Below are 67,646 nucleotides of genomic sequence, written 5' to 3'. Positions count from 1 at the left end.
AGAGGCCAAGCGTCCCTGGGTCCGGGCGAGACCATGTGTCCCTGGATCCGGGTGAGGCCTCGTGCACCTGGGCCCGGGTGAGCCCAAGTGGCCCTGGGTCTGGGAGAGGCCAAGCGTCCCTGGGTCCGGGTGAGACCATGCGTCCCAGGATCCGGGTGAGGCCTCGTGCACCTAGGCCCGGGTGAGCCCAAGTGGCCCTGGGTCTGGGAGAGGCCAAGCGTCCCTGGGTCCGGGTGAGACCATGTGTCCCTGGATCTGGGTGAGGCCTCGTGCACCTAGGCCCGGGTGAGCCCAAGTGGCCCTGGGTCTGGGAGAGGCCAAGCGTCCCTGGGTCCGGGTGAGACCATGTGTCCCTGGATCCGGGTGAGGCCTCGTGCACCTGGGCCCGGGTGAGCCCAAGTGGCCCTGGGTCTGGGAGAGGCCAAGCGTCCCTGGGTCCGGGTGAGACCATGTGTCCCTGGTTCCGGATGAGGCCTCGTGCACCTAGGCCCGGGTGAGCCCAAGTGGCCCTGGGTCTGGGAGAGGCCAAGCGTCCCTGGGTCCGGGTGAGACCATGTGTCCCTGGATCCGGGTGAGGCCTCGTGCACCTAGGCCCGGGTGAGCCCAAGTGGCCCTGGGTCTGGGAGAGGCCAAGCGTCCTTGGGTCCGGGTGAGACCATGTGTCCCTGGATCCAGGTGAGGCCTCGTGCACCTGGGCCCGGGTGAGCCCAAGTGGCCCTGGGTCTGGGAGAGGCCAAGCGTCCCTGGGTCCGGGTGAGACCATGTGTCCCTGGATCCGGGTGAGGCCTCGTGCACCTAGGCCCGGGTGAGCCCAAGTGGCCCTGGGTCTGGGAGAGGCCAAGCGTCCCTGGGTCCGGGTGAGACCATGCGTCCCTGGATTCGGATGAGGCCTCGTGCACCTAGGCCCGGGTGAGCCCAAGTGGCCCTGGGTCTGGGAGAGGCCAAGCGTCCCTGGGTCCGGGTGAGACCATGTGTCCCAGGATCCGGGTGAGGCCTCGTGCACCTAGGCCCGGGTGAGCCCAAGTGGCCCTGGGTCTGGGAGAGGCCAAGCGTCCCTGGGTCCGGGTGAGACCATGCGTCCCTGGATCCGGGTGAGGCCTCGTGCACCTAGGCCCGGGTGAGCCCAAGTGGCCCTGGGTCTGGGAGAGGCCAAGCGTCCCTGGGTACGGGTGAAGCCAGATCCTGGGTCCGGGTGAGGCTGTGCGCCCCTGGATCCATCCGGGTGAGGCTGGGTCCCAGGCCCGGGTGAGACCACGCGCCCCTTGGGTATGGGTGAGGCCACGTGCCCCTTAGTCCGGGTGACGCCGTGCCCCTGGGTTCGGCCGAGACCAAACCAGAGGGAGTCGGACCTCCATTACCACCATTTGTCCACCATCCAGAGCTGAGGGGTCAGTGCTGACATGTACACATAAGGAACTACTGGACATCGAAATTGGGTCTCAAAAGAACTGTTGGTCCAGGGGGAAGCTCGCTACAGATTGATTCATTTGCCTGTCAGCATAACTATTATTGCTCGTCTCACATTCAGTTCTTATTAGTATATATCTAGTGACATATGATCTCGCTCATCTAGGGGAAATGATGAACAACATAGACTGAGGAACAAGAACAGAACCAGAAGCAAGGAGGCATCGATCGGACTATCGGGCCTCAGAGGGAGGATAGGGGAGGGTGGGGGGAGGGTGGGGGGAGGGGGAGAGTTCAACCAAAGGACCTGTATGCATGCATATAAGCCTATCCAACGGTTAAGTTCAACAGGGGATTGGGGCATGCGTGGGGAGAGGGGTGGGATGGGAATGGGGGGATGAGGACAAATATGTGACACCTTAATCAATAAAGAAATTTAAAAAAAAAAAAAAAAAGATGTTTACAACATTCTCGTGGGTTTTGATCCCACTCAATTACATGCACCTGATCAAGCTTTGTTTACTTGCAGCCTATATCACTCAGGCACGTGGGGCCACGTGTTCGGACCATAGGTTCAAGCTTACAACTACAGCTGTTGGCTATCATTGTGCTGGGAGGGCTCTGCCCTCCAAGCTGGGACTTGCACGTGGCCACGAGAGGACTGTGCCCTCTCATTATCCGAGGCTTGAACCTGTCCAAACTCTGTAGCCGCTCTCCACAGTGGGCAACCCCTGGGAGGAGGATGTAAGCCCTGGAAGGCTGGGGCTGGCCCTCAGCCTATGGCTGTGATGGCGAACCTATGACATGCGTGTCAGCACTGACACGCGTAGCCATTTCTGATGACACGCGGCCGCAGGCCGAGGATGAAACATTTGCTGCTCCTGAGGATGAAACATTTGCGACTAGAGTCTTGGAGTTAGTTTTTTCCTCAAAGTGACACACTACCTGAGTTATGCTCAGTTTTTTGGCGAAGTTTGACACACCAAGCTCAAAAGGTTGCCCATCACTGGCCTATGGCCTGGCTGCATGGTCAAGGCCTGGGGGAGTGCCCTGGGCCCTGGGGCTGGAGGCGTTGAATTGGACCGGGGAAGGAGGGCTGAACGGCAGGAGCTCTGGTGACATCTTTCAGCAAAAGGGAGACCTCGGGAGACATTCTCCCTCTCCCCTCATCCCCGCAGGCAGCTGAGCGACCTCCACAGCAGCACCCTCCACCCCCGACATTTGTAAGTGAATTCAAACTTATTTTTTAATATATAATATATATAATTGATTTCAGAGAGGAAGGGAGAGACAGAAACATCAATGATGAGAGAGAATCATGGATGGGCTGCCTCCTGCACGCCCCCTACTGGGGATGGAGCCCACAACCTGGGCCTGTGCCCTGACGGGGAATGGAACCGTGATTTCCTGGTTCATAGGTCGATGCTCAACCACTGAGCCACACCGGCCGGGTGCATTCAAACTTTCAAAGTGTTTTTCTTCCGTTTCCTCATTGGAATTCCCCGAGGGCTCTATAAGATGGCATTGACACCCCCATGTCACAGATGAGGAAACTGAGACGCAAGGGTTGTAGTGACTTGTGCACGTCTTCATGGCGCTACAAGGAGCCGAGGAGGAGATGAGCCCGACATCATCTTCTCTGGGATCCGTCTCAGCGACGTGGGGCCAGTTCTTCTCCGGAGGCTCCGGGATGGGAGGTGCAGGTGGCCCGGTTCCGGCGGCAGCAGGTCGGAAGCCTGGCTCCTTCCTGGCACGGACACGCCCTCTTTAGGAATGAATGGCCGCACAGTCAGAGCCGCAGTCAGAGCACCGCTCCGGAAGGGCCTTCTGCTAGTTGCTGCTTTGCCTGACAGCCCCAGCCTGGCTCCATCTGAGGGCTGCGTGGGCCCCGAGGTGGGGCAGACAGGGACTGGTGGGCATCATCCCTGGAGAGGAACCGGCCTTGATCGTGGGTACAGGGATGTCCGTGGTGCTCCCACATGCCTCCTCCTCTCCAAGCCGCGGGCTCCGGCCTCGGTGGGGCCGCAGATACAGAGGCAGCCCCGAAACGGACAAGTTCTCCACGACACCTTCCCAGCCCTACGGCCTCTGTCTCGAGCCGACATCTGGTCCCAATTCTCCCCGCTTCACAAAGAATATCAGGGTCTATCGTGCTCCCCGGGATGTTACAAAGTCCCCAAAATACTCACCTTATTTGTACCTATTCTACTGGCCCTTTAGGGACGAGGACAGGTGTCCAGGATTCAAAATCAGCCATTAGAACCAGCCCAGGGCAACATCGGCGATTAGAGGAAGCTCGCCTTCCCATCTCCTCTTTCTCAATTTTCTTCTCTTCCCGGAACCCCCCCCCCCCCCCCCCCCGCCCCCGCTCCCCCCTGCGCCCGGCACCCTGCTTAACTCCAGCTGGGCTGGCCACAGTCCTGGGTTCATGCTCTCTCCCTACCCCCCACCCCACAGAATTTACAGGGCTTCTTGACTCTTATTGTTCACAGAAAGATTCAAATTGAGAGGTTTTAGTTCAGTCTTTCACACTGAGTGCCAATAACCGATAACCACCGAGGACCTACCAAGAGAAATGGACCAAAGACATTGGGGCTGGATGCAAAGAATTTGAGCGGCCTTTCTGATAACACCCCCCTCCCCTCCTCCCAATCATTTGCCTTCTTGTCCCTTACAGCAGAAATACAGGGCACTGTGTGGTCACCAAGAAAGGCTGAGAATGACTTGTCTCCTCCAGTCCTACCCTCAGCCTCAGAGACCCAGAACAGGAGGAGGTTCCAGGGCCTGGAGCATCCGATGCTCCCGGCGTACAGACCTTGGCACTAGCCTTGATCTGGGGTCACCTGAGCCAAGATGACTGTGGTGTTGGCAGCAGAGCATCATCCCCGGGGCACAGGGAGGTGGCACTCTTTCGAGAACTTGGGTTAGCTGCCCGGGAGGGAGGGGGAGATGCAGCTTGAGGCAGAGGGAGGGGGGTGGCGGTCCATGTGCTTTGAACCCGCTCTGCTCTTCGGGAAGGCCTGGCCCCAGACCCACCGTAAAGGGCCATGAACCCTGAGGCCAGCCACAGGCAGACATGAACACAGAGGGCAAGACACGCACCACTTGTACAAACCATTTTATTTCCGGTGTTGGCTTTATACAAACTTGCAATATACAAATGCAGAGCTCACGGGGGCTCTTCAGCTGCTGAGAGCGGACCCCAACTCTAGCCTATCGGGCAAGTGCCCCCTCCCCGGGAGGGGCTTCGGCTAGAAAGATGCTCAGGGGCTGCTACAGCTGCCGGTCCCCTGGCAGCGATGCTGTCTGTCTATCTAACCTGAACTCTTCTTCTAAGGCCACTTTTATGCTAAATAAAGACACTGAGATCAGACATTTCCTTGTATAGTTTATTGTCTAATACTAGCAAATCAGATTGGCCCCCAATATGTGCATAAATAGATATATGTATATATATATATATATATATAGGCATGTATATTTCATATTTTTCCTTAGTTTTAAGAGCTTCCAGGTGGGGTTGCCTAAAGGGGAAAGGAATTGGGTTCTTCTTGCTATAGTCAGCCCTGCCCCAAGAACATGTCTCTCGCCAAGGCAGAAAAATGTGCACAGCTTGCAACCTCAGAAAATCTTTAAAGTGACAGTAGCAATATTTGATGGCAGCCTCCCGGTTATTGATCAGGGAGGTCATGTGCTAGTTGGGAAGGCTCTAGATCAGTAACCAGGAGTGCACCCAGGTGGGTTTCTCAGCCCCGGGCCTCCAGCTGGGCCCCATTCATCCGCAGCACGATGCGCGAGGCTGGCAGCAGGGGCCGGTGCGTGGTGGTCACGTTGGGAGGTCAGGCTTCCAGTGCTGGCCGGGAGCTCTGCCCTAGGTCCCAAACCCCTGGGTTCCTGATCTGGACAAAAGACTCCCATCCTGCCCAGATCCGTACAAGGCAAGAGCCCCTTGCCCACTGCCAGGTGACAAGCAGTTTGGAAGACGGAGACGCTACATTGTCCGTGGGACCCTCCTCAGCCCAGGAGTGGACTCCGCAGTCTGGATGCCAGACCGAGGTACCAGGCCCTTAGGAACAGCCCCCAGAAGAAAGGTCACAGAGTGAAACAGATGCCACCGACGCGACCCAGAGCAGAGGCCACGGGAAAAGGAGTGTGGGAAGTCCAAGGAACTCAAACACGTCTGCGCTGAAGGACCAGGGATCCCAAGCCATTTCCTTCGGCCTTTGCGCCATACCCTGGGTCCGTCAAGGGACAGACTGACATTCGGGTGTGGCACAGGCGGCCATGACGCTGCCTGCCCCCTGCCGCAGGTGATGGAGCGGGGGCTGGGAGCACATCGCTGGGAGGTGCCTGCGTGGGGCGCTCGTGTGTGCACACACACACGCTTTCTTCCACAGGATTCATACCTGAGAACCCTAGAGGGTCACCAAGAGTGGACAGTGTAACCACATCCTTCGACCAGGACTTCCGAGAGCACGTCCTGCCCTGGGGAGATGCTCTCGGCCGGGCTCTGGGGACCAGCCCTCCACAGACCGGGCAGTGGGGGGAAGGAGCAGCTGGGGAAGGGGGGCGGGGTGGAGGCCGGACCTAGAGGCAGCCACCCCAGTCTCCTCGCGTTGTTTGGCCCATTCCATTTAGGCATTGCACATTTGAAAATAGATTTGCTTTCATAATAAAAGCGTAAAATAGATCTGTCTTAAAACAAGCCTCTCTCTCTCCCCCCGTTCTTTGGAACCAAGGCATGGGGTACAGCCGCAACATGCTGGGAATGGTGTGGAGAGTGGAGGAGAGAAGACGGGCCTGGGCGGGGGTTCTAGGAAAGGATCTGACACCCAAACCAATACGTATCTTACATGTATACCTACAATGTGTGTAATCGTCATAAAACATATATTAAGGCATGTGAAGCAACATAAAGGGCCAGCTTTATGAAACAGGAGGTGACAGAGGTGATAGACGAGCAGACATTGATCCTTGGTATTTTCCATGTATTTCTTAAAAATATCACTTTAAAAAAAGGGAGAGACAGATAAAGGAAGGGGGAGGCATGGAAGGCCCTGAAAAGTCTGTGTCTCGTGGATGGAGAAAGGTGCGGGAACGAGGAAGCGCTGGAAGCCAACCCCGCCTGCCAGTCTGTGGGGGAGAAAGGGCCTTTTGGGGTGCTCGAGCTGCGCTAAAGACGGGAAAGGTAGCCAAAAACCTGCCACAGGTGAAGACAAGTGGAGCCCCCCCCAGTCCGTCATCCCTCAGAAGCGACTTCCTAAGCACCTAAGACAGGGCCTAGTACCTAAACGGTGCTCGGTAGATGCTTGTTGAATGAGTGGTCACCTTTACTTGCATATGAACCACTAACTGCCCCAGCCCAGCCGTGAAGGAGGGAAGAATTGGTGGGAGATAAAGTAGTTGTTCTTAGGGCGGCTGGAGGTCAGGCTGGAGTCTCAGGCAGCAACTCGGGCCGAGAGAAGGCCTAGGAGCCAGACGGTTGAGCCGCACTCTCTCCCCTCCCTCCTCCTGGCTACAGTCATCTCATGGTGGGCGGAGCAGGGGAAGAAGGAGTTTGCTTCTGTCTCTCCCGCACTGGCCTCCCTGTCAGGTGGATCCCGAAAGTCAGCCAGAAGGGCGTCCTTGGTACAGCCTCCACAGGTCCTCGTCTGGGGGGCCGGGGGGTGTGCGGCAGGGTCCCGGCACCTGGCCTCCCAGGGGAAGGCTCATGGCCTCTCCCCGGGCACACTGGCAGCTGGCCCACAGCACATGCCAGAAAGTGCCACCAAAATGGTGAGGAGAGGCCCCAAGGCTGACCACACCCTGCACAAGACACATCCTCCTCTGCCCCCAAGCCCAGTCCCGGAGGCAGACGCCAGGCCCAGGACTACGAAGGGCCCTGTGTGTCCCGGACTGGCCTACCCAGCGCCCTCATCCTCCCCCCCCCCACCCCCATGCCAGCACTTCAACTGAAGGCCACCGTGTGCTCACTGGCGGGGCCTCCTGGGGCCTCGGCATCGGCCTGGGGACAAGGTGGGAAGGGCCAAGCCGACAGTGCGGCACGGTACTTGGCACCACGCTAAGCCTCACCCCGGGAAACCGTTCCCATCCTCCCTCCGACTCCGTCCTCTTACTTGCGAATGAGCCCTGCTGCTTCTTTCCCTTCCTTTCCAGGACCTGCCTTCCTTCTCCGCCCCCTTCCCAACCTCCCCAGACACCGCTTGGACCTGCTCTCTCTCCCAGCCCGCCCTGTCTCTCCAGGGAGCCAAGGCGCCTCGCCCCATCTCTCTCATCTTGTCTTTGGCTCGGACAGGAGGGTCAGTCTCCACGGGTCCGCAAAGGAGCACCTGTAGCAGGGATCACAGCCCCGGGCACAGCGGGGGCCGTGGGGGGGGGGGGCGCTGACGGGGAGGGGATGATGGCAGGTGCTGTCCTTGGTGGCAAGGAGGGTGGCAAGAGGCAGAGTGTCCCTTCTGCTCCTCACCTCTCGTCCCAACCTAAGATGGTCCAGAGCATCTTCCCCCAGGGCGTCTTCTCCATCGGGGAATGTTCCAGAAGGGCCATCCCCACCCCTGGGCGCACTGTGACTCGGGCGTCAGACAGGATGCTTCCCGCTCCATCTCAGGCCCCGGCTCAGGACCCGAGGGACCGCGTCTGAGCATCGAGGGCTTCGGGGCTGAAGCATCCGCGCTCCGCTCCTCTGGCAGCAGCCCTGGCCCTCAGCCTGGCTCCTCGCAGTTTCCCCAGGAGAGGGTGGGGCGGGCCGGGGAAGGCTGGGGCCTGGCGGGCAGGGCTTCAGAAGGTGGCTCTGTGGAGCTTCGAGGCGGCGGCCTCCGCCAGGGCTTGCACTGAAGAAAAGGGACATCGGTGAGAAAGGGGCGCACAGAGCAGACTCCAGACACTTTCCCAGGAGCGAGGCTGGTCAGACCATGAGGACCCGCCTCCTTCCTCACCCGAGAGAGAGAGAAACAGACCGCAGTCATGTGCTCTCCGCTCGCCTGGCACTGAGCGCCCTGTGCTGGGGGGCAGGATGGGGCACGGCCTTTGGCTATAGAGCCTGATGTTATTGTAATTTGCAGTGAGGTCTGGGGTAAGTAAGATCTGGGTGAAACGGCTCTGGGGGAGGGTGTCCCGGAAGCCCCCTCGGGACAGTGGACAAGGGAGGCTCAGCTCTGTTCCATCTGCTTCCGGAGAAGCAAAGCCCATGGCATTGGCATTGCAGCTCCAAGCAGCCGCCCTGCCAGCCAGCCCCAGTCCAGCATGGGGCACCGGGACCCGCGAGGGGACACCGGGCTCAAGCAGAGGGGTGGCAGGGGCGGCGGAGTGGGGGGGAGCGACCAGGCACTGGGCGGAGGGGAGAAGCAATGCCGGAATGAGAGGGTGCGGATGGCTCAATGGGGGTGAGGGCAGGGGTCCCCCTCCCTGGGGCGGAGGAAATACAGTAGAAAAGTGCTTACGTCCGAGCTCAGACCCGCATGGCATGGCTGCTGTCGGTGCCCCGTGGGGATTCAGACGAGAGGGGGTTGGCTGGTGAAGTCGGGGAGGCAGGGGAGGTGGGAGGGCTTGGGGTGGCACATTGCACTGGAAACAGAAATGAACAGGGAGGTGAACGGGGAGGGCGGTGGGGGGGGGGCGCGGGGAGCAGGCAGGTCTTGCCCCAGAGGGCAGAGAGCAGGGCAGGCGACAAGCAGAGAGAACAGTGGAGCCTGGGGACCTGCCCAAGCCGAGGCAGAGTGGCCTGTCGGGGCGCTGGGGAGGAGAACACGGCCCCGGGGGAGACCTGGCCGAATCCAGGCTCCGCTGGGACCCAGTGTGGCTGGGGCTGGGGCCAGGCCTGGCCTCCGGGCCCAAGGCTCCCCTCCCACCGACCACGGGGAAGTTGGCACCAACCTCCATAATGTGCACAGGGACTGGGTGGCGGCTTTCCTGTGGGGATAGCGCGCTGCTAACGATTAACCGCGCAGGAAAATCGCCCCCACTTCTGGCGATCGAAGTGAGGTGATCACCGTGTTAATGGGTTCCTTTAAAACGGAGGCTTCCGAGAGGCTGAGAGCGAGTTCTGGTAACTCAGAAACCTGGGCCCTGCCCCAGCGGGTTTGGCTCAATGGATAGAGCATCGGCCTGCGGACGGAAGGGTCCCAGGTTCGATTGCAGTCAAGGGCACATGCCCGGGTTGCGGGCTCGGAGATTCTCTCTCATCATTGATGTTTCTATCTCCCTCTCCCGTCCTCTCTGAGATCAATAAAAATGTATTTAAAAAGAAAGAAACGTGTGCCCTGCTGGTCGAGACTCTGCGCACAATCCAGTGAAGGCCAACTGCCATCTACCCCCGAAACAAATCTACAAGCCTTAAGGTGCTGACTTTGAGTTAACGGGATTTTACTCTGTTATCGTTATTATTCCATGTTGAGAACAATGAGACGTTGCGTTGTTAGGGACCAGCTCTACGCAACCCTGGCCCTTGTGCACCCGCAGCCCAGCTGCAAGTGAGAGGAGCCAGCCGAGCAAATGGCCTCACTGCGGCCCAGAGCAGAGCCAGACCCCGCCAGGGTCTCACGTTTACTCCGAGAGAGGGATCTGGGCGTTAAACTTCCGCTCCCTGCTCCCCCCACCCCGCCCCCAACCTCACCACCTTCCCTGCCCTGTGCAGGAGACAGGGTCAGTGCACCACCCATCACCTATGTGCACACACCCACATATGTACTGAAACACGGAGCAGGGAGTTGTGTCTGCCCACACACACACGGACTTTGTGCATGGGATGCAGCTAAACCGTATCCTTACTTACTGCACACAACTCAGACTCATGTGTGTGTGCGCACGTGTGCACATGGCTCAGCACACCTGTAACTTCACATTCAAATGCATTCACAGATGCTTTCGAAACACACATTCCTGTGCATGTCTAGGCTCTCTGGCATGGCTAGTTCTCTGGCAACCTCGGTTTCTAAAACGTCAAAAGCTCAAAAACCCAAAAGCTAAGCAAGGACTGCCCCAAGGAAGCCAAGTGGATGTTACAGTGTGCATCAGGGAGTTCTCCCAGTGACTCGGGAAGCGCTCCTTGGAGTCCAGGGACCCTGAGTTACGTGCGCCTCTAAGGTGCTGCCTGGCTGGGGTTCCAGCCCACGGGAGAGTGAAAACAAGAAAATTAGAAAAGAAAGAGGAATTGAGGGACCCATGACATCCATAAGAAGGCACAACCAAAGAGAGAAAATCTTTGGCAAAAAGTAGACATAACTTTAAAAATGTAGCAGTTTGGAGCATTGAACGTAGCTACAAACGGGTCTGAACCGCTTAAAACCCCTGAGGGCAACCCCTGACAGAGGCCAGCTAAGTAAGGCTATTTTGAATGATCCTAAAGCAGTAAGAGCATGAAAGACTCTGCAGCAGGTATGTACCGGACAGATGTGGCATTATACTTGTGCTCACAAGTCCTGCCGCATCTGCATGCACCAATAACCAGTCACACATACTCACATTCATGAGACTGCTCTCCCCACACCCCACGCAGACAGAAGTTCACACATATTGCAATGTACACACTGTGCACAAAATATACACAAACGTTTTTATCATCCCCCGTTCTGCAAACGAAGCCAATCACACACGAACACGTGCATAAACACCACCTCTGCTCTGTACCGGGCCCTTGGACACACATACTTACACTCTAACAGCTTACCAAGTACACCTGTATTCATACATAACCGGTCTCCACACAACACCTGTAGACATTTTGTACACGTGAACACACATACATACGCCTATATTTTTACTCAAACATTCCCTCCCCCCCATACCGCACACTTGAATACACACAAATACATGTGCACCTACAAACAATACTGATTCAGACACTCTACATGCCCTCATGCCATATACACTGAGTGGCCAGATTATTATGATCTCTGAACGCATAATAATCTGGCCACTTAGTGTGTATATATATATATACATATGTATGTATATATATGTATATATGTATGTGTGTGTGTGTGTGTGTAGTATGTGTGTGTGTATGTATGTATATATATATATATATATATATATATATTAGAAGTCCGGTGCATGAATTTGTGCATGGGTGGGGTTTGGCCAGCCTGGCCAGGGGGTGGGGACATGGGCGGTTGGCCGGCCTGCCTGCTGGTCAAAGTCCTGGTCGAGGGGACAATTTGCATATTAGCCTTTTATTATATAGGATATACACAGAGTGGCCACATTATTATGCGTCCAGAGATCATAATAATCTGGCCACTCAGTGTACACGACCTGAAAACTGCCACGCCTTCCCCTATAGTGCGGACTTGCGTCCGTGCACACTCGGTGTCATGGCCCAACGCTGTCACACTCATCACTGACCACACCATCCGTGCCACACAGCCACACTCAGGCACTGTCCTCACGCCCGTGCCCGGCACCCCATGCACACAGGCCCCCCGCATGCACGGTGCCCACACTATGTGCCCAGGAACAGTCCTCGCTGTGCCTGGCAGATCAGCAGCTCTGGGCACCTGGGCCATAGACTGTGGGTGGTGGGGACAGTGGGCTAAGTCGGAGGTCCTTCCACAGCCATTTTTTAAATAGTTGGGGTTTTGGCAAAACCCAGGTGACCGTGTGCGCTCGGTGCACAGACCCTGAAATGTAAGCCGGTGTGTGTGTGGGGGGGAACCTGAGAGGCCTGGCGGGTTTTGTTTCCGTGGAACCTTTGGCTGGGGGACTGTCAGAGAGGGAGCCAGGGGCTGGGGCAGGGGCGGAGGGAAGGATTAAGAACAATATTGTGTGCTCTAACCCTTGAAACAGGAAGTTTCCTTTTGCCCAGAGCGTGTGGAATTTGATCTTTGGAGGGTTCAAGTGTGTTTTACAGCTGAACTGCAGGAAGGTTTGGCCGGGGCCTCCTGGCAGCCAAACTGGTTCTGCGGCCTCTGGCTACAGGCTTTCCCTTGCCCTCAACTCCAGCCCAAGAGGGGCCTCTCTCTGAACTACCTCCAGGGGCTTCCCCAGGACACCCAGCTAATGCCCACTGCACCCCAAGTGCCACTAGGTTCTTCCTGAAGGCTGACTTACATCCTTGTTGTAGCCCAAAAGCCGCTGATTTCTGAAAATATCCATGTTTAAACGAACTAGAAAAACATAAATGGTTCCTCTTCCTGCTTCAGCCATGGCTATTTCAATAGCACTAACTACCACCATCACCAACACCACTACTACCCCAGCTGGCAGGAGCTTACTGAGCACGCACTGAGTGCCTGGCCCTGTGCTGGGTGCCTAGCACACACTGTGTCCGTTCCTCACACCACCACACCGGTGTCTTAATTTGAATTTTACGGAGGAGGGACTGGAGCCTCAGGTAGCCGGAACTGGAATCCTCGTAAACGCCGCCATGAAACGCCATCCCCTCCACGGACTCCCACCCAGGCTGCCGTACCTGTGGCCAGTGGCCCGAGGCTGCTTCCTGGACCAAAGTCATCCAGCCTGGCATCCTTTGGGGGCATTTCCTCCTGGCCGGCCCCAAAGCCCCCTCTGTTCCTCTCCCTCTCCATCCCGACCACCTTGTCTTGAGGGGAGACAACAGTTCATCTCCCAGCCTTCATGACTTAGCACTGTCTCTCCTCTGAAAGAATCCCTTTCACTCTTCCCACCTCCATTCATCTCGTTCTTGCCTATTACACGCTCATCTCCTCCGGGCGATGTCTCAGGCTGAGGAGAACGAGTCCTGTTGACTTTGACCTCACGGTGTCCATCTGGGACCTGCTGCCCTTCGGACCCGTGTGAGTCAGCTCCTCGGACTCATCTTTCCTTAGCAGAAAAGAGTGCTGGGTCAGTAGCCAACGTGGTGATTGTTAGCACGCTCGGGCCCTTGGTTGCCTGCACCCTCTTTCTCATTCTTCCTCTCCGCATGCAGCCAGAGGGGAAGTGAGCCCTCGCCGGTTTGGCTCATTGAACAGAGCCTCAGCCCGAAGACTGAATGGTCCAGGTTCGATTCTGGTCAAAGGCATGTACCTTGGTTGCAGGCTCGATGCGGGAGGCAACCATAGGTGTGTCTCTCTCACATCAATATTGCTCTCTCTCTCTCTCTCTCTCTCTCTCTCTCTCTCTCCCCTTCCCTTCCCTCTCTCTAAAAATCAATGGAAAAATATCCTTGGGTGAGGATTAACAAAGCAAAAAAGAAGAAGGGGAAGGGAAGGGGACCCTGGGATACCTGGCCCTCACCCCTCAACTGGTAAATACTTTGAACTTTCCCAATCAAGTCAGTGATCACCTTTCTCTGTGCTTCCCAACCCGCCCAGGCGGAGTGGCTCCCTGTGCTCCCCGCATGGCCGTGGCCATCCCGCTGTACAGGGGCGAGGAGGGTGCTCACGGCTCTGAGCTCCTGCATCTCAGCAACTCCGGCCTCTGTGCGCCCTGAGCCTAGCACAGTACCTGTGCCCAGTAAATGCTCATCCTGCCCGCGCCCTGTTCCTCTCTAGCCCTGACCCCTAACAGCGCCGTGCCTCCTCCCCTACGTGGTCGGTCAGCCATCTCCCTGGGAGCGAGGCCCAGCCCCTCTCACCAGACAGCATGCGGCCCCGGCGGGAGGCCTCGGTGGCCAGGGCGCAGGAGATTTCAATCCGCTTCTCCTGCTCCTGCAGCTGGCTCTCTGAGTCCTGGGGCACGTCCACAAGGTCCCCCTCGCCGATGGGCACCACGTTCTGCATACTGAGGAGGCACAGACACACAGACATGGTGGGGGGACAGGATGTCCAGCTGGCCTGTGGGGGGCATGTGCAGGCTCTGGTCCCTAGCAAGGCTGTCCCCCAGGGATGAGTAGGACCTGGCAAAACGCATGTTGGGACCCTTACCCACAATGCTTTATAACGAATTAGAAGGTTCAAGTGCACGTTTAGGGCTGCCTTGGAGGGGAGAAGTCACAGAGGCAGCCCATCCGTGTGTCTGGATGAGCATGTGCGTGAGCTCAGTCCTCTGGGTACCCACAGGTAGCTCGTGGCCCCACCGGAGGGCCAGGCCCAGATCGCTGCCCTGAGCCACGGCCTCCATTCGCTCCACTCTGGGGGAGGCTGGGGTCCCCTCGGACATGGGTTGGAGTGCTGGTGTCCTAGGTGCCATGGGGGGGGGAGGCAGAAGAAATACAGGTCCCCCAGGCCAGTTACCTGGACTTGGCAATGAGCGTCTTGATCCTTTCCACCTTCTTCTGCTTCTCCTTCAGCTCCTCGGGGCTCAGGGGCGTGTCTGGCTCCAGGTCGATGTACCGCTCAGGGATGAGGACTTTGTCGGGGGTGGAGAGCTGTGGGGGGACCGCGGTCATCGCTCCATCCCTCCCAGGGCCCCTGCCCGCCCCGCCCCCCAGACTCCGCTCACCTCCTTGTTGATGTCCACGTCGTAGTGCTGGGGCTCCAGCTCCATCTTGCGAAGCCGGGCGATCTCCTCCCGCGGCGTCTCGTAGGCCTGCCCGCCAGGCTCCTCCGCCCGCAGGGCAGCCTCCAGGTTGGAGATGTCCACTTCATGGATGCTGCGGTGACGACGCACCTGGGGACGCAGGCACCTCTACTTCTACCCGTGCCTCCCGGGAGTCCTACCATGCGTGACCCCGCTGTCCCTGCCCGGCGCGCCTGGTCTGGCTGCCACCCCCACGGCTCCCACTGCAGAGCCACCCTGCCTACTGCCTGTCCAAAGCCTGCCCGCCTGCCAGGACCCGGAGGCAAGACTTCATCAACATTTCTCACCAGCATTCGTCACCACCACCCCCGCCCCCATGCCCTTTGGTCACCTCCTGTGACATATATTTGGACAGTTGATTCCGTGCCTTACACTCATAGTCTCTAATCATTTCCTATTATTATGGAAGTTCCAATCCGCCAACTGGAATGTAAACTGTTTGAGGGCAGGATCTATGAGTCACAATTTTTGCATATTTCAGAAAGAAAAATTAGGCAGATGCCTTGAGCTCCTCCCAGCCCTGCACTTAATGGCTGTGTGGCCCAGGACTCCCTTAATTTCTCATGACTTTGTTTCTCTCCCTAAGGAGAGTAATTCCTAACCCCGGGTTATTGAGAGGACTAGGCGGAGAACGGGAAAGAGACGGGGAACTGTACTGAGCCGGGCAATGCTGAGCTGGCACGACGATCGCCAGGATCCCCGGCCCAGTGCTAAGCCCACAGAAAGTGCGCTGCAAACGTTGGTAAGTGGTGGCCACTTGCGGGTGGTGGGTGGCGTACTGCCCTCTATTAACGGAATGGTATGTAACTTGGTCCAACCAAAACAATCAAGGCATTCCTGTGTGTGAGTTAGTTTTCTTTAAACACAAAGGAAACACCCAGCCCGACTGGCGTGGCTCAGTGGTGGAGTGTTGACCTATGAGCCAGGAGGTCACGATTGGATTCCCAGTCAGGGCACATGCCAGGGTTGTGGGCTCAGTCCCAAAGTGTGCGTGCAGAAGGCAGCCAATCAATGATTCTCTTTCATCATTGATGTTTCTTCTCTCTCTCTCTCTCTCTCTCTCCTCTGAAATCAATACAAATATATGAACAAAAGAAAAAGGGAACGCCTGTAGCAGGATCTCCTTGCCCAGTGGGCAGAAGCCTCCCAGGCCTCCAGGGCCCAGCGTGGGTCCTCCCCGGCCCCTCCCTCTCTAAACCCCAGCCTACCCCCCCGGACTCCAGCCCAGGCTGGCCGCACCCACACCCGGGATTAGGCGGTGTTGACTATCATTTGGCCATGCCTGTGGGTGGCTGGGAGGACTTACCACTTTGTAGGCTGGCCGGGGGCTGGGGTCGGGGGCAGGGCTGGCAGGAAGCTGCAGGCTCCTCCGCTTCTCCTTCATGGAGCCGCTCTGGTGGCGCCGCATGCGGTCGATCTGCTCCTCCACACTCATCTTCACCTTGCCCTCGCCGGGGAACACCGCACTCTTGGGGCGCTCCTGCTGCAGGGGGCGGGGCGGGGGGAGACGAGGCTCTGAGAGGTGCAGGTCCTCCCCCCAGCCTTTTCAGCTGCCCTAATCCCTTAAGATTTCCCTTCCTTGGGAAGTTGCCTGTAGTCAATGGAATGGCGGTCCCCGGAAGATATGTCCAAGTCCTGACGCCCAGGACCTGTGAGTGTGACCTTATTTGGAAATGGGGTCTTTGCAGGTGTAATTAAATTAAGGGTCTCAAGATCATCCTGAATCGGGGCCACCCTGAAACCAATAATGGGTGTCCTCATGGGAGACAAGAAGACACATGGGAGAGGTGATGCGAAGGTGGGGGCAGAGACTGGAGTGATGTGTCTACAAGCCAAGGACACCCAGGATGGCCAGCAACAACCATCCGCTGGGCGCGGGGAGGGGGGGAAGGGGGGGCATCTCCCTCAGCCTCCAGAGGAGCTACCCCTGCCAACACCTCCAGGGCAGACTTCTGGCCTCCACAACGGTGAGAAAGTAAACTTCTGTGGGTTAAGCTACCAAGTCCTGGCATTCTGCTCCTCTCCTAGCGGCCCCAGGACCCGACACACAGCTTTGGCCAGCACACGACTCTGACCACTGGCTTCTGCCACATCTGTATGTCATCGTAATAATTTCGCTCAGTACTTTTTTATCTTTATTGCGCACACATTCCTTGTCCCTTGGCACGCCTCCTTGAGGAAGACCCCCTCGGCTGGGGCTGCTGGCCTCCAGCCCTGGGTTTCTTGAACAGGAGTGACAGATGGTGGACACTCGGGGCCCCTGGGCTCCTGGCCTGGCTCAGGCCCGCCAAGCCCCCAGAGCCTGCAGGTGTACTTACCCGGGCAGAGAGGCCATTGGGGAGCCCATTAGCATTCCTCCTCACCACCCCTGATGGGGTCACCTCTTCCTCAGTGGGCGACTTGGTCCGAGGGGGCACAATGCCAACTGCAAGGAGACAGAGCGGCCAGTGGGCCTCATGGAGAGAGGAAGGCGGAGAGACGGGGCAGGGCTGCTTCTCAGAGAGGCTCGGCCTCCCCCCCACCTCCCGTGGAGAAGGCAGGCCGGGCGGGTGAGCACTCCGTGGGTATGAGTGAGCACCACCCTGCGCTCCTCTCTGACCCCAAGCCTCACTCCTCGGGGAAGACGGGGCAGGAGGTACCTTTGTTGAGAGCTGTCTGCTTGTCTGCCTCCACCTCTTGCCGGGTGGGCATAAGGCTGATGTCCCTAGACGTGTCCGGGGGTGAGGTCTGGTGGGACTCTCTCTTGCTTGGGTCGTAGCTTGCCTTGGGCTGGAAGGAAGGATGAGGAGGTGTTTCATGCGAGAGTGACTGCCAGGAACTAGGCCCCGGTGATAGTTCTTTGTTTAGCAATGGTTGGCATGCAAACCCTTGAAAACCCGGGACAGGGCTACTCTGCGTGTGCCAGTTGTGAAGTGGGCAGGGCGGCACTAGGCTGGCCAGGGCAAGGTCCTCGGGGAAGGAGGGCTCACACTCCCGGGAGGCACCTCAACCTGGCCAGTCCCCTCGGCAAGCACCAAGAAGCGCGGACTTTCTGTGAGCCAGAGAGGAGGGGCCATAAGGCCAAGGGTCTCTGAGGACTCTGTCTGGATCCTACCCAAGACTTGAGCAAAAGAACCAGGCGAGCTTTGGGACCAGGACTCTGGGGGCAGGAAAGGGGCACTTAGCTTGTGGCTCACAGAATCCTGAGACCAGAAGGGACCTCAGCCATCATCTGCTCCATTCTGTGCCTGCCCCCTCCCCCACCCCCCACACTCCTCCATGCAGTTGAAGAATCTAAGTCTCAGTGAGGACCACAGAGAAAGAAGCTAGGCCAGAGCTCAGAAATCGCCACTCCAGCCCCGCTGGAGGGCACGGCAAGTCACACACCTGCCTTCACCTGTGACTCTGCAGCGCCGCTCCCTGCTCTGCCCACCTGGCCGGGCAGACCCTCAGGGCTACGCACACACACGTAGCTGAGACGAGAATGTGAGTTTCCCAGTTTTAGGCACAGGACTGTTTACTCACCGTGAAACCTCTTCCGAGCCTAACTGCACGCCTCTCCTGGATCTTCGCTAGGGATCCAGGCGAGAGGGGAGGCCAGAACAGGGGAGAGGGGGCCTATACCCTTATATTCCAGGGGTGGTGAGCCCCAGAGAGGACAGAGGCAGAGACAGAGAGAGCGTGGGGGGTTGGAGCCTGGGGTGGACAAGGACAGGACCAGTATGTGTGTGTGGGTCTCTTGATTCCCATCAACTGGTCATGCTGGTAGGGAGGGGGCCGTACCACCACCCACAGCCAGGGACCCCCCGGAGCCTGGGCACAGGGTAGAGCAGCAACTAATTTCCCCGTTGTCCACAGAAAGCAAAGAGGGGAAAGAGGGCGTGTGTGAGTGTCCCCACCAGCCTTTCCTCATTCCAGAGTTTGACCGGACAGAGGGCCCAGCAGAAATTCAGTGCGGGGGATGAACACTGGCACGCGGAAGTGACGCCCTGTCCCCCTTGCCCCTCGCCTGGCCTTCTGTCCCGTTCCCTCCACCCCTGCCCTCCAGGACCCAAGGGTGCTGGGTACCTGGCCCCTGGCTGTCTCGCCACTGCAGTGCCAGGAAGGGGAGTTGGGGTATGGCCAGAAGTGGCTCTCGCTAGGGAGTGGAGGCACGGTGGGAGGAGACTCCAGGGGCACGTAGGCTTTGGGGAGGGGGGGCCGCGGTGGGCCGGGCTCCTGAGGCAGAGAGAAGCCAGAGCATTAGGAGGAGCGAGAGCAGGCGCTGTGAGAGCAGGAGAAAAGAGCGTTAGCAGAGGCAGACGCCGCGGAGACCCGGGGCCCTGGACCCAAACTCCCACCTGTGGCCTGGACACAGCTACCTGCAGACCCACCTGTGCCTGGCCCTCAGGCTCCCCTCCACTGAGCCACCTGCGCACACTCCCATCACTCCCAGCTCTTCTCCAAAGTTCTCTCCTCATCGCCTCACCATCATGCCGACACCTTCCCACCCTGTACCTGTGCTTCCGCCAGCGCCTCTGCCTGCGATGGCCTGTTCCTCTACCTGTCCCAACGCTTCGGCCTGTTCCTCCACCTGTCCCAAAGCTTCGGCTGTTCCTCTACCTGTCCCAACGCTTCGGCCTATTCCTCTACCTGTCCCAACGCTTCGGCTGTTCCTCTACCTGTCCCAACGCTTCACCTGTTCCTCTACCTGTCCCAACGCTTCGGCCTGTTCCTCTACCTGTCCCAAAGCTTCGGCCTGTTCCTCTACCTGTCCCAACGCTTCGGCCTGTTCCTCTACCTGTCCCAGCGCTTCAGTCTGTTCCTCAACCTGTCCCAATGCTTCGGCCTGTTCCTCTACCAGTCCCAACGCTTCACCTGTTCCTCTACCTGTCCTAATGCTTCAGCCTGTTCCTCTACCTGTCCCAACACTTTGGCCTATTCCTCTACCTGTCCCAACGCTTCAGCCTGTTCCTCTACCTGTCCCAATGCTTCGGCCTGTTCCTCTACCTGTCCCAACGCTTCAGCCTGTTCCTCTACCTGTCCCAACGCTTCACCTGTTCCTCTACCTGTCCCAACGCTTTGGCTGTTCCTCTACCTGTCCCAGCGCTTCAGTCTGTTCCTCTACCTGTCCCAACGCTTCACCTGTTCCTCTACCTGTCCCAACGCTTCGGCCTGTTCCTCAACCTGTCCCAATGTTTCAGCCTGTTCCTCTACCTGTCCCAATGCTTCAGCCTGTTCTTCTTTCTGTTCCAAAGCCTCAGGCCCCGTTCCAGTCCCATCCTCTCTGGAACAGCAGAGCATTCACGGTCTGAACCACGTGGCTCAGCACTGAGACACACAGCACCACGTGCCTGAGGCTGGTTTGTGGTCTATCGGCCTCGGTCCCCTGGGGCGCTGGGCTCTCTGAGTGGAGGCCGTGGGCATGCAGGGGTGCCCGGAGAGGGCCTCCTGCCACCCTCTCCCGCAGTAGAGCCAGTAAACGTTTGCTGATCGACTGACTAGGAAACTGTCCCCCAGCCCTCACCCTGTCACCCCTGGAACAACCCTGGGTTTAAATTCCTATCAAGTGCTTGGTATCTTTGCTCCCCATCCTGGTGCTCCGGAAGGAGGCCAGGGATGCTGGTGAAGACGAGAGCAGGTACAGGAGAAATGGGAGGAAGGTCACACACTGGATATGAGAACGGCCCCTCAGGCAGAGGCACTCGGACTGCAGGCCTCTGGGGTAGACGGGGCGCAGAATCTTTGTAGTTTCAGGCAAATAAGGACCTGGTCCTCCCTCCGCTATTTACCTTCTACTCCATTTTGTCAGCTTACCTCATTGGACCCAGACTTGGTGGGGGACCCCTGAGAGCCAGACACCAGTGAAAAGGGGCTCAGGGGGCTGGTGAGGCTGGCGGAGCTGAGCGGGCTGGCAGGGCTATTGGAGCTGTAGGTGGTCGAGGGGCCAAGGCCTCCTTGGGGAAAACAAGGGGAGAAAGATGAGGGTGGGCAGGGGTGTGGCCTGGGGTATGGATGGGCTATGTAGGTGGGGAGGGCAGGGCAGGATTCAAGGACTTGGGAGGGTCCCCTGAGCCTGCCGGGTCACCTGCTGGGAGGGGCGCTGCACAGGGGAGAGGATGTCAAAGCCAGCCAGACCAAGGTCCCAAGGCTGAAGGAAGACACTAAGGTAGAGGCCTCAGACCACCCAGGGGCCAGTGGGCTTAGGGGCTGGGGACGCCCAGCTGCTCTTTGACCTTTTCTGGGGAGAAATCTAGGGTATCAGGGTCAACAGCATCTCTGAGTGGTATATCCGGTCTGTTCTGGAGAGGGGAGGATAAGGGTGTCCCACCCGCCACCCCAGGGACCTGGGGAAGACTCTGGAGCCCTGAGAGGCTATGGCAGGTTCTGAGCACAGAGTGAGGGCCTAGAGCAAGCATGTCAAACTCGTGGCCGGTAAACCCGCCGGCCGTGAGTTTGACATGCTTGGCCTAGAGGGTGAGCCGGCAGGTGTGGGAGGAGCCAGGGCACGGGAGCATTCCTGCTGAAGCCAGAGGCCTGAGGCTGACAGGGGAGGCACCCACCTCTGTGCTTGGCTGTGTCTGTGCCCCGGGATGGGTTATTCTTCCTGAGCCCCTCCATCACGTCCTGGATCCTCCAGATCTCCTTCTGGATTTGCCGGTTGAGCACCTCGTTCTGCAACAGCCACAGAGCAGGTCAAAGGAAGTGACTGCTGAGGAGCGTCCCAGCCCTTTCCCCACCTCCCTTAAACCAGCAGCAGGCAGGAGCCCTGTGCACAAGGGAGTGTAACACACACACACACACACACACACACACACACACACACACACACCCTCCAGCACATTCGTCTCTCTCATGGGCAGCCTCTGTGTCCTCAGCCTCTATGAAACACAGCTCTGAATGCCAAGGAGAGGACTCTGTCATCAGAGTAAAGAGTCCCCTTAGGTCAACCTGAGGACTCGGAACCAAAGGAGAGTGGGGACCCGCCCCCAAAGCCCCTGGGGGAGACAGGTCCTGGAGTAGAGGCCCCGCAGGTGGGCATTCTAGGGTAGCCCCCTTCCCAGGCTGAGAGCTCCAGTTCCCTGGTTTTCTTCAGATCCAGGTAGCTCTTCTGTAATGCCCACCCCCAGCGTATGCCTAAATGCTCATGGATTATATTCGATGACAGCATCCACTCTTTGAAAAATGATGGCCACCTCTAATTTAGCACCCCCACCCCGGTAAGTGCTTTGCAGACACTAACCCGCTCTGGCCGCACGGCTCTATGAGGCGAGGGCGGCAGCTGTCCCCACTTCCGAGACGAAGGGACTCAGCTCAGCCACCTGGGAGTAAGTTGTGCGACCACCACCTGAATCTGGGTCCGTTTGCTCCAAGAGCTGGTGCTCTTGGTCACACTACCCTGCCTCCTAAAATCGCCCACCGACCACCTGGGTCCTCGGACCAGGCCTTCGCCTCGCTCCACCTAACCAGCTGCCAGGCTAGGGCGGTAAGTTCTGTTACCAGGAGGAAACAGGAGGAAAACCGGGGAAAGCAGGGCTTAACCGCACCAGAGAAACAGGGCTTGCAACGCCAGCTAGAGAGGGGGCACCGAGGTGTGTGCTGGGCAGAGAGAAGACAGAGGGAGGCGGAGAACAAGATGCTCACGGTCAGCGTGTCCAGCCGCTGCCTCCAGACAGTGCTCCTAACCAGTCCCAGAAAGGAGGTCTCTTCCTACCTAAATGCCTGAGTGTAGCCCGTACTGCCTACTCTTCTGCTGTCCTGAGGGAGATTTGTATCGATCTTGTATTTCGATTTATGTCTGTTCAATCCTCCAGTCACACAACACCTGACATCTGACGAGCTCCTGTGCTTCTCCTGGGCTCACTCCCTGCCATTTGACGGAACCGAAGAACCACCCCACGTTATCCTCATCCTGAGATTTAGAGTCCCTTTGAAGTGGCCTGAACCTGGTCTTTGGTCTCAGAAACCAACTCCTCGTCGTAAGTCTGAAATCTCTAAAGCAAGAGAGGACACCACTCTGGTCTCTGTTGTCCATAAGGACAAGGGAAGACCCACAGCACATGCGGACCCCCGCCTGCCCAGGGCCCCAGTCACCTGGATGTCCAAGTTGAGCTGTTCCCAGAGGTCGTCGTGCAGGGCAGAGACCTCCGACTCGAGGCTCTCGTACTCCGTGGTGCTGTTGGTCAGGGCCTGCACGGGGAGCGTTTACTGAGAAAGCAGATTGCCTAGCATCCCTCTCATCCTGCGACTGGGCCTGGGGCCAGGGGCCCGAGGCCGGCAGATCTGGGGAGGGCCGGGAGGAGAGTGCACAGGCCTGCGACACACTAATGACAGCCAAGTGCCAGCCTTACAAGAGGTGCCACAGCCCACCCTGCCGCAACCCGAAGTAAGAGAAAATAGCATCCTCTCCAGACATGTGGACAGGCCGGAGCGGGGAGCATCGCTCCCTCACCCTCCTGCTCTCCCAGATCGGGCCATGGAAAGCGGAGGGTAAAGGGAAAAGAGACGGAGGGAAGGGGTGTGCCTCTGGAGGTTTGCTCTCCTCTCTGGGCCATGCTCTCCGGGGCGTTTGCTGCTGCCCTGCGAGCTATCACCCAGCCGTCAGCTGGGAGGGTCTGCCCTGAGCCCACCAGGATGACCAGGCAGCAGCATTGCTGCCAGGGTCCGGGTTCTCCAGGGGAGAAGACAGAGCAGCCAGGGAAACAAGTGGCCTTGATTTCATGCCGTCCTGGGACAGGTATAGTCGGTGGAAAGTTCGCCAGTTCCATGGAGACTGTGGGCGAGCAGCCTGGCTTACTGGCTGTCTCTTTGCAAGGCAGAGCTCCGGTCTGTGTTTGTGTCCCTCCCCAGGAGCACCCTGCTCTGGCCCTCTGGGGAGAACTGGGATTCGGGGAGCACCGCCGGGGAGGGGAGGCTCTCCTGGCAGGTGCAGACCCGCTCTGGTTACCATGGTTACCTACCGTGGTTGCCTGGGACAGCTCCACCCGGATGTTGATGAGCTGGTTCTGCAGCGACTCCTTCTTGTGCAGCAGCTTCTCTGGGTAGGCGGGCTGGCTCCCGAACATCTCCAGCTCCTGGTGGGTCCCCATCAAGGCACTTTCCAGGCTCTCCTGAGGAAAGGCAGGGGCGGCTGTGAGTGGCCCTGAGCTCCCCTCTTTGGGGCTGTTAGCATCCCAGGCCTGAGCCCTAGAGGCCCAACCAGGCCGATTAGTGGAGGCTGTCCTCACCCTGCCGGAGGCTCCCCAGGAGAGCAAGGGCAGGACAGAAGTTCAAGGAGGGCGAAGCTCTCAGCTTAGTCAAGATGGAGCTAGCAGCCCACACCTTCCCCCCCAGCTCTCCCCCACCACCTGCCCCCACTCAAGGCCACCCCTTGGTTCTCACCTTCTCAGCTCGGAGCTGCTGCACCAGCCGGTCCTGCTCCCTCACCACCTTGTTCTGCTCACACAATTTGCCCAGCAACTTCTGGGGTCCCGAGGGAGTGGGGGGCAGGAAGGGAGAGAGAAGGGGTGAAGGACACGATTTGATGGGGACCTGAGACTTGGGTTGGCAGGGCCCGGCCTCTGGATACTGCCTCCTTTCCCCTGCAGAGAAGCCTAGCCTTTCACCTTGACTTGGGAAACTCCTGGGAACAGGAAGGTGGTCTTTACCTTGGGAGACTGACGCCCCGGGAACCCACTGGGAGGGGAGGTGTGTTTATTCTCTGAGGAAGTGAGTCAGCGGGAGAGAAGAGAGGGCCGGACGCCAAACATTAGGCTCCTACATTCCCATCCTCCCGGGTCTTCTAACTCATGAGGGTTGGGGAGATAACGTGGCCTGGCCCTCCAGGCCTCCTAGGGGATAGGGACTCAAGGGGGTGGGTAGGGTGTTTGAACAACAGTCTCAGAAAACCAGTAAACAACGTAAACGGGCTCCATGGTCCCCACCACCTTTTCCCCCCGCCTCCAGGGTCTCAGGATGGCTGACGCTGGGGTCCCTCGGAGGTCTGGTCCTTGCCTGAATTGAACCTCTCCCAGGCCTGCTGGGCAGATCTGCTCCCCAGACAAGGCCAGTGGAGCTGGGGAGAAAGCAGGCGAGGCCAACCTTCTCTTCCGGAAAGACTTGTGCTTTTCTACGTGCACAGCTCTGTTCATGCCATTCCTCAAATGTCCCTGCAGCTCCTTCCCCCTGAGCCAGATCATGCCCTCTGCGCCTTTGAGCTCAAGGCCAGCTCACACGCCACCTGTTTTGACCCTGACCCACCAGCCCCCACGGTCTCACTCCTGCAGAACCTGTTATCCGGCTGTTCATATATGAATCACATGCTGCCACCTACTGGCACCTGGTGACTGCCGCTACCCTGAGGCTCCCTGAGGGCTGGGGCACAGCCATGTTCTTCTTTGCAGTTCCCTAGGGACTACCACTGACCTCCTAGCAAAGTCTGAGTTCCTGCAGGAAGCAGATCCCCCTGCTGGAGACACGGGGCCTGGGGCTCAGGGGGAAACACACAGGCGGAGTGGGAGGCAAGGGGAGGGGGAAGAATGAGAAAAGAAGGGGGGTGAGGAGGGACAGGAGGAATGTTGTCTTTGCAGGGAGAGAGAACATGAGTCGCATGTGTGAAGAGCCCGAGGAGAGAGATGGATGGAGGAGCTGAAGGACGAGAACAGCAGCAGGAGGGGTGGAGTGGACAGAGGGAGCAGGAGCGCTGCTCTTACATCTGTATCCTGCTCGTTTAGCTTGTAGGTGTGGACGCCGTCCCGGAACACTTCTGGGTACGGAGGGACCTGCAGGAACATGAGGCCGGTTACTGCAGCAGGGGACAGAGGGCATGTGGAGGCGGGAAAGCGACAACCCTTGCTCCATTTTTGCCAGAAACCATCGTACACCACCTCTGGTAGCTTCCACCTGGGCCCCTGAGCTGAGCTAATTCTCTGTCCCCTGGCTGGGAAGCCTGGGACGGCCGGGTCTAGGCTCCGTCCCAACTGTCCCAGGCCAATTCTAGAAGCAGAGGCACCGCTCACTGGCTGTTTCCTCTCCCCAAAGCGCTAGGACCTACTGCTGAGAGGGACTCCAAGAGTGTGTAGAGCTCCCAGAGGGCTTGTGGTTAACAACCCTGAGAGCAACAGTTACCCTTCAGCTGTGTTTGAGGATCAGACGTGGGAGAATGGAATGAGCATTGGAAATACTTGAGACTTGTTGGCCTAGCGGGCTGAATACCAGTCACAGGCCTGGTGCCTCAGCCAGGACTGATACACATACAGAAGTGTCTCTGGGTCCAGAACATGCTCCCTGCCCTCCATGACGCACCCAGTAACCACAGCACCCTTTCCACACCGTTGGCCTTGGATGGTTCCCTGTCACACACCCATGCCCTCATCCCCAGCCATGTCTGTGGAGAAGATACCAAATATAAAATAGAAGCCCTGGGCATTACAAAGCAGATCCGTGGTCCCTGGCAGGCATGAGATGTCGGTGCTATTTTGATGGTTTGGGAAATGGGACTTGGGTTTATCCATGAACATGAAGAATGAAGGGAACACAGTGGCATTAGAGGGAGACCGGGCTGAGCCTGGGAGATGAGGCCTGGCAGATGAGTGGGTTGGGCGGAGCGAGCCCCATCCCCGGTGGGTGGACTGGACCATGCACAAGCAGCTGACATGGTGTTGACAGGGCCCATGCTGCCAGCAGAGGTCTTACTTGCATGAAGAGTTGGGCCCTGGGGGAGGAGCTCTCCACCATGCGGTTCACCATACTGATGAGAGTCTCACTCTCACTCATCTGCAGCAGAGGAAGGAACGGACGATTCAAACTCAGACTCACAGAGAGAGAGATACCTTCCCCACACCCTCCTGCGCTCGCCTGCCAGGACACAGAACGGGGCAGGTCCTCTTGGGGGCTCCAGCACCCTCTAGTTGGCCTCTGTTTGGCCTCACCCATCACTCTTCCTCTGTGAACTCCACCTCAGGACCAGCCCTGAAGCTGCCCCGAGGAAAGGCCACAGAAGGGAGCTGGGAGGTCCCTGCGCCCTTGCTCGCAGCTCTGAGACGTCCCGGCCCGATGACGCTTCCCCAGGGTGCCTGAGTACTCTGGGTCTCGCCCACATTGGTCAAGTGGGTCATCTCCTGGCCCCAGCTCGCATTTCGCACACTGCTTTGGTCAAAGACCACACAGGCAGTTGCCAAGGCCAGTCTCCCACAATTTGAACTAAATGAAACAACTGGAAAAGAACAGCTGCCTCTGGATGGGCCTTCCCAAACACCTAGGCACAGGCCTCTCTCCCCAACCCCTGCCCACCTCTTGGCTCTAGAGTAGAAAGGATTGCTAAACATGGTTTCCAGAGCTGGGCTGGTAGCATCCATGCCGATCTTGGATGACGCTAGGGAGCAAATAAGGAGGCCAAAACAAGCAAGCCATGTTAAAGGGACACCAGATATTGGAACACTGCTCTCCCAACACGTCATCTTATGTTTCAAGGATCACTGGGAACATGGGGGAAGGGGAGAGACTATTTGACAAATGAAAAAGAAAGGTGAGGGAGGGATGAAGGGAAAGAGGGGGGACGAGCCAAACAAATCAATCAGAAATGCCATCATTTCCCCCACTGGTTCCAGGGTGATGGCATAAAAAAGTGAACATATTAAGGGAGCGTCCTTGGCTATGTCCCTTTAACTCAATTCATCCGCAGGAGCAGGCAGCAGAGAGGAGCACAGGAAAAGCTTTTTAGGGAGGCGAAGTGAGTAAGGGGATAGGGCCACCTTAGGGCAGATCTTCCGGGTTCTCAGTTCGGGAGGTCCCCCATTTTTGCCCCTGTCTTTCCAATCTTTATTGGACCCACGTGTATTTTCCTTGTACCATTTGGATGGCAGTCCAAATTCGGCCTTGCTTCTGTGTGCCGTGGATGGGTGAGGGGCACCCACCCACCCCCATTTGCAGGTCCTACAGCATTTTAAAAGGCTTTCTGAGAATCTGATCTTTCTACCTCATTAGCCTAATTGGAAACTTTTTCTATGGCATAAAATGTCATTTAAAAGACTTTCGAAACAGTGATTATAACATAAGGTTGAGTCTTTGTGAAATAGGCAAGTCAACCGGACATCAACCACATTGTAAGGATCTGAACTAGAATTGATCCTTGTCTTCTTGGAGTCTGTGTGTGTGTGTGTGTGTGTGTGTGTGTGTGTGTGAGTGTGAGAGAGAGAGAGAGAGAGAGAGAGAGAGAGAGAGAGATTGTATTTACTGTGCATGGGGTGTGTACATGGGTGTATGTTGACATGTGCTACCTGTATGTCATGCCTGTGTCCTGTGTGTGATGTGTGGATGGTGTGTGGATGTGTGGATGGAAGACAAGGCAGGTCTACCAATACGTCGGCTGTGAGAGGGCAGGGAGGCCAGGCCCTTCCTGGACGTGCACTGGTCTCATCCCCCCCGTACCCTGGCCCCCTGCCCCAGCCAGCGGGTCTGGAGAAGAAGGAGAGAAGCAGGACTGGCCCCACCCAGGCCTGTACCGAACCTGGTGTGACTCGAGCTCTTTCAGCCCAAGTGGGGCCTGTCTCTAGGAAGACTCCTGGGTACCATCCTCTGTCTCTCTAGACTCCTGGGTACCATCCTCTGTCTCTCTGAGAGAGCACCTAGCCCAGTGCCTTATACATAATAAGGGCTCTCAGTAATATTTGAAATTGAGTTTTAGAAGAAAAAGAACAATAAAATAACCAGAGCAGCAATTACCACTTATTGCCAATGCCTGATAACGTGCTCTCATATGTATTCTTACTCAATTCCCCCGATGCCTCCGGGAGGCAGGGAGGGTAGGTTCTATGATGACTGTTTTATAATTGAGAAAACAAAGGCCCAGAGAGACTAGTGACATTTTCAAGGTAAAAAAACAACAACAAAGCAAAACTCCTTGTAAATGGCAGAGGTGGAGCTAAAGTGCAGTGCCTGACTCTAGGTTCGGGACGCTTATCATGTCAAACTGCCTCTTAAGAATATCTAGGGTATCTGTTTATTGAGGAGGACAACGCTGAAAGGTTATTCTGAAGCCTCGCCCCCCTGTAGAGGCACTGCTGTCTGCACGGAATAACCGGACAGCCAGGCTCTGTGGATGGGCCGCAGGGAGGAGAGCCTGCCCAGGGCCCAGGGCCCAGAAGAGCCAGCTCTGGGGCTGGGGGTCAGAGCTTCCAGGCCTGCTCGGGCTTGGCCTCCCGGCTATCCACGGACTGGACACCCCCAGGGACTGGACAACACAGTGCTGCTTTCTGGAACTAACTGCAATGTCCTTGCGGGCTGGGAGTCTTCCCTGCTGATGGACATGCGGGTGTCAGCGCTTCCTGTGCCCAAGGCCTTCTGCGAGGCTGAGTGACGAAGACCTGAGGCCCAGGGAGGGGCTTGTCACGTGCTGTGACCAGAACCATCCACAGTCATAGTTATCGCCTCTGATGTCGTGCTTCTGCTTCTCCCGACAGCCCCGAGAGCACACAACCATCCTGATGAGGTGTGACCGGAGCGTCTTCATTTACTAGGTGTTTCCGTGGCTGTAAACTAGGTCAAAGCTCAGAATCCTATTCCATGCGCTGCCGTGCACCAGCCGTGTGCCCTCAGCCCACGTCTAGCCTCTCTGTGCTTTAGTTTCACCAGTTATAAAAGGGGAGACTCACAGCACCCCCCTTGCAGGGTTTCTATCCAGATTAAGTGAGCTAGGCTCTGTAAAGTGCTTAGAATAGCATGGAGCACAAGAAGCACCCAATTCTGGTAGCTGCGGCCACTGTTGTTGCTATTACTGCCATTATGATTTTCCCCACCACCCCAGGCTGCCTCCCATGATTTGCAGCACAGACCTGAGCATGAGAGGATGTGCTCAGAGAAATGCCCAGCGTGCTGACCCCTGGCTGTGAGTGCCACAGCCCCCTGAGCCTACAAGGCCAGGTGGCCAATGGGCAGAGAGCCCTGGAGCCCGGCCCAGGCAGCCCATCGCCTCCATCCCATGGGGACAGTCACTGCCTCTTCAGGACACTCATCAGTGAACCTGGGTTGAAACGATGCCCTCTGCCCACCATAGTGAATTCGCAGGAAAACATACGCTGTGTGTGTATGTGAACTAACAAATATACTGAATCGATAGCGTTTTTAAGCCATCCTAGGCCACGTCTGCCATCCTGTTTACGAACGGTAGAGTCTAACCAGGACAATTTCCCAGATTCCCGCTGAACTAAACCCTAGCATTTCAGGCCCAAGCATCTCCTCTGTGCTACTCTCTCCAGCAAAGATGCAAATTCCTGCCTGCCCCTGGGGGCAGGCCCATCTGGCTGAACAAAACAGGAGGTGGCATTCATTATTCATGGGGCCATTGATATTCTCCTTTCCCCGGGAAACTCCCAGCTGCCCTAAAGAGCTCGGAAGGGAAGGGGTGTGAAGGCGCAAACCAAAATATAGGCCACTTTGTTGTGTCCTGGTTGTGCCAACAAAGGTTGTCAGATGGATGGAGGATGAGGAGGTGGGGAGGAGGCGGGAAGGAGCGGGGGAGGTGGCAGGAGCAGGGGTGGCGAGGGGGCACCAGCTCTGCCTACCTGCTGATCCAAATACTCTAGGTTTCTTTGCAACTGAAGGTCTAAAAGTTCATCCTACCCGGAACCCGAGGCCCAACGGCAACACAAACAAACAGGAACAGGACAAAAGAAAACAATAAAAAGGAAGCAAAGCAGTTAAGAGTTAGCTGGGCACGGACAGGAGGTCTCTCTGCCGTGGAGTCCTGGGGAAGGGTGGGGTGAGGATGAGGGCAGGTGTGGAAGCTGCCTGCTGGACCTCCCAAGCCAGCCACGGAGAGACACGGGGGGGCGGGGGCCTTGGGGCTCCCTGGTCAGCGGGCCCTCCCAGGTGAGGAAGAGGCACTGAGTCGTCTGGTCAGCACCTCCAGCAGATGTTGCCCAGTTTTCTGGGGAAATCTGCTGGTTCTGGGTGGGCGCATTTACGTGGGTAAGCCTGGGGTTTGGACGCTGGCAGAGGAGGAGAGGGTACGGAGGCGCAGCCCTCCCTGCCCAGCCTCCTCCATCCTGGCCTCCGGGTGCTGTGCAGGGAGGGGGACTGCAACAGGCCTGGGGGATGAGGGTCCGGCCTGCCCCTCAGTTCTAGTTCTCCAGGTGGAGACAAAACTTCTTAGGAAAAGACACAGTAGAGGGAGAGGAACGAGGAAACAATATGGAACATCTCTTCTCCCCCAGTCCTGCCAGCCTCCTTCCCCAGAGCGGCATTCCAGGCCAGGACAAGCAGAAGCAGGTGCGCTTAGGGGGACAGGCTGGAGGGCCGTGCCTGCTGGGAGTTCTAGCCTGAATGGCTTCCCGGCCTGCAATCTGAGCCCCTGTCCAGGCCCCCGGACTAGCTGCAGGATTGCTCTGAGGCCAGAGGTTCAGGACATCACAATGTTCCAGACCTGTCCTTGCGTCTCTGCCCTGTGTCACAGAGAAGGGGCCACTGGCACCCAGCTCTCCAGGGGTCAGAGTCCTGGCCGGGAGGAAGGAGGTATCCAGAGGCTACTAACAACCACACGGGCCAGGCAGGGGGCACGGAGCCCTCCCGGGAGGAGCCGCCCTGAGCGGAGTGTGGGGGAGGAGAGGACGTACCATCTTATCGTGAACCGTGGGGGGTGGTGGGTAGTTGTAGGGGTACAGTCCTGCAGGGACTGGCCGCCTGTCTCCCAGGTAATCATACTGGAAGAGAAAGGGGATTGGAGAGGTGAGAGGGTCCGGCTGGGACTCGGACTTCCCCACCAACTGAAGTTCAAGGTTAGGGATATTTGCATCCTGTCCCAGAGCAGATTCCGAACTAAAATGGACAGCCTTGCTCCAGTGCGAGATCCTGGCCATGATCTGTTCAGTCCTGCAGATCCGAACACCAGCGCCCTCGCCATCCTCTTACAGAGAAGGAGGGTTCCTGGCATAATCTGGCCACGGGCACAGAAACCAACGTTCCTACTTAGGGGGGCAAAGCACGCCCCCCGGGGCAGCTCTCCTGGGGACGGAACCCCAGGGCCAGGGGCTCCCTGGGCACATTGCTGGCCCTGTCAACACACAGCCCAGTGTCCCCATGTCCCAGATGCTCCCACAGCGCCACCTCTTCTCAGCAGATGGCGTCGGGCTTCTGGGGGACCCCCGGGGATGAGGGAGGGAGGGGCAGGCTGGTGGCTCACCTTGGGAGAGCTGATGGACCGTCTCATCACATAGGCGGTGGGGTCCACGTAGATGTCCTCGCTGCGAGGTGGCAGCCGCTCAAAGCGGGCGCTGGGCGAGCGGACGGGGGAGTAGATGCGGGGGCGGCTGTAGGAGCCTTGGCTGGGCGAGCGGGGCACCGAGTGGGACCGGGGCTGCAAGGACAGGCGGCGCAGGGAGCCAGAGGCGGCGTCCAGCTCATCGTAATAGACGGGCTGCCGGGAGGGGCTGGGGATCCAGACGGTGCCGTCCTGCCGCCCGTAGCCGGTGGGCTCCTTCCACCCACACCCGTTGCGGAAGGAGTGGCGCTTGTCCTCCAGGGCCCAGGGCGGGCTGATGCGGTCGTAGGCGGGCATGGAGCAGATGCTGTCCGGCCGCACCCCCGGCGGGTAGTACTGGTAATCGTCGGGGAACTGGGAGGAGTAGGGGCCGCAGTACTCGGGGCCCCTGCGGGACACGGGGTAGAACCTAGAGGGACTGAGGGAGAGGACAGTGTAAGACGTGGACAGAGCGGGCATGGCCCTACCCAGCCGCATCCCTGAGCCCTCCAGCCTGAAGTTGGGGGGGGGGGGGGCGGTGATCGCGTGAGGGGTGCGTCGGGCTGGCCTTGTGAGCAGCCCGGGCACCAGGTTTGTGTCCAGAGGTTCAGGGAAGACCCCGTCCTCCGAGCTCCTCCCTCAACCAGCTCCCTGATTCCATCTCTGTCTCTTAACATGCAATGCCCCTGGGAGAAACTTTAAGCCTTATTAGCCTTCTCTATCTCCGTGTGAATCTATCAGATCCTGTCCGGAGAGGCGCACAGAAGAGAGCGAGGGCCCCGGGCACCGGAGGAGGCCCACGGAGGAACAAAGAGCGGCTCCCCGCTCCGATGGGACCTGAGCCAAGGGCGGCCTCGCTCTCCGGGCGGGGCGGCGGCCGGGAGCCAGACCACCGGCTGGGACACTGCCCCTGCCCACGCTGCCCGCGCGGCCCGGCCCCCAGGGCCCAGTGAGAACCTCCCCGTGTCTGAAAGCCAGTCCCTCCACAAAAGCGTCGGTTGGTACAGAGGGCAGAACTGGGGTCAGTGAGTGGCAACACTTGGTTTCTTTTCTCTTTTGAAAAACGGCCCATAAACATTGGCTCTCACACAGTCAGAGCTGGTCTGGGATGGAGCTGGCGTGGCGGCTGACCATGCGTCTCCTGTGGGTAGCGACGCTGGAACACAGGATGTTGTAGGAGGGCCAGAAGCCCGGGGACAGATGTCTGCCTGGGGCAACTTTAAGGACCCCCCCAAACTGCCTGCCTGCTTCCTGGGCCCCCCACACCCTGTGCAGGGACACTGGGTGCTCTGTCCCCTCCTCCAAAGACGCAGATAGAGAGCAAAGTCCAGCCGAGGGAGCCATGGGGGCAGCAAAGGGCTTGGCCAGGCGGGGACCCTGGGGCTGTCTTGGCTTCCAGAAGGTTTCCAACAGCGGGTGTCTCTCCTGTTACTCCCCCAGCCCCGCCCTCAGTGGCATAGCACCCCCGCTCCCCCCCCTGCCCCTGCTCAGGCCTCACCTCCGAAGGTCTTCGGGGGGAGGCACCCCCCGACGCAGGTTCACCCACTGCTGGAGCTGGCTCATGGAGCTCTTGCGCTGGGCAATCTTGTCGGGGTTGGCATGTGGGGGGAAGCTCGGCCGGCGTCCCCCGCTCTCTGAGTCCTGAGGCGGGAAAGCCGTGCTCCCTGGCCGGCTTGGGGAGCCATACGGCCAGCCGTTGGGCTGGGGGGGCCGCTCCCCACCCCCGGGGACCCTCGGGCCCCCAGGGTAAGGGCTGCCTGGCTCTGAGGCTGGTTCCGGTCCAGCTTGGATGCCATTGGCTTTCGCCAGAGGCTCGCTCTGGATGTCGGGCCTCTCGGGCCTCCTCTCCGCCTTCTCGCAGCCTCGGCCATCGCCCTCCCCGCGGGTCTTGGCCTCGGGCTCAGGGTTGGGGAAGCTGTTGTGAGGCGGCTGGTGGTGGTGTTTGCTGGGTGGCGTGTTTTCCGAGTCTGGCTTCTCGTGGCTGCAGGGTGCCAAGGGAGATAGCGTAAGAGATTCCAGCCCAGCACGGAGTTGGGTGGGGGGTGGTACACTGGGAGGGAGGGAGGGAGTGGAGAAGGATGGGCAGAAAGGTAGCAATGGGAGCAGAATTTACTACATTACAATTCTGTTGCCCAATGACTAGAAAAAGTCATCCGATCTGCCTGGGCCATCTCTCTCGGCCCTCCAGGTCTCCCACGGGCCACTCCACTCCCTTCAGCACCATGCCTCCCCTCAGGCCCCGTGTGGGGCCACACATGGGAGGCACCGCACAGAGGCTGTTGCCTCAAACTGCACAGCATGGAGACATGCTAGTTCCTTTCCCAAAGCAAGCTTCTCCCAGGACTGACTTCTTGCTAGAATATAAGCTCCACGAGGCAGGAACTCGTCAGAATTTTGCTCCCTCGTCTTCCTAGTACCCGACTGAGTGCTTCACACATTGCTATTCACAGTAGATGTTTATGAAATGATGAGTGACGCCCTGGAAGTATGCTGTCCCAGAGCAGATTCCAGACTCAAATGGACAGCCTTGCTAAGGTGGAATCTCATGACAATGTTCTCCCTATAGTTTCTCAAATTCAACACATCCAAGCGTTTTTGTTGAGACATTGCTTGGTCAACATGTCTCAGGCATGTGCATAGACTTGGAGTCTGCACTGTGACCCCGCCTTCTGGGTCCCCGTGAACATCTACTCAACACCAGTTCGAGGAGAGACAGGCGCCTAGACTGCGGCTGGGGACGTGATGGGCACAGCCCTGTGCTGAGTGCTCACGACATCCCAGCATTCTGCATACTCGTTAGTCCTCACAACGGCCTACGAGGAGGATTATAATTGCTGCCTCTGAGGAAAGGAAGCCCAGGTCCACAGAGGTGAAGTCACTTGCACGGAGGTCACGCTGTGTGTAAGTGGCCAAGTTGGGATTCGAACCGGAGTCTACCTTCCGTAAAGGCTGTGTGCCTCACCTGCACAGCCCAGAAAAACTGAGCAAGTGACCCTGGCCTTTGGCTCCTGGCCAGGCCCCACCGGAACCTGGCTCTCTCTTGACCTCCACCAGCTCAGAGAGCAGAGGAAGAGCCGGCCAGGGGAACAGACCACCGGCTCTGAGATGGCCTCGCCCGGCACCCTGCTCTGTGCTTCCGCCAGCACACCGGGTTCAGCGATGGCATCGAGCGGGGCCCTGCCTCTCTCTTCCTTTCTCTAGCACTCCCCCACCGAGGCCCAGGACCGGGGCACTCACTTGAGACGCACAGCTTGGGGCACAGACTTCTGGGCTGGGGGGATCTGGACCCTGGCAGCCTCCCCCATGGCCTGGATCCAGGCCTCCTGCTCCTCGGGGCTCTCGGCGCTGAAGAAGTAGGTGCGGACCCCGGCATGCTCGGCCTGTGGGGAGAGGCAGTGCGTGGAACTGGCCCCGGCCTCGTCCACCCAGCACACAGTCACCTGTAGGGAGAAGACACCCATCCCCACAGAACAGGTGGTCAGGAAGGCCTCGCCCAGGACCTGCAGCTCTTTTTCCCACATGGAGCTCAGGGGCAAGGTGAGGAGGGTGGCCCACAGGTACCCCAAGAGCTCCAGCTGGTGCCAGGTGTCTGCCTGGCTAGCTTTCTGGACACCACGGGGCGGCCCAGGTAAGCTTACCTGCCCCACCTGAGGTGATTAGAAGCAGGAGGGACAATTACCATGCCCGCTCTCCCATCAAGTTCTATCTTTGATTTGAAGGGCAATTAGCCAAAGTCTGGGAGAGATCCCTGGGTCTCTGAGAAGCCAGCTCTGTCTCTTCCCTGCAGAGACGGCCTGGCCCTCTCCTGGCATGCAAGGGGCATGCACACAGGCAGAGCACGCTACCTAGTCGGCGGCCACGAGCAGGTGCGGCAGGCGGGAACCCAGAAGGAAGCTCCTGTCCAGAGGAGGGTCCTCACGCAGTCAGGAGGAGGAGAGTAGAGAACAGGTCAACCAAACACCAGAGGGAGAGACAGAGACCACATGGCGGGAATGGTGAGGAGGGGACGGAAGCGGAGGCTATTCAAACGACCCCCTTCTGCTCGGGGTTACCATTGGGACCACAGCACCCAGCAATGCCAGCTCAGCCCGCCAGGAGGGGGAGCGCAGAGCTTGCACCAGGGAATCCGGGCTGGTGGAGAGGGTCAGGGATTCCCAGCACTAACCCTCCCTCTGTTCCTGACCAGCTCTGGTCTGTGGAATGGGGCAGAGGGGGGTGGCGAGGGGAGGGTCTCCTTGGTGAAACTCGAGATTCTTGGGCCCAAGGACAAGAAGCTCCAGGCTAGACTCCTTGGGGGACCTCGGCATACCCCCCCAGGTGAGACCCCGGTCTCCCAGGAAACGCACGTTTATCCCACCCTGCATGAGAGCCAGACGTGATTAAGTCTCAGATGGGAACCTCACGCGGCCCTCTGACCCCTTGGGTGCTCTGGGTGTTGACAGGAGAGAAGACAGGGCTCCTCTGACCAGGCGCCAGGGCTCTCCTGAGCAGCAAAGTCAAATCCACACCCTCCAAATGCTCTCCTGGCCGGCCCCGCACTCCACCGCGGCCCCTGCGCCCAGCACAGGATGCCGTTCTGGCAGGAGCCCTTCCCCAGCGAGGGCACATCCTCTGCACCCAGTGAGGGCAGGGCTGGTCCTCCTTCCCCTGGACCCTGCCCGTCCCCACCCTCAGCAGGGGCCAGCACATCAGCAGAGGCAGGGAGGTGCTGAGGAAAAGCCAGCGAAGCTGTGAGGAGGTGTCTGGGGGTTGAAACTACGCAGGGACGTGGCGACCAGGGGCTGAGGCGAGCCCTCTGCGGTGGAGAACACAGGGGTGTCGCAGAGGAGAGATGTGGGCGGGACCCTGGGCGTGTCCCGGGGCTGGTAGGAGTGGGCGGCAAGTGAGCTCAACGCTCAGCATCTTGTGACCCTCCGAGAGCAGAGCACTGCTCGGGCACCAGGTGCAGAGAAGGCAAAGGCATGCTCTTTGCACTTGAAGAGTCAAGGTCAAGCTGGAGGACAGGACATGCCCCCGGGGAAACAAGGAGGGAGCAAGGGCCAGGGAACAGCTGCTGGCGACAGGGAGGGGGGCAGAGGGCCTGGAGAAGGCAGGGCGACTGAAGGGCAGTGGGAGGAACACCCGCCTGGAACCAGAGAATGGAGGGAGGTGCCCCGGTGGGGTGAAGTCCACCAAGCCCCCCGGGGCTGGGGCTGGGGCAGGGAGACGTCCCGCATTCAGCAGTGCGCTGGGCCGGGACAGTCAAGCTCATTATCAGCCACCCAAGAGTTTTTGCTTGGTGGCCACAGCAGGACAAGCCTCCATCTGTGCCAGCAGCCCTCCCTTCCCTGGGGAGGGGCCTCTGAATAGCCAGGGTTGGAACCCTTTGTGGCCACTGAGCACTGCTCTGGATTGGTTTAAAGAGGAACGAACTCCTTGGGGGACGGGGAGGGAGGAGAATGGTGATGGCACAGAAGTGAGATCTGGGGTTTGTGGTGGTGGTGGTGGGGGGGGTGCTAGCCATCGGTGTTCATCCGAGGCCGGCCGAGCTCCGAGCATGTGTCTGCGCACATGTCTGGGGGGAGGGTGACAGGCTGTCTGCCTGTGTGGGTGTGTGCGTCTGCTGTTGGTTAAACAGCCCGTTCCTATTTCCACAGCCAGAACCGGCTCCCTGGAGCCCGAGTTTTATTAATTGTTCATTCTGTTCACACCTCTGCAGACAGGACCCCGGGAGGCTGGAAACTAATTATGTGCCAGAGAAGCCCCTCCTGTTCCCCCAGCAGCACCTGTGTGTGCGGCCCACTGCCTCCCGGTGGTCCGAGTGGGAGGGACAGGAAGGCGCGGACTCTGAGGCTCGGACCCTGACCTGGGGTGACCTGCAGGCCCCATCCCTGCCAGCTCAGCTTTAGGTCTGCAGGGCCTTGGGCGGCGCCTCTCCACTGGGAGAGGGGGCTTGGTGCTGAGAAAATACACGGGCAGCAACATAATTTCATATTTGGAAAAGGGAAAGGAACCTAGAGTCTTTTCATCGTAAAATACAAAAATCATGTTTACTAGGTCGTGCATTTTTAAATGTGAAAAAACCCTGCCTCAGATGAGCCAGCTGCAGCCTCTGAGGGGCGGATTCCCAGGGGGCTCCGGGGGAGCGTGCTGAGCGGGCAGCTGAGCACACTCGCTCTCTCCAATTGTCTACATGAGGTTTGCTTCTCTTGATTATAATGAAACTCAACCCCTAATTTCCTCTAAAGACTGGAATTCGAGTAAGTTTGTTGTAGATCTGGTTTCCTGGGCCCAAGGCGGGGAGGAAGACTTTCCAGAAAGAACCTCAGCCCCACTCCAGCCCATCTCCTGCCTCGCTGCGAGGTGCCTGGCCACTGGGCAGGGGGTCCACAGGCTCAGAAAACAACAGGCTACATCCATCGATATTTATCCTAATAGAGCTGATCCTCTCCTCCCTCCTCCCAGGAAAAAACTGGGGTGCCACTGAAGCACGCCTCTACTGGCCTGCCCTGGGGAGGTCACCCACCCAACCCCCGGCAAAGAGGACGGGGTCCCGCACGGCCTCTGCTTAGCCTCAGGACAGCCCGCACGGAGTCCTGGGCACTGCCCACTCGCTCCCTCGCTACAACTCCGACTCCTCGGAAGGCGGCTCTTGACCCTTCTCCATCTCCCCTGTGCTCCAGGAGAACAGTCCCCCACCCCCACCCCCATCTGACCTGGGAGAGGGATTTCCGGCCAACTGACCTTAAAGGTGTGTTTTCGGCTGATGTTGTCCGAGGGCTGCACCGCGGCCACCCGGAAACTCAGGAGGGGGATGCTGCCCAGGATGCTCTCCTCCTTCTCATCTGTCAGGAAACAGAGGCAGGTGAGGTGCGTGTATGTGTGTGCGTGTGTGCGTGCGCGTGTGCAGGGGAGGAGACAGGAGCCCGTCAGCCCTGTTATGATAAACTGCAACACGCAGTTGTTGCTCATCTGCAGTAGGCACGCGGGGCCACCCTCACCAGCACCCAGGCTGTGCTCTGCGCACCACACCACCAAGAGGATGCTCTTGGATCGGGGCACTGGGGCGGGTGGTGGCTGCGGACATGCTCTGGGCATGGCGAGAGGGGAATGACAGGGAAGCGGCCCCACCCTCGGGGAGCTGACATGCTCGTACACAAGCAGGCAAGCCAATGAGAGCCCCTTGTTCTCCGTCAGAAACTGTCCCGAGGGAAATGCCTTCCTGGGTTGAAACCCTCTCAACCGTCCCGTGAACAGGGGCTGCTATTATCCCCATTTTCTGAGACACAGAGAGGCTAAGTAGTTTGTCCAAGGTGACTTAAGTAGAAAGGGCAGGGCTGCTCTTTGAACCCCGGGAGTCTGACCCCCACGCTGTCATTCTTAACCCCTCCACCGTGCACAGTGCCTGCCCAGCACCAGCCTGTTCCAGCGCCACACACCCAGCAGGATCGCGGGCTGGGGCGTGGGAGCGTGGACGGTGCCCTCTGTGGTTCTGGCTCCTCTGGGGAACTGACTCTAAGGTTCCTCCCGGCACCCAGCAGCTTGCTTTGTCCCCGCCCGACGCACACGCACACGCACACCCCCTCTACATCTCTGTGTCTCAGGGCACTCCTGCCCCCGCATGGCCTCCTGGCCCTCTGGTCCCTGGATCAGGCTAGCCAGCAGGCTGTTACATAATTCATCCTGGATCTCCGGAGGAGCCTGATGGATTAGCTAGTCGGGCACCCAGCTGTCAGCAGGAGGCCCGGAGGGCGGGGTGTTCTGTGGGACAGGATGGGGGCAGCTAGGAGGCCATGGCACTCATAGCTTGCCCAGAATAGCTCCTTATGCCCTGGGCTGGAGATCCTGTAAGTTCAGAAGAAATCTCTTAGGGCTTATAACTCCACTGGTTCCCTCTTTCCTCTCACTCCTCACTTGCACAAGATACCTGGCCCAGCGTCCAGCTTCCTGCGCAGACCCTGCGTGGTACCCAGAGAAGGGCTAAGCCGAAGGAGCAGGAGGCACCCGGCCTGGAGACCAGGAAAGCAGAGGCTGCCAGCCCCTGGAGGAGACGGCTCTGCCTGGTACTGCCCAGGTCTGCATTTAGGGGTCTCCTCAGAGCACCTCAGTGGATAGTGACCCCCAGAGCAGTGCCCTTTGACATGCACAGATTTTTAAGGTTCTTCTCTCAGGCCAGGCCCAGAGTCTCTCCTCTGAGGAGATCCTGGCTTCCCCCAACTTTGTTCACACTCTATCCTGGAGGCCCAGCCTGGGCAGAGTCCTCTGCCCCAACCTTGGGGTTTCTTCTGGGACTGGACCTGTATATGCAGCCCCTCCCTGCTCTCTCCCCAGAGCTCAGGTGGCAGCAACTCGGGGCACAAGAATAGCAGCACTGGGGGGCGGGGGGTGGCACTGGGTACAGCCTTTGTTTGCCAAAGTTAATGATTCACCGAGTTGCTCCAGGAAGGCCCAGAGGAGTCTGGGCTCTGCCGTTCTGAGGCCGTGGAGGGGCGTGGAGGGGCGTGGAAGGGCGCAGAGGAAAAGGGCACAGCCCCTTCTGCTGCAAAGACATTTCACCCTTCTCTACCCAGTGCCCTGCGTCAGGGCGACAGGACCACCACCGTCACCACCCTGCTCGCTCCTCTGAGCTCTCCCCGAGACAGTGTTGCTGTGTCTGTTTTAAAAACACCTTCCTCGAGGTTGCTGCACCAATGTTGTCAGGTCTTTGCCCTCCTCTGCTTTGGAGGGGGTCGGGAGTGAGTGCTGGGTGGACAAAGAGGGCAGAAGCTGGGGGTATGCGGCTATTCCACATGGACGGAGCACCTGCTAAGTGCCTGCACTGAACACAATGGACAAAACCCGGATCGTGCGTCCCATGGGACAGGAGGAAGAGGAGAACACACGCTCCGGCTAGTAGGTGCCCTGCTGGTAGTGGTCTGGCAGAATGGGAGGAGTGGTGGGCACTCGCCCCCTCAGGCCTGGGGCAGGCTCACCTTTATAGTAGAAGAGGCAGCGATCCACCAGGACGAACCAGCGCTTGTTCCACTGCTTGACCCCGGAGCTGGCCTGCGGAGCACGTGGAGAGAGACAGACGGAGGGGCTGTGAGCTGGGCCGGGGAGGAGTGGAGGTCATGGGAGGAGCACGGCACTAACTTTAAGGACGTCCCGCCTCTGGTTGCAGCTCGGCCACTAGCAAGTAGCAGCAACCCCCTCGAGACCCCGGATGCAGGCACCTGACATGGGGTCATTGCCTGTGACCTTTAGTTCTGTCATCTTGGGCCTCAGGGCTTCCCCTCCCCTTCCCCCCCACCCCCTCTGAAGATAAAAAGGGCAAGAAATGAGCCAGAATGAGTGAGCAGAGGGCAGGCAGGGACAGTGGCAAGGACAATGGGGAGAATTGCTGGACCGAGACTTAAAGGAGACACCACCACCACCATCCCTGCCATAGCCAGAGGACCAGCTGAGGAGGAGCCAGCAGGTTGCTCCCGTAGGGTGGGTGACGTAGCACATTTGAAAATCATGGTATCCGCCCATCGGGAAATCTAGCTGGATTCCCAATTTTTCTGCGTGATTTTGGGAAGATACTTGACTTCTCTGAGCTTTCATCACATTAGCAGACTTATTCACAGAGATATACCAAATGAGCGATGGGAGGACATACCAAAACAGACACGGACTGTTTGGTGAGCACGGAGGAATTACAGTGCTCCAAGGAGAGAGCACTGGGCATGGGGGCAGGAGGCAGAGGGGCCTCACCTGTTTGAAGAGCCAGCCCGCCTTGGTGACAGGCGTGTTGAGGTTCCGCTTCATGGAGTGTGAGCGCTTGCCAAAGGCAATGGCCTTGCGGGACGTCCGGGTGGCCTAGGGAGGCAGAGAGAGAAGCTGGCCTGGCTTCTTCCCCCTCCTGCTTCCCGTGCCCCTGGCCAGGGGAGCAGCTGTGCCTCTCTGGGTTATACTGCCCTGGGGTAGCCCGAGGCGCCCTCATGCTGGGAGGCCCGCGTGCGAATCATGGCTGTGTTACTAACTCAAAAGCACAGCCGCTTAAGTCTGACTTTTTTTCTTATTTCCAAAATCGGGCTCAGATAATAATCCCGCCTGTCTGACAGCGGTGGGCCTTTTGGGGTTTCCTTGGGGAGAAAGTAAGATTTGTCATGTCACTCCTGGCCTACCCTTCTGCTCCTGTCCTTCCTCCCTTCCTCTTTCATCGTGCTTTCTGGAACCCACTCAGCTGCAAGTGCCTTGCCTGTACCGCCATCCTTTCAGAGTCCTGTGCATTCTCAGTGTCCAACACACCACGGAGCTGGGAACACGGACACGAGGGTTCTAGCTCCTCACTGCCACGTGGATACCATCCTCCTCCCACATCCTGGCATCAGCTCTCTCTCCTGGGGCACCACGGATCTCCCCCCCGTTTAGTCCTTCTCATCACCATCAGCTTCCAGAGCATCGTTCCGAGCCGGTCATCCTCTTCGTTCAGTCTTGCCATCACGGTGACACTGTTCCCGAGGATGACCCACCCACTGCCTTAACTTGATTCAACCTTGATGTCCTCACCTCCAAAACCCTCTACTGCCACCCCAGCAACCGACTCTCATGGCCACTCCTCAGACCCGGCTAGCACCTCAGTCCCTTCACGGCTAACATCTTCAGTTCTAACATTCTCATTTTCTTTTTTTAAAAAATATATTTTATTGATTTTTTTTACAGAGAGGAAGGGAGAGGGATAGTTAGAAACATAGATGAGAGAGAAACATCGATCAGCTGCCTCCTGCACACCTCCTACTGGGGATGTGCCCGCAACCAAGGTACATGCTCTTGACCAGAATCGAACCTGGGACCTTTCAGTCCGCAGGCCAACGCTCTATCCACTGAGCCAAACCGGTTAGGGCCATTCTCATTTTCTGATCAAAACATTCCACCCTTTGGGCTTTCTCACTCTGTTACTTATCTACACAAGCTTTCCTACTGCACTGGGACCCCCAGCTCTTCAATTCTTCCCTTTTTTTCTGGATCCATCAGCCACCTCCTGGTTGTAGTCCTTTCCTTACAAAGCCTAGGCCCCGCAGTAGAGTAACCCAACTGCCCTCTCAAACACCCCATCCTCTGTCTTTCTGCTCACTCTTCTCTAAAACTCAAAATCCCAGATTAATCCAAGTACCCACCCTCCCTGCACTCAGCCAGACCTTGGTGCTGCTGTTGAAAATCACACTGCAATACAGATGAGGCCACCACATAACCACGGTCTCCAGCCCCTGCTGGGCCCAGCCCCAGATGCCATCTCCATATGTACCCTCACGGTTCCCCCAAGCCCTGTGACTCCTCCCTCTGCACTCCCCAAGGTGGACCTGGATCCTCCTCCAAAGAGAAAACTGAGATTTATCAGACACACACGTCCTCAATTTCACACCATTTTACCCAGAAAATTACTGCCCTTACCCTATCTGTCTCTTCCTCCAATGTCAGAAGAAGAAGGAGGAGGAGGAGGAGGAGGAGGAGGAGGAATTGTTTTCCTTTCTAAGGCTCGCACATCTAATCCACCATCTCCTCTGAGACTTGGCCCCATCCATACGCTCTCAAATCTGTCTTCGACTTTTCTTTCTCCACTGGCTTCTTCTCCTCAGCAAACACACTCAGGTATCTCTTCTTAAAGCATCTGTCTGTCTGTTTCTCTCTCCTCCTCACCCCTACTTACACCTGCCCCCTCATCCCTACACCTGTCAGGTAACACCTTCCCTCTTTCCCTTCAGGGATAGGCTACTGGGAAGAGTCCTGGCTTCCTCTCCTCTCATGCACTCCTCACCCTCCTCCACCTCTTTTCATACCATTATACATTGTGCTCCTATAATGTCATCCACCAGCAATAAGCTGACAATTCCCTAATCTACATCTAAGACCCCTCTCCTAGCCCCGGTTCATTTGGCAGCTGGTTGTCCAAACAGGATTAAGAAAAGTACAAAACCAAACTCACCCTCTTTCTAGCCAAACTGATCTTCAGTATTTCTCTTCTTGGTGAACGGTACAGCCCACCCAGTTGCCCAGACCAGAGCTCTGAACCACCTCACACGCGTGCCTCCATTCCTTTATACAATCACTTATGCAGGACTAAGGAGTCTATCCTCCTTGAAGTTCTCAAATCTCACCTGTCGCCTCACAGATTGTCATCTCTTCTGCCACAAACTAAGGGGATCTTTCTAAAAACTCAGCATCATCACGTCACTCTCTGAAAACCTCTCACCGCCACTCATCACTTAGAAGTGAATGCAAGTTCATCAGCACAGGACCGCAGGCCAGGTCCATAAAATCAGGCAGGGCCCGGAGCCCACCTCTGCCACACTAGCAGGCAGCCCTGTCGTGCCTAACTCCTGCGCCTCTCTCCCACCCCCATGCCTTTGCTCACTTGCTCTTCCACAGAGGCGGGGAGCCTCATCTCCCTTACCTACAAATCCAAACTCGTTCTTTAAAGCCTAGTTGCAGACCCCCCCACTGCACAGAACCCCCCAATCTCCCAGAGCAGTTAGCTCCCCCTCCTCTCCCCTCATTCTTAGAGTCTAGAGCTTTTCACCCTGCAGTGGAACTGTTGGCCTTCCGCCTCCTTCACGAGACTGTGAGCTCCTTACAGGGAGCAACTTTTGTTTATCTCTTTATTGCCGGAGCCTGGCAGCTATAATAAGCATTGCTAAATACTTACAGAAGGAAGGAAAGAAGAAAATGGCTTTATGATAACGTACTCCCCAAACTGGGAAATAAAATTATTTTTCAAATTTTTCTAGTAAAACCCCACATGTAAGGCTGAGATTAGCCATCTGAAGAAGTCTAAGAATAGGCAAGTCCCCAAATCTTCCCTTTCCTCTCTGTCCATCATCAGTCATAGTTTCGCCTCCTCTCAGCAGCCTAGAGGCTGCTCCCCAAAGCTCACCACTCCAGCTGTTCTCCTGCCAACCCCTCCTTGTCTTTCTGCCACTGCTTCCCAGCAACCCTCAGCCTTAGGTCCACCCAACCACCTGCCTTCCCTGCTCCCATCGCCAGGCTCTGAGCATCGCTGGAGGAAAGCCACACACCTGGGGACTGGAGCCACACAGATTGAGTCTATGACCCTAGATGACCTTTTAACACTATAGGTAATATTTCATATGTCCCTCGTGGACCACTGTTCCTGTTCTCCAAACCTTGGGCATATTCTCAAATCCCCCAATACCTTTCCACCCACCCAGCTCCTCTCAGCAGAAAACCCTACCTCCTACTTCGCAGCAAAAGTTGAGGACATCAGGTGGGAATGCCTTTAACTTCCTAGAACTGGCCCCCAACTTCAAATACCTTGTTAATGCAGTCTCAGGAAGAACAGCCCTCCCCTATCCAGGCGAACAGCCCCTCTGCCTCTGAGTCCTGACTCCCTGGCTTCCCCTTTCTCCTGAACCTATCCACTGGCTCATTCCACTCCTGCTTCTAACACCTTGAAACAAAACAAAATGAACAAAGCAAATCTACCTCCATCTTGCATACCTTCTAGCTTCCACCCTCTGCCCCTCATGTCCCTTAACAGTCAAGTTTCCTTAAAAGTTTTTTTAAAAAATATTACAAACATTTTAGAAAAGGAATAAAGCACCACTACATGTTGTTGTTTTTCTCTAATAAAACATGACAAATAGAGCTGAAACTCCCTTTGAGCCCCTCCCAAACTTCATTACCTTTTCTTCTTCCCCAGAGGCAACCACTGACCCAAAATTAGCCTGCCTATCCGTCGTTATATGCATGTACTGCATACTTACCTGTAAAAATGTAGTATTGTTTTTCATGTTTATGTATTTTACATAAATTATATATTTTTCATTTTTACTCAACATTATATTTTCAAGATTTATCCTTATTAATACACTAGAGGCCCAGTGCACGAAATTCATGCACAGAAGGGGGTTCCTGAGCCTGGCCTGCACCCTCTCCAATCTGGGATCCCTAGGGGGATGAACGACTGCCGGTTTATCGTCGCAATCCGGGACAACTGGCTCCTAACCACTCACTTGCCTGCCTGCCTGATCACCTCCAACTGCCTCTGCCTGCCTGATCGCCCCTAACTGCCCTCCCCTGCCAGCCTGATCTCACCCCCAACTACCCTCCCCTGCCAGCCTGATCTCACCCCCAACTACCCTCCCCTGCCAGCCTAATCTCACCCCCAACTGCCCTCCCCTGCTGGCCTGATCACCCCTCGGCCCGCACCACCATGGCTTTGTCAGGAAGAAAGTCGGACGTCTGGAAGATGGCCAGTCAACCCGGTCTAATTAGCATATTAAGCTTTTATTAGTATAGATACAAATCTAGTCTGTTGAATTTTTGGAGAGTACTCCATTGCATGACTAGACCACCACGGATTGTCTAGTTTCTTAGAAGAACAGTGTCTACTCTTCAGTGTTTTTCCATCTCCTCTTCCACCTCCTCTTCAGCCCTCTCTGGTTTGTCTTCCACCCTCATCACACCACTGGAACTGCCCTAGTCAGGTGTCCAGTTACCATAGTGTTGCTAAGCCCCATGGGTGTTTTCATCCAAGTAAGATCTCATCACATTGACCTCTCTGCAACATTCTTCTCTGGATTACTTCTTCCTCCGGAGACCCTCTTCCTTCTTCCTCCCTTTCTGAGCTCTCAACTGCCATGTCCTTCATGAGTTATCAGTGGTCCATCGGTGGTTCTCAATGAGGATGGGGCAACTTTGTTCCATAGGGGTCACGTGACAATGTCTAGAGACATTTTTGGTTGTCACATGGTGAACACTACTGGCCTCTGGTGGGTAGAGGCCAAGAATGCTGCTCAACATCCTATAATGAGTCAAACCACACTGCAAAGCATTACCCAACACAAAATGCTAATGGTGCCCAGGTGGAGAGCCCCTGGTGTAGATGCTGGTTTTCTGTGAGGTTCTGGTCTGAGCACCTCACCTGCTCACAGGAGCCTGTAGACAGAGCTGGACGGGCTAATGCGTTTCCTAGGATTCCTGACTGACAGCCTTCCTTGGAGGCTGGACTCACCCGGACGCTGGGCCGCTCTGGAGGGACCTCGGACACCATGTTGTGGTTGGATATGTCACTGTTGGTGGTAGCCGGGCGTTTCCCACCTGCTTTATTGGACATGTCCAAGGCCGATCTGATTTCAAGTTGACCAGAAGAGAAGAAAGAGACTATTCAGAACCAAGAAACAATGGAAACCTCCATCCCTGTCCCACCCTGCCACCCCCCGTTCCAACATCAGCACAAAATTAGATCCCTCAGTGCTATCAAGAGGTCATCGCAGCTACTCCCTCAGCTCTTCTGAGACTATCTGCCAGTGATCCTGGAGTGTCTCCTCTTTCTTTCCTGTGAGTTTATTTAAAAAAAAACCTCAACCCTAGGACTCTAGAACTCCTTTCCCTTTTAATTTAAAAGACACAATAGCCCAGCGCACTATGAGAGTCATTTAATTATCTTTCTTCTTTCCCTCGCTGAGCCAAGATGCAGAGCGAGTGGAATTGGCATTTGGCTCCCATGATTGTATCTGATTCCCTCACGACTCCCCTCAGAGGCCCCTGGGTGATGTGCCCAATTCAGGCCTGTCTCGCTCCTCTAGCTCAGCCTGTGAGAGGCACCAACCTGGGACCTGCTACGTTTTGGGAAAAGTGGACGAGGGTGTCAAGCCAGAGGGTCTCAGCAGCGTCCATCCTCAGAACTGAGGGGAGTGGCCCTAAGTCCCTTTGTTCTCCTTTTCCCCCTCCTCGCCCCTGCTCCTTCCCGGAGGCGAAGTGTGGAGGGAGGGAGCTAAAGATGGAAAGGGCAGGCAGGGAGTGGGGCAAACCTACGTTTTCAAGTCAAATTTTTTGTTTTCTTCTGGGACCTGGCCAGTCACTGGGTGTAGAAAGGTGTTCCGTCTTTCATTGTGGCTGTGGAGGCAAAAGAGAGAAATCGTGGTCAAGACAAAGAAAGCGGAGACACCGCAAAGGGTGAACAGTCCCTGGGCAGTGACGGGATGGCGACCACGTGGGAGCTCGTCCCTCTGTCCTCCAGCGGGATCCTGAGGCGAGATGGAAGCAAACGGAAGGCCGGGCTGTGGACAGAGCAGCGCAGTCAGGTTGGGGGAAGACACCTTTCACTGGTCAGTGTTCACTACCTACTAGAGACCCCTGAGGCTGGAAATGAGCCCCACGTAACCTGTGGTCATCCTGGGCAGGTGTGGGGTGGGCAGGGAGGGGACTCCAACAGCCAAGATTTCATGTGTGGTTTGTCCCCTCCTAGGGACAAGGCCCGCCAGTGCTCCACATAAAAACTGCTCACTCATTTCTGCTGAGAGAATCCTCCCATGACCTTGGACTCCCTCCCCTGCTGCTCTGTGTTCCATCTCCTTAGGAGAAATGAGAGATCCAGAAACTCCATTCCTGAGCTTGGGCTGGGACCCCCTCTCTCCCCTCCTCACACACACACTCAGTCCAGGGTCTCCCAGGCTAAGCGCTACTGGGTATCGCTGAGACCTCAGGCGTGTCCCACAGTAAGGTTAAGTGCTGGCTCAACAGTCAGATCTAATTAAGGGTTGTGTGGCCCAGAAGTGGGGTGCTGTGAGGACAGCCTGCAGGAAGCAGGGGGCATGGACCAGGGCGGGGTCTGTGCAGAGGCAGATGGGGAGCAATATCATGGAGGCTCCTTTGGAAAGTCCTGCTGTGCCTCCCAGCCGACTGAATGTCAGGCCAGTTCCCTGGTGGCTCTTTGGGGAGATGGGGGAGGAGATGAACGTGGAGGGAGCTGGTACAGTGGGTCTAAGCCACAGAAGGCAGCCATTTGAGATGGATTTGCCACACAGGGGACCACCTGGCAAGAAAGTTGCAGCCAGTGAGGGCTGGAAGGGTGCTGAGTCCTCCTCACCCAGCCCCGGGGAGACACAGCCTGGACAGAGCCTGCTGAGATTGTACCGAGGCTGTGGGTCCTCACACCGGCCACACTAGCACCCCCACGGTGGAGGGCCAGCTGGTCAGCTGGTGCCACGGGAAAGAGACCTGGGTCTGGTCCCTTCAGCTGCACGAGAGAAGTGAAAGAACCTTTTGGAGACCCTTTCAATAGCCCCAGGACACATCCCAGCCCCCGGCTGTCTGTTGAAGCTAAAGATAATATCAAAGGGTATTTTTTCAGCTTCCAAACCAACCATGTTGAGATCAAATTCAAAGGCATGTAGTGGATGGGAGCACAGCGGGGTGGTGGTGATAGCCTAGGGCCGTGGTCGGCAAACTGCGGCTCGCAAGCCACACGCGGCTCTTTGGCCCCTTGAGTGTGGCTCTTCCACAAAATACCACGGCCTGGGCGAGTCTATTTTGAAGAAGTGGCGTTAGAAGAAGTTTAAAAAATTTGGCTCTCAAAAGAAATTTCAATTGTTGTACTGTTGATATTTGGCTCTGTTGACTAATGAGTTTGCCGACCACTGGCCTAGGGGGAAATCTGGGGTTCGCAGTCAGGGCTTGCTGGCCACCTGGCCCGGGTTCTAACACCAGTATATTGATCACCTGCTCCCGCTCCTCAAACTCTCTTCCTTCCTCCCTGCCAGGTGCAACCAGGATGCTCTCCTCAACTTACCCACAGGGGACCTTTGCAAGGATGGGTAGATGTTTTCAGTCACCCTCATCCTTGGTGCTGCCCCCCAGGGCCCAGGGGGCGGGCAGTCTGACAACTAAGGTCCTTCAGGTACCAAGGTCTCTGCTTTTCCCATGTGGCACAGAGCACCGGTCCCCACCCCAGTCCCCTGTGCTTTACACGCTCCTTTGCTAACGCTGCTGACACCTTTCCTGCAGGCACTCATACACACACACACACACACACACACACACACACACACACACACACACACACATGCACACACACGCAGTCTGCTGTCAGCTGGCACTGTTTTTAGGGCACCGCGAATTCCTCCCTGCCCCAGACTCTCTACCCAGCAGCCCCTACAAATGACGTCCTTTCTCCAGCCTGGCACCACCAGTTCCAGCACAGCTTCCCCTTGACAAGCACTGCAATGCAGCAGCCACTGACCTAACTGTCTCCTGCCTCCAGGGCGGGTCGGCAGACCCCACACTCTGAAGCCCGGGTCCAAGGAGCCGCCAACTCCGCCTGCTCTCACTTCGCTCTGCTTATGTCCACTGAAGAAATCCCTACCTGACCCGGCGATCGGCCCGGAACTTCAACATCGTTTTGGCAGCTCTGTCCCCGCTCAGCAGCCTCGGAGGACCTCCCAGCCACCCTGCTCCTACCATCCTCTGAGCAGTAAGTCCTTCGGTCCCTGGCCGAGCTCCAGACACTGCTGGTCCCCCCCTCCTTCCCGGCTCTAGCACGAGGGAAAGGGGCGGGCTCTCCCCAGGTGGTGGGAAGGGTGCCCAGGTGCTCTACGGGGCCTGTGGCTCCCCAGCATCCAGCCCATCAGAGTGCTCCCGGCAGAGTAAAGCGAGAGGGTCTGCCCCTCCCAGTCCAAGTCCCCCAGGAGGAAATGCTGAGATGGAGACAGGCATATGGAGCAGGTGTACAACTTCCAGCTAGTCCGGCCTCACTGAGCTAAGGACACAGCGCAGCTGGGCAGGCGGCGGAGTCTGGGGCTGGCATGCCCGTCTGCTCAGCAGAAACTCAGCCAGCCGACCTGGGGGAAGGCGGTCCTCCCTGCCTCCGCCTCCCAGCCCAGACGCTCCGATCCTGTGGGCTCAGGGGTTAAATGAAGCTCCGGATTCCTGTGCTATTGCTGCCTGGACGCCGAGGTGGCTCAGTCTCCTCTCTCCTCTCCCGGCCTGCCCAGCCTTCTTCAGTCTGGGCAGGAGCAGAACGAGCGAAGCTTTGCCAAGTCCCCCGCGCGCTCCCTTCGGACACAGCGCCAGCTCGCTTGCTCTCGGCGTGGGGTGGTCCAGCGGAGGAGCACGTGGAGCCGGGTGCTGGGCTCGGGAGCCAGAGCTGGTGGCAAGAACCGGCTTCTCTGCTCAGGAGAAACGGAAGGAAGGCTTCTTCCCAGAGCGCGTGAGGAAGAGGGCAGCGAAGGGGCTCAGGGGGGTCACTGTGTGTTGATTTCTGAAAATCTCCCAGATGCGATGTGATGAACTCCAGCTGGCACCGTCAGATCTGCTCAAGGGCAAGGAGAGCTGCATTGTCGTTCACTCCCCTGAACTCTCCACGCCGCTGATGGCCAAGTTTCCCCTTCTCCGGGCATCCTCCACGGCTAGGGCCCTCGGGCTGCAAGGGCCTCTGAAGGTCATCTCCTCCATCCCCCGCCTCCAGGCACGCCCGCTGGCTCTCCAGTCAGTCTCCCTAAGTGCCTCGCTTGCTTGTAAAGGGTTCCAGCAAAGAAGGCTCCAGACCCACTGTTGTCTTATACCGCCGAGACGTCCCTTCTGATACCAATTTCCAGGCCCTCTGGCTTTCCAGATTATTCCATTTTTGTCTTCGGGTGACAGAATCCTTTCTGACCAACATAGTTCCTTTTAGCAGCACCAGGCATTCTGTTGACATCATAGTCTGTTGTTATGGCAATTTTGTGACATCACAACAGACACTGAAAGGGAGGGGCTAATCTAATTTTTGGACTGAGGGTAGAACGCGGTCGGAGAACCATGCAATCAGAAAAAGCAAATGGACAACATTATTATTTAACCCATGATGGAACGAGCTGGTCCGATAGAGCTGGGGCCTCAGCTGCTGATATTTAAGCAACTAATCCTAAATTCCAAAGGCCAATGTACTCAGACATTGAGCAGTGCGTTTGCAAATGCTTTGTCCTAAATGACAAGAGGCTTTGGGTCGCAGATGCCACACCCTCCCACCAGCTCCCTGCGCCCTGCTGTGGGCAGGAAGAACGGGCCCCTCCTGAGGCATCTGCCCGCGCACAGCAGCAGCTCAGCATCTGCTGAATGAATGAGCCAGTGACTGAACAAAAGAAACTCGCCATGCTCCGATTTCATTTTTATCCACCTGCATTTGGAGTTTGACATTCTATCACCAAGGGCTTCCCTACCTCTGCTCTCTCTTAAAATTAATTACTTCCTCTCCACGAGAGAAGCTGTTTCTGCCCCCTCATTCCCTCACTCAGCTCCCCTGCCTGGCTCCCCCTTGAATACCCAGCTTGGCTTGGATCCATCTTCATTAGGAGGGGAAGAAAATGAAGCTCATCGGCACAGGAGGAGGGGGCGGAGGTGCATTGGGAAAATGAGTTTTTCTTCCTCTAGAAGCAAAAATACCCCCTTTTCCTTTCCGGCTGAGCTCAGTGGCCTCCCACAGCCTTTGCTTAAGTTGCAGGTTGAATTACTTCAGCACAGGGAATAGGAAGGAAGGCTCAAGGGTTTGCCCGGCCTGTTGAGAGCTCTGAGGTCCTTGGTTACGTCAGCACCCAGCACCCACTATGTCTAGCCGGGGTTCTTTTCCTTCCCACTAAATTGCACATACGGGGTTCCCACTGCAGGTTAGACAGCAGGAGGAGCTTAGCAGGTGCAGAACACTAGAGGAGGAAACTGGGGGAGGGGGGGTGCACCATTTCTCTCTCCTCTGCCCTTCCTTCTGGGAGAGCGAAGGGCCTCCATTTCTCAAGGACAAGTGGTTCTGCACCTCCAAATGGACCCCCCAATGCCACCAGGGAAAGGCAGTAAAGTAGATTTGGGGATGGAGGCAGGAGCACCCCTAAACTCCTGGGCTGCCCCCTAGGTGTTCACCTTGGCCTGTGTACCTATGAAGGCGGCCCCATGGCAGTGCCATCAGTGGAAAGAAAATTGGCTATGCCAGGCTTTCGGTCCAAGATCCACTGTGAATTAGCACTTTGCTTTGACTTCTCGCGTGAAAATGAGACACCTTCTAATCCTATAAAATGATGGCTGCACGCTTCCAAAGTGTGAAATGTTTTGCGCATAAGAGATCATGGTTATGATCATTTTGCTTCAAAACAAAGAAGTATGCCAGGTGCCGGATAGAAAATGACGTCACACGGTCTCAGGCGCCAGCGGGCTGGGCACGTGGGGCTGGCATTCCAGAAGTGCCAAGACCAATAAGCGACAGAGAGGAGAGGCAGGTCCTCGCCGCTTGGCAGGCATTTGTCTCTCCATCTCCTGGGGCTTTTCCGCAGTTCAAGGGACGCCCGCAGCCTCCGAGTCCTCGTGACCGCCTCACTGCAGGGAGAAGTGTCCCGGTTCCGCTCCAGGCGTCCTCCCCAAGCGCCGGCCTCTACCTGGAGTGATGTCTGGCACTACGCAGTCAAAAGCAGCACATGCAACCTGGGTCTTCACGGCCCCTTGCAGGCATGCGTGCTTGCACACGCACCCCCCCTTCCCCCCCCAGGCTGGACGCCCAGAGCTCCCACTGTGATAAATATTCAACAACTGGAGAAAGACACTCCGCTCCTTGCAGCCCCGGGCCCCTCGGTTATCTGCCCTACACCAGGCCCTTCATTTCCATGGCTCCCGAGAATCTGCTGACGAGAATTAGCCCTGGCCAGGCCTCCTCATCCTCTGACCGCGCTGGCTTCTGGCGGTACAGCTCATTAGACGGAGAGGACGGCGAGGTGAGTGGGCGGCAGGGCTGCCTCTGGCTCATCCCTCTCGCTTCCTTCTTCCCCCAGCAAATTCCAAGCCAACGCTGTCCACACTCCAGGGAGGATTTCTGCGGTCAGCGGAGGAGAAGGTGGGGAGAGGTTTGGCTTCCTCTCTCCTCCTCCCCCTCTGGATCGCATCATTATTTTCAAGGCACTTTATCTGCTCCGGCATTCTGTCCCAATTAAAAACCAGCGAGGCTTACATTTCCAGCCACCCTGATGTGCCTGCCTCCTGGAGCGCCCCCAGGCATTCCTGGGAAAACATCCACTCCCCAGCCAACCTCTCCCCGCCCGCCACAGTCCCTCTGTGGCCCCACTGCTGTCGCACACAGGGAAGAGGCCCCAGTGAGTCAGGCCTGGTGGCACCTCTGGGCATGTGCAAGTGAGGAGCCCTCGGAGGACGCGGCCTCCTTTCCATGCGCTGCCCACAGACCCAAACACCAGGTGCAGGCCCTGGGGGCCCAGCTGCCAGCGTCGCACTCGCTCTCGCTCTCGCTCTCTCTCCTCTCCATCCTGGCCCCGCCCCTCCTCCTATGCCACAGTCATTTCCAAACTGGCAAGAAGAGGGTGTCCTCCTGCAAGCCAGGAGCTTAGACCTCTGAAGATGCTCAGTAAACCCGTGCTGCTCTTTCTTGCTTAACTCTGCCAGTGCTTACCCGCCCCCCGTCCCCACCCTCGGGCCTAAACACATTTCCTTACCCACCTCCCCCGCAGGGGAGGCCACACTGCCTGGGCCCGCACCTCAGGCAGACAGCACGGAGCTGGCCCCGGAGCCAAGGGGTGGAAATCACAAATAAGACCCAGGTCTCCTCCCTCCCACCCCATGTGGATGTCCTTCCCCGAGTCTCACTGTAGCATCTCCTAACCCCGGCCCTGGGCCTCTGCCTCCCTTTTCTTCACTAACAGGAGAGGGGAAGCCTAAGGCAGGAGGGAAGGGTGGGAGGGCCTGTGTACTCTTTAGTCAAGAAAACGGCTCATTGTGTGCACGTGTACACGTGTCTAGGTGTATATATGTGTTTATGCATATGTCTGTGTGTGTGCATGTGTGAATGTGTGTCTGTGCATGTATAAATGTGTGTATCTGTGTGTGATGCATGAGTGTGTGTCTATGTGTGTAGTGTGCATCTATGTATGTGTACGTGTGTTGTTTGTGAAGTATGTGTCTATGCCTAGTGTGTCTGTGTGACTGTGTAAATGTGTGTGCATGAGTGCCGCGGTGTGTAAATGTGTGTATGTATGTTGCATGTGATGTATGTCTATGTGTTATGGTGTGTGCATGTGTCTATGTGTGTACATTTCTATTGCGTATGCATGTAAATTTGTACCTGTGTGTAATATGTGTATGTATGTGTAATGTGCATTATATTTGTGTTATGTGTTTGTTGTATGTGTAGTATATGCAAGTGTAGGCATGTCTATATGTGTGTACATGTCTATAAGGTATGTATGTGTGCCTATGTATGTGCAATGTGTGTAGTATATGTGTGTATGTGGGTACATGCATGTAAATGTGTGTGTGTATGGGGGGGAATATGAATATCTCTGGGGGGAACTTCGTGGGGAATCTTCATGTTGATCTTCTACCCTAGCTTGGACTATCTCATCCTCAAACTGATTATTTTACTTTATGATTTCCTTTGTCTTCTGGAGAATGAAGGTGACCAGGGTGGCTATTCAGCATTGCCACGCTGGTTATTAAAATGTGGAACTTCTTCCTTATTGGTTGGTAAAGAGCTGCTCTGCCAGCCTCCTCCGCCTGCGCCCCCCCCCCCCCCCCGCCTGAGACCCGCCCTCCCCACGTCTGGGTGGCCCAGAGAGGCCGCAGGGCCCTCCAGGACTCCCGTGTCCTTCACATTGGCTACATTACCGAATGCCACTCCTGGGATCGCCGTTCCTTAACTGTCTGAACACAATGTCCCTTCAAGTGTTAAAAACTGGGGTTCTTGGCCCAGAGAGTGTCATGGGCAGGATGCAGGCATCTACCCCTCACACCCTAGCCCAACGTGAAAACCTGGGCCAGCCAGTTCCCTGGGGCCCCTCACACTCCCGTCCTTGCTTTGGTTTTGCTCCTGCGGGGGAAGGACAGTGAGAGAGGGAGGGCAAGGAGCTCCCTGGGGTTCCAGCTCCACATCTTCCTTCTCCCAGCCCTGCCTCCCTCGTGGCCCCGCTCCCCCAGATAGGAAGGGGAAGGAGGCTCCAGTCCCCTCCCCGCAACCTCCACGCTGCCTTCTCCTGACAGCCACGGGGAAGGAGTGCTGAGAGGTAGGGCAGGGCAATAATTAATTACCCCTCCTCCCCAGCTGAGCCCCACCCCAACCCCCTACCCTTCAGAGGCTGAGGCGGCCCAGCTGTCCTCTCGCCCGTGCAAGGTCATCCGCTCCCAGCTCAGCAGCTTTGGTTCTGGCCCCTTGGAGAGCAGTGACGGGCCGGCGGGGAAGAATTCCACAGAGTAAGTGTTTGTATGAAGCTGGGCTGATGTCCCTCCTTCCACACCCTCAAAAGCTACAAATGCCTTCTTGAGTCCCAATCCAGCAACTTGAGAGGGACAAGCTGTTCTGTGCCTTAGTTTCCTCCTTTTAAGAATGAAACAATGGCAATAAGCGACGTCTTGTTCAGGAGACGGCACAACTTTCCCACCAGACGAGACAGCAGAGGAGGAGGGCAGAGAGTGCCGAGGGGGGTGCAGAACTGAGGGAAGGAACTCCACTCACGGACGCTGGGAGGAAGGTAAGGCCCGTTTTAGAGTCAGGGACGCTGAGGCCACTGCCCCAGCTACGGCGACAGGAGAGACGGGACAAAGTTCCCGTGTCCTTGGCTGCCCCAGTCCTTTCTACCTGCCCAGCCCGAGCGCCTTGTGTTCCGGAAGGAAAAGGAAGAGAGTTTCGTGGCCCAGGGTGATTCCAGCTCCACAGGCCGCTGGGGGACACAGGGATGAAAGGCACAGACCCTCTCCCTTGTAACCCCTGGGGCATAGGTCTGGGGACTGTGTGTGTGTGTGTGTGTGTGGGGGGGTGCTGTCTAGATATAGAGGCGGGGCGGGACAGCCACACCCACACTGCGCACAGCCTAGCCTCCTTTGTCACTGTGCCCTGGCCAGCACCTCGCACACAGCAGGACCCGATGGCCCTCTGATGCAGCGGCTGGGGAGGCCGGCTCGGTCTGACCACGGTGCGGGTGGGGGCATGTGCATTCTGCTTTGTGGTGTTGAATTGTGAGTGGGAGAGGCAGGAGAGCTCAGCCTCAAATCCTCTCACGGGACCCCATGGGCGGGTTCTCCATCTGCTCCGGGCCCCTCCTCTCCCTGCCCCCTCCCCTACTGGCCAGCCGGACTCTGGTAAGAGTCTACAAAGCAGAGGATTTGTCGGGGGAAGGAGGAGAGCAATAAATCAATGGGAGCGGGAGAGCAGGAGCTGGGCGACGACTTCCGGAGGAAGGAGCCTTTCCCTGGGGGGGCAGGGGGAGGTGCACGGGGTGAGGGTGCAGAGGCAGGTGGGACGGCAGCAAAGCTCCAGGGTAAGGTGCTCCTGGGACCCAGGGAGGCTCAGCTGCATGTGCCTCCTGGACTGGGAGTGAGAGGCCAGCGGGGACCCACATGGATTGTGGGAAATTCTGAACATGTCCTTTGCCAGGACTGAGTCTGGAACGTCCCATGTGCTTGGGGAGCTTGCCTAGCGCTCTGAGGGCAGAGGAATGTCCTGCATTGCTGTCTGCTGGGGGGGGGGGGGGGGGGGAGCGGGGGGAGACCCAAAGGGAGCATGGAGACGGGCCACCAGTGGAACCAGCCAGGAACCAGCCGTGCCTGGAGGATCGTCGTGCCTTCTCCCTCTAAGGACTGAGGACACCCGTCAGAGCTCCTGTGGCATCTCAGAGCAGGAAAGTACGATGCGGAGGGGAAAGGCCTTGGAGAACATTTGAAGAAAGCTGTCTGGTGAGGACAAAGAATGGACTGTGGGGACTACCCTGAAGGAAGGGGGGGTGGGGGGGCAGGGCTCCCAGAGCCAGGACTCGCTGCCTTTTCCTTCCTGGGCCTCAGTTTCTGCATCTGTAACCTGGACGGATGCCGGAGTGTCTGAGGGGATCAAACAAGATCACACTGAACATCTAGGACAGCACTCTTCAACCTTTTCATCTCCTGGCACACGTAAGCGGATTACTACAATTCTGCGGCACATCAAAAAATATGTATTTTTTGCCAATCTGACAGAAGTATAAATCTGATTGATTTACAAAAACATAATAATAAAAGTGATTTTACCTATAGTTGTATATAAGGTTTTCTGGTACCAAGAATTAACCAATAAGGTGCAACCTCATTATGCAATGTAAACACTAAGATGCAGCCCTCGTATATGACCTTTATATTTATGGTTCAAGCTCGGACAGCTATTGCTGTGCTGGCTGTTGTCGTTTTTTTACTTGACAATCTAAGGGAGAAGGGGTCAGTGCCCCTGACTACATAGTCGGGGATTGCATGCTTCAGAAATTCTTGTGGCACACCGCTTAAGAATTGCTAGTTTAGGGAAATGCTTGACACCTAATAGTTGCTCAGTACGTGGCTGATGTCACAACCATTAATAAAGTAAAGGGATAAAATAAAGCAAGTAGCACTATCTCAGATCTGTGCCAGCCAATCTAGCAGCCACCAGTCGCAGGTAGCTGATTACAATGAATGCATTAGAATGAAATAAAATTAAAATCCAGTTCCTCCGTCAGACCGGCCCCATTTCCGTGGCGGCCGCGGTGGGCGGGGCAGCTGTAGCAGCTCCCCGGGCCGGGCAGCCCATTGGCCGGCGCTGGGCTCGGTGTCTCCAAGCCACTCTCCAGCTCTGACACTTAACTCCCGACCCGCTGGTCCTCCCACAGCTGTGGGCTCGGGGTCCTCAGGGAGTCACACGCGCCCTTTCGGTCCTCCGTTAAACAGAGAGAAAGGGGAATCTACGCCAACAACAATAACAAAAACGTTGAAAATCTAAAACCAAACGATACATTTCAAAGTCCAATTAAAATTAATTTGGATAATCCATCATTTTTAAATAGTATATGTATGAAGACACCCCCCCCCTCCAGAGTGTAAAACGATGGTTACTAACAGCCCCACGGGGGCAGGTGGGGGTGGGCTCCGGGAGGTGAGAGAGGAGAGATGAAAAGGGGGAAGAGTTCAGGAGAAAAAGTCTAGACACACAGGGACGTGTTCCTCCCTCCTGCCTGCCTTTCTTCTTCTTCTTCTTCTTTTTTTTTTTTTCTACTTGGATTGGCCAACTTCTGGCCGAGGCTGGAGGCGGGGAGAGGAAAGGTGGTCTGCAGGGTCTTTTGGTCCAGAGCAAGACAAGCCAGCAAGGGGGAGGGGGAGGCCTCGGAGCTGCCCCCAAGGACAGCGGGCTTAGGAGTCTTCCTTCCCCTGCACCTGCCCTGTCCCCACCCAGACCTGGCTGGAACCTGTGCTAACACATGGCACGTGAAGCAGGCTCCTGGGTGTGTTCCTGGGCAGCTGTGGCTTAGAGAAGGGAGGATGGAAGAGGTACTCCCCGGCCTAGACCCCAGCCTGGAGCCCAGACAGGAAAGAGGGGCCCTGGGGAGGAAGGGAAAAGGGGGGAGAAAGGGAATCAGGTAAGGGACGCTGCCGCTCTCTCCCTGTCCCCTGCCTTGCAGTGGCCTTGAAGGAAGACGAGCCATGACAGGAGGAACACGCGTTGGGAGGTCAGTAGAGGGGAAGGCAGGTCTGGGCCAGGACAGAAGCCAGTCTTGGTAAGTGACACCTGAGTAACAGGTGCCGCTGCCTCCACCTGTCGGAGCACATGAGTAACCATCCCGCTGCTGCAGCTTCTGGCTGGGCCTGGGAATAGCACGCGCTGCGTAATTCACAGGGCCCCGCGCGAAACAAAAATTAAGACTCTCAGGATGGCAACAGCAGAGGGGTGCACCAAGCCCTTCTGAGCATGTGGGGCGACTGCACGGGCTGCACGCCCACGGAGCCCCCACTCCCAGAGGCTGGTCACACGGCGGCTCACTCCCGGTGCGAGGCAGAGCACGACCGTGGCCCAGTCTCTGCCTCCCCCTCCGGCCCGGCTCACCTGCCCAGAAACTGGCTGTTGTGCCCTCGCCCTGCGGCGCTCAGGCTGGCACCGCCCCCTCGCTGTGCCTGGTTTCTGTTTGCCCGCGGGCAGGCCAGCCAGAGAAAGCACCAGGAAGAGCCAGCACCCCGTGGGTTAGCCCTATCTCTCAGATCTGCCTCAACACTGGCACGGGGCGCGCTCCGTGCCTCCCACGGACCATGATTTCACCCCAACCTCTTCCCTCCCAAGAAAGAGGCCGAGGACAAAAGGGCTCCCGGCTTAGGGGCAAAGTCAACCGTTCTGCGTTGGAGGCTAGTAAGGCCCTCGTTTCGTCACGTGCGTGTGCGGGGACACACGGGCCTCAGCTGAAGGCAGTCGGCTGGTCCACCCCCTGCGACAGAGCCAGGAGCTCCGGTCACACTCTGCACAATCGGACTGGTCACGAGAGGGGGCCGGAGCGGGAGAGCCGCGTCCTGGAGGTTGCGGGAATGAGGGCCCTAAATGGGAAGTTGAGGACAGCGGCCAACAAGCGCCTGCACCCCAAAAGATTGGTGGCCTTTCTTCCTAGGTTTCAACTTTGCTCCCCAATGACAACTTGGTCTTCTTAAGGAGTTAAGAGTTCTTCCCCCAACTCTCTGCACCGGCCCCGACGCTGTGTCTCCCGTCCACGTCTCCACGTCGAAATAACAGGGATAAAGGGCCGGCGCAGGCAGCTCCTCCGGCTGCGCCTGTCCGCCTTCCTCCCTCGCCGTCCCAGGAGGTCGACCCTCGAGAGGCCGCGCTCCGTGCTCCGCCCGGAGCGGGAGACAATGGCTCCGAGAGGCAGGCAGAGCGGCAGCGGCAGCTTTGTGTGGGGTGGCCACGAACCATTGTCCCCGCATCGGAACAATGGTTTGCATCTCTGGCTTCCGTGCCCAGTAGCTCGCCCCCTGGATGGACTAACCCAGTCCTGGAGGTTTCCTTCTAATAAATGGGAAGGATACAGAAATCTGGCCCCAGGATGGGGATTTGTGTCCGGTTGCAACAAAAGCTGGCTCCAGCTGAAGACAGGGGTACATCTAGTGTGCCCTCACCTGTCCCAGAGCCACCCAGACAGACAGACAGACAGATAGCCAACCACTCACTCACCGGAGCGCTCTGCGGGCCCTCTGCTCTCACTCCTGTCACACTCAGCAATAGGGAAAAGGCTTCCCTTTAATACTCACCCGGTCCCTGGGGGGTAGCAATCATTAACAGCCACACATGCTGGCTGGCCTTAACCCCTTCCGCGCTGGGCTGGCTCCAGCTGGCTGGTGGGCCGCCCCGTCCCCTCTTCCCAGCCCCGAGGAAGTGGCGGCTCCCACCTTGCCACCACGCACCTGAGCAATGCGCTGCCTCCCATGTGCAGGGGAGCCCTCTAGTCCCACCCCGGCCGCCCCGCCTGATTGGAGCTCACTCGCAACCTGAGGCGCTTGGCTCTGGCACGATGCCCAATTGGATGAGCCCACATTATGAAATATTTGCTTTACGGGCCAATAGAGGAGCGGGGATCTGGGGGAGGGATGATATTTTTATTTATTCCTGGTGGAAGGAGAGCAGACAAAGGTAGTCATAGCATGCCCAGCCCTGGGACAGAGGCCGTGGGAGGCGAGCCGTGGGCCGCGGAAGTGCCTCCGTCCGGGTCCAGTGCACAGTCCCTGCAGGTGGCTGAGCGGTTTCAGCTCCTGGCTGCGTAGCTAGAGGGTTTCTTTGCTTAATAACGGCCCGCCTCACGCAGGAGTTTGGAGAGTGGCACCAGGAACTGAAATAGAAAGGAAGAGGGGAAACATCCTGACAGGCAAAGGGCTGCTCGGGTCTGCACAAACTACGTGGCCACAGGCAGTCTCTACAGGTCCAAGTAGCAGAAATCCTGTTTGCATCCAGTATGCAGATGAAAGGTGGGCAGGAATGGGGAGACACCGATCGCCTCTTCGCCCCTTTAAAAATGGGCAGCTGATTTGGGGAAATCTAAATCCAGCATAAAAGCATCCACATGTAGGCTGTATGTAAATCTATACAGATACTAGTAGGTGCACGTGAGGAGCTCCAGGCAGGCTCTTTGGAGTTAAGTCCCTGGCAGGATTTTTCTAGTTTGAGCAAAAACGTCAGGTAGTCTCCAAACCCTGTATCAGAGCATCTCACCAGAGCAAAGATATCAGCAGAGAGAACAGTACGAGCTCAATAAACATATTACGGAACATTCACTCCATAGAAAGCCTTTAGGTGCCGTCTAGTGGGGATTTTAAACCATGGGCATGAATATGATAGGACACACAGGAGAATGCAAATGCCCTCGCTCTCACACCCACAGTGAACACTCCCTTCTCCTTCCAGGTCCAATGGGTGATGGGGCTGCCCCACCTCTGGCCAGCCTGGGTCTAGTCGCTGGCACCTTCTCCTTATCACTGCTGGTTCCTGTTTGGCTATCAGTAGTCCAGCCACTGTGGCTCAGGACCTGGGCTTAACGCAGCCAGGGGCCTTATCTTATCTGCCCGGGGCTGCCTCCCCAGTGGCCTGATGGCTGGGAAGCCTTGGTCTCTTAAAGGGGCTACACTGCACTGTTACCTGTTTTATTCACCCCCAAGCATACCCCCAAAACCTGGGGAGCACTGCCTATGGAGGGTCAGATGCACCATACCATCCCCTCTCTGGCACCCTTTACAGCCACAGCTGACTGCAGGGCTGCTAATGGAATGTGCTCGTGACTTAAAACAGGGAAAGATGCTGATGTTTTAGATGCCATTTTAAATGCTTAGCATAACATGCAAATACCCCCTGCACCTCAGTATTTCCAGGCTCCTGCTCTGTTAAGTTTTTAAAAGGGGATCAGGATACAAAGTCCATATTTTTTTAAAAAAATCAGTTGTATCTCTATATACTAGCTGCAAACAATGAAAAATTAAAATTTTAAAACATCACAATAGTGTTAAAATATGAAATATGGATAAATTTATAAAAGCTATGCAAAATCTATACACTGAAAACTACAAAGCATTCTGGAGAGAAGTTAACTAGAATCCAAATAAAGGGAAAGATAAACTGTTCGCATGGACCAGAAGACTCGTTCTTGTTAAGAGAGCAATTTCCCCATATTTTTCTATGGAGTTATCATAATCCCAACAAAATCCAAGCAAATTCTTTGTAAACATTGACAAGCTGATTATGAAATGTATATGGAAATTCAAAGGACCTAGAATAAGTAAAACTTAGAAAAAGAAGAATAAAGTTGGAAGACAAGAGTACTGACTTACAAAGCTACAGTAATCAAGATAGTGTGGTATTGGCATATAGATGTACAGATAAATGTTTATTAACCAATGTCACCCCAGTGCATTCAAATTAAAACATAGATAAATGGAACAGAAGAGTCCAATGATAAACCATGCATATATGGTCAACTGATTTTCAACAAAGGTAAAAAGGCAAGTCAGTGGGGGTAATGTAGCCTCTTCAATACAGGGTGCTGGGAGAACTGGTGATCACTTACCAAAACAAAACAAAAATCCTGACCGACAAACATTCAGAAATTAACTCAAGAATGGGTGGTGTTGCTCAGTAATTGAGCATCGAAACATGCACTAAGAGGTCGCTTGTTTGTTTCCCTGTCTGGGCACATACCCAGGTTGTGAACTAGATCCCCAGGAGGGGGCATGCAGGAGGCAGTCAATCAATGTTTCTCTCTCATCGATGTTTCTCTCTCTCTATTCCTCTCCCTTCCTCTCACCATAAAAATAAATTTAAAAAAATATTTAAAAAATTAACTCAAAATCAACTAATATCTAAATGTAAGAGCTAAAACTAGAAGAAAACAGGAGAAACAACTTAGTGACTTTGGGTTTGGCAAAGATTTCTTGAATTTGACACAAAATGCACCAACAATAAAGAAAAATCAATAAACTGAACTTCATTAAAATAAAAAACTTTGCCGTTCAAAAGACACTGTTACAAAAATGACAAGGTAAGCCATACACTGAGAGAAGAGATTTGCAAAACATGTAACTGGCATAAGACTTTTATGCAGCACACATAAAGAACTGTTACAATTACTATTAAGATGGCAAAAACACAATAAATAATGGGCAAAAGATTTAAACAGACACTCCGTCAAAGAAGATATAAAATGTCAAAGTACATGGAAAGATGCTCAATGTCACTGTCACTAGGGAAATGCAAATACAAATGAGCTAATACCACAGACCCAACAGAATAGCGCCAATGAAAACTGACCATACCAAGTGTTGGTATGAATGTAGATGACCTGGAACTCAGACACTCCTGGTGACAATGTAAATGGCATATCCACTTTGAAAAAGCTTTGCAATTTCATTTAAAGTTAAACATACAGTTATCAAACAAGCTGTTGATTCTCTTAGGTTTTGTACCCAAAAGAAACGCCAGCACATGTCCACACAGAGATTGTACACAAATGGTCAGAGCGACTGCGTTGGAAGACCCCAAACTTCAAACACCCAAATGTCCATGAAAAGGTGAGCACAGTGTATGTGTCACACTCATACAACGAATCTGCCTCAGCAACAAAAAGAAGGGAATTACTGATCTCCACAACATGGATGCATTTCAAAATAACTACACTGAGTGGAAGAAGCCAGCCCCTCTACCAATAAAAGTGTATAGTGTCTGATTCCACTATACAAAATTCTTTAAAAATACAAACTACTCTATAGTGACAGAAAGCAGATCAGAAGTTGCATGGGGAGGGGGTGAATAGAGGAATTTCAAGGAGGCAGGAAGAAACTTTGGGGCAATGCATATATGTGCATTATCTTAATTGTGGGTATAGTTTCACAAAACATATCAAATGTTACCCTTAATAAAGGTATATAAAAGGGGGGAGCCTTCAGCAGAGACACTGAATAAAAAAACTATCCACCTACTCTTGGCCCACCCATTACGTGTACACTGTGATGGAATGTGGATGGGGTGGGGGAGGGTCCAGCTTTTCCTAGTGACCTGCTTTAGTCTGACAGAAATGCTGATTAAAGGCAGGGATGGGCTTAGCCCCTGAATCAGCCAGGACTCTTCTCAGTGATTTGGGTCAAATAATGTGGCCGACCTGAATGTGGTCTTTATAAAAAGAAAGGATTATTTGTTTTATGACCGAAGGGATAATATCGCATAAAACCCTTTACATTCCCAAAGCACACTCATCATTATCTCATTTGATTCCTTTATGGTCCTATGAGGTGGGCAGAAAAATATTAACACTTCCATTTTCCAAAAAAAAAACCAAACAACCCAACTAAGAAAAACCTCCCACATACAAACCCCTGAAGCTTAAAGAGGTAAATATAACCCAGCTCCTACATGGAGGCAAGGCTGAATCCTATAGTTGAGCCAGATCTCTCTCCTGCTACCTGCGTGCCCCTGCAGCCTGGCGAACACCCTCCCTGTGTCCCCGGCCCGGCTTTGTCCCAGAACCGTGGGGAACATGGGCCTGCACCGCAGTGCTCACCCAGCACTGGGCGGATGCTCTGGACAGCGGCCAGCCACAGACCTGGAAGGGGCTCCCAGGATGGATGAAAACAGCGGCAGATCCAGGGTCAGAATAGGTTCAACAAAGGGGAGTGGTCAATGTTAAGTCCGGGAAGACTGGTAGACATGCGGGGATCCAAGGATCTAATTAGATCACGCATCTGATGAGAAAAGAGGGGGGAAATCCAACCCAACACCCCTCCCAAGGCAGGAAGTCTGGTGGGTGTGGAAGCAGCTGGAAGCTGTTAGAGGCTCCAGGCCAGAGCCCCGGCTGGACGCCAGGCCTCTGTGTCCCTCCTCTCCCTCCTGTTCTCTCTGTCCCCCATCCTCCCTCCTCTTCTACTCTGGCCGGGGTGCAAGAATAGTGCTGGCTGGGCGCCCACCTCTCTCTCCCTTGTTCTGAGGACAGGATGATGGGAAAACCTGCAAAAACTCAATAATCGGGATTAATAATAGTTTAATGGAAAATTTTAAATAAACATTAATGCAAAAAAATCTGTGATGAATGAAGTATTTTCAGTAAAGACCGGATCAGTATTACTGAGCTTCCCTTTTGCTCGAGGCTCCCACATGGCTTGGAGTGGCACTGGTACTGATCCGGTCTTTATTGGAAAGGTTGATATTTTGTTCTTCGTGAATTTTCTGTACTTATTTTTATTTTTTAAAATATTGCATTAAAATAATGTGGCCGACCTGAACATGGTCTTTATGAAAATAAAGGATTATTTGTTTTAGGACAGAAGGGGAAAGATATCAAGTAAAACTCTTTACGGTTCACAAAGCACTCCCATCATTCTCTCATTGGATTCTTTCACGGTCCTCTGAGGTAGGCAGGAAAATGTTACTTATCTTGATTACTGAGTCTTTTGACATCCTTTTACATTTTGAGCCTAAGAAGAGTGCCTTACCCTGTGAATCTGGGGGAGGGAGAGGGAGATGGGGGGACTGGGCCAGGACTAGGGAGCGTCCTGCACTCTTCAAACATCCTCGGTGCATGATTAACAAAGAAAAGGCTGAGAAACGCCTCCAGTTTTAAGGGGGGCAGAAATATGGTCCTGGATTAAACTCTAATGACATTATTAGGGCAACTGGTGAAATTTGAATACGGGCTGCATAGAAGAAAATAGTATTGCAGCAATGTTCTATTTCCTGAATTGGTTCACTGGACTGTGGTATGCAAGAGAATATCCTCGTTTTTAAAGGGGAAAAAAAGATGGAGAGAGCCCAAAAGGGTGACCGCTGCCAGAGAGCCACCAGAGGGGACAGTGGAGAAGGCTGATGGCAGGAAGTCTTGTCCAGAGACTGGGTGCTGGAGGGCTGGTTGGGCATTTTTCTCCCGGAAAAAAAAAAAAGAATTAACCTTGAATTCCTAAATCACCCCTCACCCTCCCCAGGAAAACTCAGGGTATCCTCATAAAAAAAGGAAATTCATGCTTACCTAAGCCATGACACTAGCAAGTGCCTGTCCTGGGCTGATGGAGGAGAATCCTGAGAGGCCAGGTAAGTGGCCCAAGGCTACAGTTAGGGAGTGGGTGGGCTGGGATGAGAGCCCAGGACACAGTCCAAAGGCAGTTCTCTTCCCACTTCGCGTTCTTGTGCAAATCGAAATTCCCTTCTCATGCATCATCCTGCAGCTAATCTCCTGGTTTATTTTTACTGACTTCCATCTGCACTGGCCTTGCGATTGTTGGCTCTAGAGTCAGACTGCCCCAGTTTAAATCCTGGCTCCACCAGTTACCACCTAAGGGGCTTTGGTGAGTGACTTAATCTCCCTCTGCTTTCGTTCCCCAGCTGTAAAAAAGCATTCATATAAGAACCTGCTGCATGGGTTTTTTTCAAAGGATTAAATGAGATGATACAAGCAAAGATTTTAAGAGAGGTCGGGCACCTAGTAAGCGCTCAATAAATGTAATAACTACTACCTGCCCCTGCCCTGGACTGTCCACTCATGAGAAGCAATGGCCTGCTAGTGACGATGAAACCCCTCAGCACTTTGACACATGAAGATGGATGAGTAATTATTGCTCTTAAGGAAGTTATCCATCAAGATGGCACCGGGAGATTCCTAAATCTAGTTTGTAATACCCTAACGCCACCTCCCACTTCCTTTTCCTGAGGAGTCAGAATAATCCACCCCTGAGAAGCTCAGGGAGGTCTGTCTGCCCCCGGCACTCTGTGAACTGGGGGTGAATTTTTCCTGTGTCATTTCACACTTGGAAGTTAAAAAGCAAGTCAGTTCGCCTGGCCAGCATGGCTCAGTGGTTGAGCGTTGACCTATGAACTAGGAGGTTCGATTCCCCATCAGGGCACATGCCCAGGTTGCAGGCTCGATCCCCAGTGGGGGTTGTGCAGGAGGCAGCCAATCAATGATTCGCTCTCATTATTGATGTCTCTCTCTCTCTTTCCCCCTCTCCCTTGCTCTCTGGAATCAATATAAAGGTAGTTAACAGGTCATCTTTCTGTCTTAAAAAAAAAAAAAAAAGCAAGTCAGATCTGGGGTTACATCACTGGGGTTAACTGAGAAGACAAGTTCTAGTGCTTTCACTGTACCCATCCACTATATATAACATATAACATGGGCAAGTG

At 56.1% G+C, this 67,646-nt stretch overlaps 1 protein-coding gene across 1 annotated transcript; it reads right to left on the bottom strand.

Annotated features, from left to right (window-relative positions):
* Positions 1–7,618: 7,618 nt before the first annotated feature.
* Positions 7,619–50,139, bottom strand: PLEKHA6 (pleckstrin homology domain containing A6). Its single transcript, XM_054712097.1, has 24 exons — positions 50,100–50,139; positions 47,771–47,851; positions 46,968–47,082; positions 41,708–41,812; positions 40,945–41,017; positions 38,717–38,817; positions 35,231–35,433; positions 33,492–33,974; positions 31,937–32,432; positions 31,371–31,457; positions 25,473–25,541; positions 24,163–24,243; positions 23,742–23,891; positions 22,876–22,971; positions 21,345–21,456; positions 20,599–20,738; positions 17,463–17,592; positions 17,142–17,248; positions 16,130–16,306; positions 14,746–14,913; positions 14,538–14,671; positions 13,940–14,085; positions 8,847–8,970; positions 7,619–8,237 (listed from the first exon to the last, which is right to left on the bottom strand). Exons 1-23 carry the CDS (start codon positions 50,129–50,131, stop codon positions 8,855–8,857), a joined length of 3,402 nt encoding a protein of 1,133 aa, XP_054568072.1. The 5' UTR covers positions 50,132–50,139; the 3' UTR covers positions 7,619–8,237; positions 8,847–8,854.
* Positions 50,140–67,646: the final 17,507 nt, after the last annotated feature.

Source organism: Eptesicus fuscus, chromosome 22 (assembly GCF_027574615.1).
Source record: "Eptesicus fuscus isolate TK198812 chromosome 22, DD_ASM_mEF_20220401, whole genome shotgun sequence".
Lineage (NCBI taxonomy): Eukaryota > Metazoa > Chordata > Mammalia > Chiroptera > Vespertilionidae > Eptesicus > Eptesicus fuscus.
Note: the sequence above shows the minus strand (reverse complement) of the source record. Positions and strands in the feature narration are given on the sequence as shown.

Bases quoted from the DNA above. Each gene is read 5' to 3' on its own strand.
- PLEKHA6 (XM_054712097.1), bottom strand. From the start codon at position 50,131: ATGTTGAAGTTCCGGGCCGATCGCCGGGTCAG. The intron at 17,593-20,598 runs GTAAGCTGACAA...CCTTCCTTCCAG, and splicing joins CCAAGTCTGGGTCCAATGAG to CCCAAGGCAAGCTACGACCC. The intron at 8,971-13,939 runs GTGAGAGGGGCT...TTCTGTTTCCAG, and splicing joins CCGGGGCCGCATGCTGTCTG to TGCAATGTGCCACCCCAAGC.